Raw genomic sequence first — 72,089 nt, forward strand, 5'->3', positions numbered from 1 at the left:
TGCAAGTCATTTATATAGAGAAGACTTTATTTTTCTTCTCATAGTCCGTTCATTGTCATGTTCTTTTCCATGGAAACGTCTTCCTAATTAATTATCCCTTATTATATCAGACGAGAAATAATCTCTATTAAATAGGTATATGTTCTTTTAAATTTTTAAGCGAGAGTACAGAAAAGGCCAATCATAGTAAAGGAATACAATTATACAACAAGGCTTGAAATGCAAATTGAAAATAATGACGTTACTAACAGGTGGCATGAAAAAAATTAAAGCTTTGATTGATTAGAAGATAAAATTGAAGAAGAAAAAATAAAAATAAAATATTTTCTCTAACTATATTTAGAAATATAAGAGAAAAAATGCTACATTCATAACAATAGTAATATCCACGTGATATAGATCAGGTATGGACAACGCGGCCCTCTCTCTAACTCTCTTGTTAAACAAAACTTGTCTCTCTCTCTCTCTCTTTTTATTGCAATTCTATTCAAAGTATGAGAGAACACTAAATTTAGGCACTTTTTTCAGTAAAGATTTAAATTTTAATTTACCACATTATGAAAAACTAATTCCTTCTATTACACCTAATTAATTTTAGGATATCAACAAAGTCTAATATGGATTTACAAAGACTTGCAAGTTCAACTCCCAATATTGCCACTTTATTGGGATACATTTGCAATTTTTTTTATTTTAATAGGAAACATTAATGTTCATCTTTAATGTTAAAAAAAATTAAATCTAACGGCTCGAATAATTTGCAAGTTGAGTTTCTAGTTTTAAAAATTTGTTGTGATCAATTTATAACTTATTTTTTAAATTTTAACAGAAAACACTAATGTTCATATTTAATATTAAAAAATATTAAGTTTATTGCTTATTGCTTATTCTTTGCCTATTGCCTATATATCAATAAAATAAATAGATCCTTCATTTTTCATTGTCTATTGTTTATTCTTCAATCTTATTGGAGATGTTAGACTTACTATCACTAAAGCACCAAGAAAATTTGTTGGCACTTTAAAATAGGTTGGGACTTAACTTAAATCAATTATTTCTCTTGGGATCTAACTGTTATTTTTCCTTAAATCAAAACCATATTTTTAAAGGCATGTTTGAAATATTATTTTAGCCAATATATATAAACTTAAAAAAATTATTGAATAATTATGTTTATGTAACTAAAAAATTTAAAATATCAATAAAAGGAAAAATGTATGCATTAATTTTTTGGATAATTTAAATTATTTTTAGATAACATTTATATTTAAAAATAACATTTTAGTCTAACATATGTGATTTAACAGTCAAGGATCAACTAACATTTGAGTGGATGGAAAAAAAATTTAAAAAAATAGAAGAAATGCTTGTATTTTGTAATCATTTATAATTATAATATGAGAGCTTGTGTAAGTTTTAAAAATAGAAAAATGTATCTGTAATTAAAATAAAATACAGAGAACACCAGAATATTTTACTGTGCTCTTTAAATTAATATTACATAAAATTAATAAAAAAAAGTAAATTTACATTCATGTGATTGTGCAATTTTTATTAACATTTATAAATTTTTATGGATCTTCTTTTAAACTATTTAGTGTAAGTTTTAATTTAATATTAAGAATGTTTCCTAAACTGGTCACGTGTTTTGTTCCTGGCGTAAAACACGCGTAAACTTGTACGGAGATGACTTTGTGGCCACATTGTACTGACAAGAATGATGTGACTCGTTGCTCCGTTATTCCGCGAAAACGTTTTCAGACATGCGTATGAAAAAGTAAAAAAGTTAATACTTGCCCAACGCGCTCTCAATGAGAATTTTGATACACTGATTCTTGGCGAACCACCTTTGTGTGCAGAAATTAATTGCTCTTCCTCGTAAAGATATGTATTTTTTATATTTATAAATTTTTATGAATCTTCTTTTAAACTATTTAGTGTGAGTTTTAATTTAATATATATTTATGATGAGAGAGATACCACATTTAATATTTTAATCATATTTTAAATAAGGTTATCTCTAACAAAAGAATACATGTTAATGATAAAAAAGAATAATATATGTTAATGAATATTTTAATAAGTGATAAAATTTATATATCTTTTATGAGATACATATACAGTGATTTGAGCAATAAAGAAACATCAATTTCAATTTTCATGTGTGAAGATGAGATTGATTAGGATTTGTGAAAAAAGAAAGGAAGGAAAGAAGGAAGAGCATTCGAACATGTATTATAAAATCAGAGTTTCCAAAGTTCATTATAGGCAGGCGTAGCTTGTCTATCTGACTAATAATTTGAAGGATTAATTTAAATCCCCTCAGCAATATGTGAATTTCCATGAAATTTGTTTATTTAAGAAGAAAGAGAATATTTTATATTTTATAAAATTATAAAATAAAAAATTATTAAAATAAGAAAACTCCACAAAATTCACGAATCTCAAAAGATTTAAATCCTGATTCAAGCTTATAGAGTTGTGAGTAGAAAAGAGAGAAAAATAGAACATTGTTCATAATTTTACATGATTAGTAAACTTACATTACCCTCATAATTCTAATTAAAATATGTTAAGTTATCTGAGCGTGAGTGAACTTATATTAATATAAGAATAAAGTTTGACTCAATAATTAATATAAAATATTTAAAATAATTAAAAACATATAAACTTGGCCCAATTTTATCCAATATTAAAAATAAAAAATAAATAAACTCCGTGTGAGGAGCACAAACATGACCAAGTCTATAGTGATGTCCCGTACATTCCCTAGTCTCTTTTTTTCTACCCCTGAACATCTTTTATTGACAAAAAACTCTTTTCTCTTTTTTCTTTTTCCACAAAAACTACTTTTGTGAATGTAAAATATATAATTTTATTGGCAAAAACCCAAAATTAATACAAAGTTAACTGTGAATATCAATGTTGATGTGTACAAATGTCCTTTTAACTCTTATAATGAGTGAATACCATGAATTAATTATATTAAAATTGAAATTGAAAAGTAAGTCAACACAGCGTGAGGAGCACTCCAAGGAAATAAACATAAAACGCGTCTAACAACTACTGAGAGAGCAAGAAGACAATAGCCAATGCCTTCATATGATCATGGACCATCAGACTAGCATCAGCAACAGAATTCCTCGATCGAAAACTCAGCATACCACTATATATATTGTTTAAAAAAGCTAATAGGAAAATAAATATGCTTCTAAATTAATTAAATATCTACAATATATATATATATGTATATATTGATATATATCTTCAATATCTACAATATAATATTTGCTTGACACTTACATATTTAAATGGTTCAGCAAACTTGTTCTCTGAAAGTAAGATCTTCAATGCAGATCTTATAAATAGAGGAAACTTCTGCTAGAGGAGCGCTTTACCCATGTGGGCCTTTCTTTCTCAGTATATATGAATCAGATAAGGGCACAAAATGAATTTCGCAAACTGATAATCATGGTGTGCGCGTGTGTGTGTCTGTGTGAGCTTAACATTACATATTCGTGATGATGTAATTCAATACTTTAATGAGTCATTCATTAAAAAATGTAAGATATTTTTTTTAGAGTTAGATATTAAAAAATATAAAGCATTTTTAATCTTTCAAGATGTAATCATTGTCTTTTTTTTAAAAGTGCCCTTTATTGATGAATGACTTTATATTTATTATAGGGTGTTTAATAGAGATAAATATAAAAAGATAGGATTAGTTTGAAAGTAGGTAACTACTTTATTGAGGGTGAGATTTTTTTAAAAATACTTTACATTTTTTAAGAGGAGAGTATTTTAAAGAATCATTAGGTGATTTCAATTTCAAATATAATGCTGATTTAAGAAATAGATATTTCAATTATTCTATCCATTGCAACTGATAATTATGGGGCGTGTGTGTGAACTTAACATTATATCTTTATAATCAACAGGTTTGTATTCACATATGCATGGTTCACGCACTACAAAAAAATTGACTTTCAACGACGACATTTGTCATCGCTGAAAGTCAAAAAGTCACCGTTGAAAACTTTCAGCTGCATAAAAAGTCACCGCTAAAAGTTAAGAATCGACGGTGACAAATGTCGCCACAGAAAAGAAAATTTGTCGCAGCTAAACGATAATCACCATTGAAAGTTAAAAATCGACGGCGACATTTTGTCGCTGCAAAGACCACACATCAGTGGTGACTATTTTGTCATCGCTGAATGTTAAGTATCGGTGGTGACATTTGTCGCCGCGAAAGCTACTAATTAACAACGACTTTTTTGTCACCGTTGAAAATTAATGTTGGTTAGTTATATGTAACACCCTCAAATTTACAAACCGATTTTTCGTAAATTATTAAAACCATTATCATGGTAGAAAATTTTCTTACCATGATACATTCAAGACATAACACAAGTCTTAAAATATCCAAAAAGGTAATTAAAACCATGAGGGACAGACATAATCCTCATGGCATAATATTCAAATCAGATCATAAATCAAGAGGGACAGACATAATCCTCTTGGTCATATAAATACTTTTAAAAAAAAGGATTAGAGTTTACATGCTTCACAAAGAAGATATGTCCTAAGTTGGCACAAGATACATTGTATAATCTAAAATAAGAGGCAACGTAAAAGATGGTGTCTCATACACTATAGTTACACCTCTGGTGCTTTCTCGGTTGGACTCGCTCCTGTAAAAATATTAACCACCGAGAATGAGACTTAAAAGTCCCAGTAACCAAAAATTAATATGTAATGATGTATGCGGTTGTAACTAATTATGCGATTGCTAAGTGGGCACACAAAACATTTAACAGAACCATATTTTCAAACAAACCGAACAAGTATTTAATTTGCATGACTGCACCTTATATCCTCCTTTCGCCATGCTCGAACGCCAAATCACCAGGCCAAAGGTGAGTTGAACCAAGCGACACGCCACTCATTAGGTCCAATAAGGGCTTACCACATGGTAATAATTAACCGAACAGAAATTTCCATTAACACCATATATTAAAATACCCTGACAAGTCATGCATCATTTAAATATCAAAACAAGAATATATCCGAATAATAATATCTCATCATGATAAACAAAAATAAATTTTTAACCCACTTGACAATAATTTCAAACAAGTATATACAGTATTTATTTTCAATAATTCATAATTTTTTCAAACAATAAAACAACACATAACCATTCACAAACACACCCATCACAACACATTAATAATAGTTACCTTGTATCTTGAATAACAAGTTCCCCTTCACAACTCCTTTTTCACCACTATCTTTGTCAATATATTCTACATAATTATTTCACAATACTATATATTAATTTTATATTAAAATAAATAACTCTAATTTAAAGAGTTAGAAAGTCTTAGATCTATAATTCATATTAACACTAATTTAAGATTTATGTCTTATTTAACTTCCCAAATTCTTTTCTAAAATTTTCGTACCCTAATAAACTATTTTTTTATCCTCAAATCACTTCTAGTATCATAATTTCATCCTTCTATATTCTAAAAATTCGTCCAAAAATAAATTAAAAATTTCAAAATTATCCTGAAGCCTCAAATCACCTTTCTATAACCTCAAAGATACCTATTCATCCTTAAATAAATATTTAATAATTAGATGTTCATCCCTACATCTCAGATTCAACATAAATTCAACCATATAGATCTAGAGTTTAACTCAAAAATTCTTAAACATGAGTTTCAACCTCAAAAAAATATTCTATAATATTTATTATACCTCTAAAAACTTCAACCTATATTTATAATCCATCATATCATCAGATTTACTATCCTATAGAAAAATTCTAATCAAAATATTTACTCTATCCTACAAAATAATCATATCACTAGAAAGCTAATATTATTTAAAAAATAACTATAAAATTAATTTTGTAATTAAATAAATTTTTAAATGCTAATCTAAACAGGAAAGTTAGAACATACCTGAAGAAAAAGAAAATAATCTCCCCTTGTAAGAAGACGCTGAGCAACGTGAGAGGAAGAGAAAAATAATATAAAAATGGGATTGTGAGTCCCACAATTATATATAAAAAAAACTATAGGTTTGAATTTAATTATTCAAACCTTTAGGCCATTACTTACGATTTTCACAAATTGCATCTTGGGCCATTAGTTGTAATTTTCACAAATTGTATAAAATTTTTTTTTTTACACTTCCTACGTGATGCGCCTCCTCCTTTTATACATGAGGAGGCGCATTTCATTCCCACATCTAATTGATGTGGGACTAACCTCCTTCTTTTTTTTTTTTGCTTTCCTTCCTTTTTTTTTTTACTCACACTCACACAAATTTTTTTTATTCTAAATCTTAAAATTATATTTAAGAAAATATTTCTCATATAATTTTAAACTTAATTTTTTAATTCATAATTAAATGCCTAACCATATTATTATTTTCAAATAACCTCAAATAATATAAATTCCTATTATTATCATTTTTTTAATAAAACTTAAATTCCATAAATTTTTTTATCTAAAAATTAGGATGTTACAATTCTCCCCTCCTTTTAAAAATTTTGTCCTCAAAATTTAATAGATAAGCTTAGAAACTATGTACCTAAGCAAATAAATGTGGATAATCTCGCCTCATACGCTCCTCGGTCTCTCAGGTAGTATCACCTAGGGCTCCACCCTTCCAAATCACCTTCACGAGTCGGATGGTCTTATTGCGCAGTTGTTTGTCCTTGAAGTCCTCAATTCGCTCCGGTTCGGATCTAAAGGTCAAATTCTCCCTCAATTCCACTTCTTTAAGTTCAATAACATGGGAGGGATCCGGGTTGTACTTCTTCAACTGTGATGTGTGGAACACATTATGGATACCTGCAATCTGTGGAGGCAATGCAACTCTATATGTAGGAGATCCAATTCGCTCCAAGATCTCATACGAGCCCATAAATCTAGGTGTCAACTTCTTTGCCTTAATAGATCTACCAATGCCTGTCACTGGAGAAACCTTCAAAAATACATGATCTCCTACTTCAAACTCTAACGGCCGTCTCCTCTTATCAGCATAGCTCTTCTATCGGCTCTGAGCTGTTAGCAATTTTTGCTTAATCATAGCAATCTTCTGGGTGGTCTGCTCTATAATTTCTGGACCAATGATACTCCTCTTACTTAATTCTGTCCAACACAAAGGCGATCTACACTTCCTTCTATACAAGGCCTCATAAGGTGCCATCCCAATACTAGAATAATAGCTATTATTATAAGCAAATTCAGCTAATGGCAAATGATTATCCCAACTACCTGATAGTTCAATGGCACAAGCTCTCAACATGTCCTCCAAAGTCTGGATCGTCCTCTTTGTTTGTCCATATGTTTGGGGGTGGTATGCGATACTAAAACTCAGTCTGGTACCCATACCCTTCTGTAGCGCACCCCAAAAGTTTGAAGTGAACCTTGGGTCACGATCTGACACAATTCTAGAGGGTATACCATGAAGTCTAACTATCTCCTTAATGTATATCTCAGTAAATTTCTCTAATGTAGAGGTAAACTTGATCGCCAAAAAGTGAGCCGATTTGGTGAGTCAGTCTACTATCACCCAAATAGCATCCTTACTCAAGGGTGTTCTTAGCAGTCCAGTGATGAAATCTATGGAAATATCATCCCATTTTTACTTTGGAATATCTAACGGTTGCAGTGTTCCAGCTGGCTTCTGATGTTCTATCTTTATCTTCTGACACGTTAAACATCTAGAAACAAATTCAGTTACATCTTTCTTCATTCCTGGCCACCACCAACCTCGCTTCAAATCATGGTACATTTTAGTTATACTAGGATGAATTGTATATTTACTCCTATGAGCTTCTTCTAAAAGGATATTCCTCAATCTTGGATCATTAGGTACACAAACTCTACCTTTATACCTCATCACTGTGTCCTCAGAGATGGTAAAATTTAGAGCCTTACCTATCACTATCTCCTTCCTTATATTTCTCAAGTAGTCATCACTCTGCTGTGAGACTCTGAGATCTTCCTAGAATTTGCTCTCAAAGTCTGCTACCTGGAGTGCGGCCATTTGATGTTCAATCACATCTACTGGAACATCAGGAAAACTGTTCCACAAATGATATTTATGAACCATCAAATTTGCAGCATGAATAGTTTTCCTACTTAAGGCGTCAGCTATCATGTTAGCCTTACCCGGATGGTAATGTAATTCAAAGTCATAATCTTTCAGAAATTCCATCCATCGTCGCTGCCTCATATTAAGCTCTTTCTAATCAAATAAATACTTCAGGCTCTTATGATCACTGAAGATTTGAAACTTAGATCCATACAAGTAGTATCTCCATATCTTCAGAGCAAACACAACTGCAGCCAACTCCAAGTCATGTGTAGGGTAATTTTCCTCGTGTGGCCTCCACTGTCTGGAGGAATAGGCAACCACTCAGTCATCTTGCATCAAGACACATCCTAAACCCTTTAGAGAAGCATCAGTGTACAGAGTGTACGGCACCACAGGGTCAGGAATAGTCAATACTGGAGTAGTGGTTAACCTCTTTTTCAATTCTTGGAAAGTAGCTTCATATTTGTCAGTCCAAATAAATGGGGCATCCTTTTTAGTCAGTTTAGTCAAGGGCATCGCAATTTGTAAAAATCCCTTAATAAAGCAACGATAATAACCTGCTAAACCTAAAAAGCTTCGTATCTCCGTCACAGATTTTGGCTGTTCCCACTTCATCATTGCATCAATCTTGCTAGGATCCACCGCAACTCCATCTCTGGACACAACATGGCCCAAAAACTTTACTTCTTGGAGCCAAAATTCACACTTGCTTAATTTGGCATAAAGCTTATGTTCCCTTAGAACTTGCAAGATGATTCTTAAATGCTCGCCATGGGCCTCCTCATCCTTTGAATAAATAAGAATGTCATCAATAAAGACTACTACAAACTTATCTAAATAGGGTCGAAAGATCCTATTCATGTAATCTATGAATACTGCAGGAGCATTCATAAGTCCAAACAGCATCACCATGAATTCATAATGCCCATATCTCGTCTGAAATGCTGTCTTAGGTATATCCTCCGCTCTTACTCTCAATTGGTGATACCTTGACCTTAAGTCAATCTTCGAGAAAACTGCTGATCCTACAAGCTGATCTAGCAAATCATCGATTCTCGGAAGTGGATATTTGTTCTTGATGGTTACTTTGTTCAATTGTCTATAATCAATGCACAATCGAAGGCTTCCATCCTTCTTCTTCACAAAAAGAACTGGAGATCCCCAAGGTGAAACACTTGGTCTGATGAAACCCTTCTTAAGTAGCTCTTCAATTTGCTTTTTCAATTCTGCTAACTCTGAGGGGGATATTCGATAAGGAGCCTTAGAAATTAGCCCTGTACCAGGTACCAATTCAATTGAGAACTCTACCTCGCGCTTCAGGGTAAACCGGAGACTTCGCCTGGAAATACATCTGCAAATTCTTTGACAATAGGAATATTCTTCACGCCTTTATCAATCTTAGCTTGGATAGAGAAGAAAACTATGTAGGCCTAGCAACCCTTCTTCATATATCTATCAACTTGCGCCACCGACAAGAAAACATGATCTTGAGTCTCGACTGGAGTCACCGACAAAGAAGATAAAGACACACTCCTCTCTTTACAATCTAGGATAGCACTATTTGCAGCCATCCAATTCATTCCCACAATTACATCCATACCTCTCAGTGGTAGGATAATTAAGTCCATAGTTGTTTTCCTATTTTTAAACTCGACCACTAGGTTAAGGCATGCCTTAGCAGTCCTCACAGATTCTCCCGCAGGAGTAGACACATTCATATCAAAAGGTAAAATACACACAGGCAAATCAAGGTTCTTTACACAAGTTTTAGAAATAAAAGAGTGTGTAGCACCCGAATCAAATAGTGCAATAATATCATGATGAAGGATTTTGATGTTACCTCTAATGGCATCTGGGGAGTTCATCATGTCCTGAGTAAGAGCAAACACACAGCCAGAGACAGTAGTGTCGCACCTGGAAAAATGCGATGCGGACGGCGCGCGAGCGGAGGTCCCGGCCTTCGCGGCGGGAACCGGATCGAACGAGGAGTCGCCACCAAGATTTTGAGGTAAATCTCGGGAAACTGATTAAAAGGAGGATAAGGATGATCTGCGAAATCAGAGAATAGGTTCTGGAGTCGGTTGAGTGTGGGGAAGATGTTAGGCACCCCACAACACCCGTTCATCGGAACGGTTACCTGAAGTTCGTTGTGCTTTTTTTTTAATATGGTTTTATAATTATTTTAATTATCCCTTTTGCATTCATGTGTTTGATAAAAATGATAAGAATTAGGTGAGAAATATTTATTTATTTACGAGGGAGGACGGACTTGACTCAGAATCTGACTCTGAGGCCTACGTACCCTGTGATGGGGATCAAAGTCCACGTAGTTCGGGCTTAAAAGTTTGTTAGTGAAAATATTTTTTTGAAGAGAAATTAATTAGAAATAATTCACCATTTTGCAAATAAAATAATTTCTAAAATTTTGATATGTGTGTTTTAAATTGCAAGAAGTAATTTAATTTTAATTATTTTCTCAATTTTTGAATTTCAAATTAAAGAAAAGAAAAGGGTTTAAAATTATTATTATTATTTTTATTTTATGATTGAGGATTTAATTGCAGTACCTGCAAAACCTTATTAGTTCATACGGTAATGCAATTGCTCTAAATATCTGCGTTGATTCTGAAATCTCACACGATAAAAGAGTTTGGCCATTTAATTTATTTATTTATATTATTATGTATATTTTTAAGTGTTAATAATAATTTTAAGTGTGTGTATATATGTTTTAAAGAAACTTAATCATCATACCTGTAAAGTCTTATTAGCTTGTATGGTAATATGATTATCCCTAATATCTGTGGAGATTCCAAAATCTCACATGATAAAGGAATTAAATTTAATTAATTGATTTAATTAATTATATAATATATATGTATATATATTTTAAAAACTTATCGTAATATCTACATAGTCTTATTGACTCATACGATAATACGATGATCTTAAAAGCCTACAAAGATTCAAAAATCTCACATGACCACAAGATATGATTGTTAAATATAACTATAATTTAAATTCATTAATTTAATTAATTAAAAATTACAAAAAAAATTTTTTATTTTATTTACAAAAATTTGTGTATGTATTTACCATACAAATTGTGAATCACGATATCTGCGAGGATTTATTATCCTCCACGATAAGGTAATTAATTTAATTATTTATGAAGATTCTTAAAATCTTACGTGAGACTTAAATATTTATTATAAAAAGAACATTAATTTTAATAATGGGTCTTTAGAACCCATATTAATATATACAAGATTGATCCTCATACCTGCAAAATCTTATTGATTTACACGATAGAGGATCATTCTAAATGCCTATGGAGATTCTTAAAATCTCACACGACAAATAGGTAATTAAGATATTTGCATTTGCAGGCAGTGCATAATATTATGGTTGGCTAAACGATTCATGCGATGAAAGTAATGGAAAGAATAGAGAAAAAAATTATTTTGACAGTTCACTATTCTTTTAACCTAGGGATATATTCTAAAAAATCCATATTTGGCATAAACTTTAGCAAGATCATAACCATGATAGATACGGCTTCAAACCACAATCACCTAACAAATTATCAACGATATTCTCACAGGCTTCTTCTTCTTTTTTTATTTTGTCAAACACCTCTCAAGTATGTTCTAAATTCTAAAACAAATATTTGATTCATGAATTTCTAATGCCTAAACATATATATATATATATGGATCAGTCCACACTCTTAGCATCTATCAATATATACATGTTCATCAATGAATCAAATCCAAATTAAGGGAGATGACATGATTTAAATATCACCTGAGTAACTTGTGATTCTAGGTTTGCATTCTTCTTCTTCTCAAGACAACACTTTCATCACCTCAACCTCAAGTATTGAACGTGTTTTTGATTCTTTGTTGCTTGTAAAACATCCAGCACTCGTGTGACATCAATTCAGACTCTCACTCGGTATCATATGGTATGCCATCGTTGCTTGACCAGACATGAAGATATAACCCATGAACATCAGTAGAAAGTGGACGTTGAAGACTCAGAATTTATTGACAGAATCATACACCATCTCCTCGTGAAAACGCAGCAGCCAGATGATCAGGAACATGACGGTGAGGATCCCAAACCATTTGAATCTCTCTCCCTCTCTATCTCTAGATCTTGCCGTGAGAGAGTAATAAAACGTAAGATCTCTCTTTTTCCCTCTACCGGTGCTCTTTCACCCTTGGTCTCTTTTCTTTCTCCAACTTCTTCTCCTTCCCTCTCTTGTTCGTTTTTTTGTGCTCTCTTCTTTACTTTCTTCTGGTCCTTGTTTCTTCTTCTTTTTTCGTTCGGTCATCTCTCCTCCTCCTTTGCCGGTGTTTTTCTTTCTGTCTCCTCCTCCCTATCGTCCTTGGCTCTCTCTTTTCCAGTTTTGGATCAGTCTCCTCCCACGATTCTCTTCTTTTTTTCTGTCTCGAACCTATCCATGTTTCATGCTCTGTTTTTCTTAATTTTTCGGTCTTTCATTCTATCCTCTCTTTTTTTTCTCTTCTCTTCCAGTTTTCCTCTCTTCCCTTCCAGCTTTCCTCTCTTCTCGTCTTAGCTCTCTGTTTCACGTCCTTCGGTCATCTCTTCGCTGTCACTGTCTTTCTTTTTTTTTCTTCCCTTCTTGCTCTGTTTTTCAGCCCCTTCCCTCCTCTCTCATTCTCTACTGTTTTTTATGTTTTTATACTCTCTTTTATGCACTTGTCTACTGCCATCCCATGCGTGTATCTCCAGCTCTGTTTTTCTTTGCTTTTTCGTACGTGCATGCGTCTCTCTTTCTTCTTTTTGTGTATTTTTCTCTGCGCGTTTCAGCTGGCATGTTGGGTTCGGTTTTTGTGTTTTGTGTGTGCTTCTTTTTTGCATGACTCTTCCTTCTCTTTAGTTCTACATCTCTCTTTCTTCATCTCTGTCTCTCTGCGTTTTCGGCTGGCGTATGCTCTTCTCCTTCTTCTGTTCTGCTAGTTTTTTTGTCTGGTCTTTTCTTCTGTGCTCTTTGGCCGAAAAGTCTGCTCTCTTTGTGTTGTCTGTAGCTCTGATTTTGTGTATTATCTTTGCGTGCATGCTTGTTCTTCTTCTACGTACGGCAGTCTGTGTGTGTGCACATCATAGTTGCTGCTCCTTCTTTTGCTGTGCTTTTCTGCTCGCGTGTGGGTGTTGTTTTTGCGTTTTGTGTCTCTATTTCTGCTGTTTTCTCCTTTTCCTATTGCATGGCCGAGAGAGAGAGAGTGTGTGTGTGTGTACGTGTATTTCATGTGTTATGTATCTGTTCGTTCTTCTTTTTCTTTTTTTTTCATTCTTTAATGCCCCTTTTTTTTAATTAATTAGATTGAGGGGGAGAAAGAAAAGTCTAATTTTAAAACATATATTTTTAAATGAAAAATAAAAGATTTAAGGAGAGAAATTTAAAAATAGTTGAGTCTCAAAAATTGATTCCCAATATCTTTGAATGGTTGGGATAATTTGAGAGAGATTTTTTTAAAAAATTTAAGCAAGATTTTTTTTTTTGAAAATATAATCCTAAAAAAGGATTAAATTTCATTTTTGTATTTTTTATATTTTTTAATTATTTATTATTAAATTTAAAAAAAAATGCCCGGACAAAATATGATGTTCACAAGTAGGATGCTGGGAAGGGTTCTTCATATTTGAGCCCTAGTTGTCCCTACAAAACTTTGCAATGTGATCGGGTTTCCCATAAATGTAACAGACCCAGCACTATCCGAAATGACGACGCCCGCATTTAGTGCACTGCTGAGAGCTCGCTGTACTCGAGGCAGGGGTAGATACTGTTGGGCTCCTCTGTGACCCATGATAACTACTATGATAGCTCCTCTGTCCTTGGCCCCTTTAAAATGGACCTTTCTACCTTCCTTGGTTCCATGAGCTACTCGAACCCTGATGGTTTTTCTTTATAATGCCTCCGGTGGGTCGGGGGTAGGTTGGGGGTCTACTATATGAATAATCCCTCTTCTCTCTCTTGACCTCCTTCTTACTGCGAGCTACTACTTCTAGTTTTATGCACATTTCATCATAATCTCGGATATCTAGATGAGCCAATTGCTCCCTCAATTATGGTCTAGCCTTCTCCAATAAGCGCTTGGCCTTCCATTCAGAATCATCCCTATACTGCAGGTACGTGGAGTATCTAGATAACTCCTGAAACTTAGCAATGAATGTGTCCTCATTGAGGTTCCCTTGCTTAAAGGCATGGAACTCCGCTTCCTTCTCAAACCTTAACTCTGATGGAAAGTAATGCCTGAATAATTTTTCCTTGAATTCCTCCCAGGTGAGTGTAGAATCATCCCTGAGCTCTGCTGTCTCCCACCAATCTCTTGCTCCTTTCATTAGGAGCACTAATGCTACTTGTACTTTCTGATTGTTGGTGCATGTGACTACTCGAAAGATGGACTCTAGTCTCTTCACCCATTCCTCTACCACGGATGGTTTAAGGGTTACCATCAAATGTAGGAGGATTAAACTTCCTAACAGTTTCCCACACATCAGTAATGGTCGGTGGGGCTCTCTGTTCCTCCTGCCTAGTTTCCTCCCTTTTAGACTCATGATCTCTCGGAGTGGTAGGATGTGAGGAACTGCCTTCCCCCACATGACTCTCAACATGAGCCCTATCTCCATTTTCAGTTACCTTTTGCCTCTTTAGCTCCGTCAACTCTTGTTCGTATCCTTAAACCTTGTCTGTTAGTGTTTTTACAAGTATTCTCAATTCCGCCAAGTCAGGATCCTCATTTGGCAGTGGTGGTGGTGGGTGCTCATGTTGGGATCCTAAGTTACTACGAGTAACAAGCATTTTCTCTCCCCTCCTAAAGGATATAAGATATAAAGAATAAAATTAGCCTAACCATATAATGGGCATACAATGAGAAGCACCAAAACAATGTATATTGTCAACTGACTATATGCAATGCACCACACATATTAATACATATTAAATTCAAACAAGTAATAGTTTCAAACAAAAGTTTAAATAAGTATCACTAAAATAGAGACTCAAAACATGATGCTCTGATACCAACATGTAACACCCTCAAATTTACAAACCCATTTTTCGTAAATTATTAAAACCATTATCATGGTAGAAAATTTTCTTACCATGATACATCCAAGACATAACACAAGTCTTAAAATATCCAAAAAGGTAATTAAAACCATGAGGGACAGACATAATCCTCATGGCATGATATTCAAATCAGATCATAAATCAAGAGGGACAGACATAATCCTCTTGGTCATATAAATACTTTTAATAAAAGGGATTAGAGTTTACATGCTTCACAAAGAAAATATGTCCTAAGTTGGCACAAGATACATTGTATAATCTAAAATAAAAGGCAACGTAAAAGATGGTGTCTCATACACCATAGTTACACCTCTGGTGCTTTCTCGGCCGGACTCGCTCCTATAAAAATATTAACCACTGGGAATGAGACTTAAAAGTCCCAGTAACAAAAAATTAATATGTAATGATGCATGCAGTTGTAACTAATCATGCGATTGCTAAGTGGGCACACAAAACATTTAACAGAACCATATTTTCAAACAAACCGAACAAGTATTTAATTTGCATGACTGCACCTTATATCCTCCTTTCGCCATGCTCGGACGCCAAATCACCCAGCCAAAGGTGAGTTGGACCAAGCGACACACCACTCATTGGGTCCAATGAGGGCTTACCACGTGGTAATAATTAACCGAACAGAAATTCCCATTAACACCATATATTAAAATACCCTGACAAGTCATGCATCATTCAAATATCCAAACAGGAATATATCCGAACAATAATATCTCATCACTATAAACAAAAATAAATTTTTAACCCACTTGGCAATAATTTCAAACAAGTATATACAGTATTTATTTTCAATAATTCATAATTTTTCCAAACAATAAAACAACACATAACCATTCACAAACACACCCATCACAACACATTAATAATGGTTACCTTGTGTCTTGAATAACAAGTTCCCCTTCACAACTCCTTTTTCACCACTATCTTTGTCAATATAATCTACATAATTATTTCACAATACTATATATTAATTTTACATTAAAATAAATAACTCTAATTTTTAAAGAGTTAGAAAGTCTTAGATCTATAATCCATATTAACACTAATTTAAGATTTATGCCTCATTTAACTTCCCAAATTCTTTTCTAAAATTTTCGTACCCTAATAAACTATTTTTTATCTTTAAATCACTTCTAGTATCACAATTTCATCCTTCTATATTCTAAAAATTCGTCCAAAAATAAATTAAAAATTTTAGAATTATCCTGAAGCCTCAAATCACCTTTCTATTACCTCAAAAATACCTATTCATACTTAAATAAATATTTAATAATGAGAGGTTCATCCCTACATCTCAGATTCAACATAAATTCAACCATATAGATCTAGAGTTTAACTCAAAAATTCTTAAACATGAGTTTCAACCTCAAAAAAATATTCTATAATATTTATTTTACCTCTAAGAACTTCAACCTATATTTTTAATCCATCATATCATCAGATTCACTATCCTATAGAAAAATCCTAATCAAAATATTTATTCTATCCTATAAAATAATCATATCACTAGAAAGTTAATATTATTTAGAAAATAACTATAAAATTAATTTTGTAATTAAGTAAATTTTTAAATGCTAATCTAAACAGAAAAGTTAGAACATACATGAAGAAAAAGAAAATAATCCTCCTTTGCAAGAAGACGCCAAGCAACGTGAGAGAAAGAGAAAAATAATATAAAAATAGGATTGTGAGTCCCACAATTATATATAAAAAAAATTATAGGTTCGAATTTAATTATTCAAACCTTTAGGCCATTACTTATAATTTTCACAAATTGCATCTTGGGCCATTAGTTGCCAATTTTTTCAAATTACATAAAAATTTTTTTTACACTTCCCACGTGATGCGCCTCCTCCTTTTATACATGAGGAGGCGCATTTCATTCCCACATCTAATCGATGTGGGACTAACCTCCTTTTTTTTTTTTGCTTTCCTTCCTTTTTTTTTACTCACACTCACACAATTTTTTTTTATTCTAAATCTTAAAATTATATCTTAAGAAAAATTTCTTATATAATTTTAAACTTAAATTTTTAATTCATAATTAAATACCTAACCATATTATTATTTTCAAATAACATTAAATAATATAAATTCCTATTATTATCATTTTTTAATAAAACTTAAATTTCATAAAATTTTTTTATCTAAAAATTAGGATGTTACAACTGACACACATGGCACCACGTCATCGTTCATGTGACACCCCACCTCGCACCACGTGGTGCCATGTCACTCTCTATGTGTAGCTCTCACCACACGCCACGTGTCATCATGTCACCAATTTATATTTTCATTTTGAAAGTTGTCTCCTTCAAGATTTGAACTCATGTCCAACCATTTTGCCACTGAGCTCGAATGAACCTGTAGTCTATTATTACATAATTAAATATATATATATATATATATACACATATTATTAAACTATACAAATACACACATATATTAAATATTAAATATTATAAAATATCATTACTATCCTTAAATACTTCAATTTAATTCTTTTAATTTATAAAATTAAAAATTATATTATTTATTTTGTTTAAAGTAAACTATAAATATAATTGATACAATATCATTTGTGTTATTTATTTTAATTTTTTCCTTCTTAAGGTTGTTATATTATTTATTTTAATATTCATATTTATAATTAAATATAAAAATATCTAAGAATAAATAGTAAAAATGCTTATGATATACATTAATTTATAATTATTTATATTTCTAAACTAGCATCAAGTTTTAAAGTTACTGGTGTTAAATATAGAATTTAAATTGAAAATTAGATTAGATGAAATATTATTCTATGAATAAATAAATTTAAGTATCACATATTTAATTATTCTAAATAAGTAGTGTTATTGACTTCTACATTGATCCGATGACTTATGCTTTCTCTCTCTTCTCTTCTATCTTGAATATTTAAGATTTTTTACTTATTAGTTATAATTTTTAAATTTAATTTTTTTTAGTTATTAATTAGTCAAAAAATATATATTAAAATTTCATTCTTATTTTGGCCATTAAACATCTCAACTGGCTTTTGAATAAAATTATCCAAGTAAATTTTAGTTTATCTAACAGACTTCTAAAAAAAATATCCAAACATAAATTATATTATATTTACTGACTTTTCTTCTAACCTTAGTTTGCTAATCTCTATTGAATCTTAACCTTAGTTGTAAATTTTTTAATACAAATACACATGTAAAATAATATGGTTTGGCTTAATTCTTTACTTTAGCTCATTAGCATTAAATAATACCTAACATTATTTTAAAGTTACAATTTAACCATAGAATATATTAAATGAAAACTCATTATCTTATTTTATATATTCATTATAAAATTACAATAATACAATAAAATTAATGTCTTAAAATGTTAAATATTAGAGAAATAAAAATAAAAAATTATGATGATAATACAAAATCAAACTTTCAACAATGACATCAAAGTCGCCGCTAAAAGTTTTATTTTCAGCGGCGACACTAAAAAGTCACCGCTAATTCTCAACTTTTAGTAGTGACTTATATGTCGCCACTGAAACTTACAATATAAGATTTTAAAAAAATTATAACACATTTAAAATATGTTGACAATCAACAGTGATACTAAAAAGTCAATGCTGATTCTCAACTTTCAGCGACGACTTGTATGTCGCCACTACAACTTAAAACATAAGTTTTTTAAAAAAATTATAACATATTTTAAAATATGTTGACAATCAGGTACGATACTAAAAAGTTATCACTAATTCTCAACTTTCAACGGTGACAGTAAAAGTCACTGTTAAAACTTACAACATAAGTTTTTTAAAAAAATTATAACATATTTTAAAATATATTGATAATCAGCAGCGACATTAAAAAGTCACCGTTGATTCTCAAATTTCAGCGGCGATAATAAAAGTCGCCGCTAGAAGTGTGACTTTCTGCGGTGACATACACTTGTTGCCGCTGAAAGTCTGACAATCAGCGGTGACTTTTTAGAGTCGTCGCTGAAAATCTTTTTTTTTTGGTAGTGACGGCTTGCATTAATTTCTTTTTAGAAGAGAGCTAAGCCTAACTCTAACACCTTGGACTTTTGGGCTTAATCAGACTAGTCTGAATACCCAAATTGTTTAATATTATTTTATTTTATTTTTAATTTTTTAGTTAATTTCAATTTTTATCTTAAAAAAGTAAGACTTTTAATTTTATCTAATTTTAATTTTATTAATAATAAAAAAATTTGGGTATTTAGACTTGGTCTAGATTTCTTCAAGCTTATTTATATTTAGGCTAGCTGAATAAGACCAAAGTAAAGAAAGTCTCATAAACTTTCAAGCCTAGCCCTAAGATTTTCCAAGCTTATTCAGGCTGGCCATGTTGAGCTTGATCCAAATTATCAATTCTAATATTCCCCAATTTGTTAAAATAACTTGACATTGGCCATGAAGTTCTAAGAATAGAACTTAACAGATTAGGGAATGTTGGCCTATTTTATAAAGTTAATGGATATCCATGAACCATTGTTAACTTAAAAATTCCAGAAACTTCTAGAGAAAAGTTTTGGATATTTTTTCACCTTATATTTGCTTTCTTTTTTCAATGGCCAATGTTAATAGATGTTAGTCAAATTTAATGGGATGGAGATTACTACACTCATTAAAACAAGTTCATGGGTACTCTAGCATGCACCTTTATTCACTTGAGGATATTGGGTGTTCTTGAAAAAAAGTTGCTAGATATTTTTATCCTTTAACCTTTAACCTTTAAATCTTTAAAACAAGAAAAATGCAATTGAAAAAAAAATATTTCATCATTACAAAAGTTACCAAACAAACAAAGAAAGAAAAGATATTATTAAATATAACGACAATATATACACACATAGATTTAAGATATAAAAAGAAAAATTTTGTTCTAGACCCTTAACCAAGCATAATTAAAAAAAAACCTCCTAAAATCTGAAACTTCATTGCACACTAAGGGGAGTGAAATGAAATTAAAATGTTAAGGAAAATGAAAAAAATTAACTCTCTTTTAAATTAAAATGACCTTCTTCAATTAATTGTAATTAATTTAGTATTCAAGGGCCTAACTATCATTCTTTTTTTTTAAATAAACATTGACTTACAAGTCTTTCACGAGTCTTCTCACATACTAACATTTACTTACAAACTTACAAGTCATTATGGAGTAAAGACTTAGTAATGGTTGCTCATTCGTTTGATTTTAATTCTTCATGTGTCTAATCAATGCCCTTAATAAATAGGAAAATAAGGTTCAATATAAAATATTCATAAATTTTCATCATTATATATATCTATATATCTATTAATATGTAATAAAAAAATTAGGGTGACTTGTGTTTGGAGCTCATCAGCAAAGGCCATTCCTTTCAAATTTAATATTACATATTTATGTTTTTGTATTATACGTCATACTTTTTTAAAAAAATTAATTAATTAATGTGTAAAAAAATTCTTAATTCTGCAAAAGCCAATCCTTTCAAATTTTCTAATCCTCTCATAACTTTGTTTCCATCATACAATTTTTCACAAATAAACATTATATTGACTAGGGCTGCAAAAAGGACAAACAAGGTAGGACTTTAGTCTAATGTCTTTTATGAAAAGAACTACATTAGACAACCCATAGTCTGTTTTGATCCAAGTTTAATTTGAGGTTGAACAAAACCAAACTTGATTCATAAGATTGAGAGATTAATCTCAATAGTCTAGGACCTCATTTTGTTTTTTTTTTCCTTTTATAAGAGGCAACAATTTATTTAACATGATAAAATCAATTAAGATAATAAAATACTTATAATATATAAAATTTATGACAAAATATTAAAAGTTAATTATAATAAATTGATTGATTCTATCACATTATGATAATTTGACCTGCTCTGGGCCTTGCTTCTTCGTCCATTATTCCAGCACCACTAATTTGGTGTTTTGACTACAGCAATTTCATGATTCAGAAATGACTATTTGTTGTATTGGGCTTCGCTAATTAAAGCCAATTGTTTCCTATCAATGACCAGTCAAGTTTATTGGCACGAGCACCACTCTGGGACCTTGTGGACGCTGAACATTTGGGATTACAATCCCATCCTATTTAGTTTTCTGTTGGGCTTTGCCCTTTTATGTAGCAAAACAAACAACAAAAGCACCACTCGTTTCCGTTGTGTGATAGTTAGTTCTTTCAAGAAACTTCATCATATTTATTTATGTTTTTAAAAGAAAAGGTAACTTCATCATGTTCTCATTGTTGATTCGGGGGGCGTGGGGTTGGGGAATTTTGTTTTTTTAATGCTCCCTTTGTACGTAAAAAGATTACATGTGATGCTGTTTGGTAAACCATAATCCAAATCTAGATTGTTATATAAAAAAATAATGGCATATATGTATTTATGGGTTAATTATTAAAATTATTGTAAAGTCTTGCATAACGTATTGTATTTGAATTGTTTAACCTTAAAGGTTAAAATAGACATATTTTCAAGAGTGAGTGTGAGTGTACACGTGTGAAACTTTAGTTAAACATCTCATGAATGAAACTTAAGTCTTACTCATTTGAGATTGTTTGTTAAATCTGTTTATAAAAAAACAACAAAAACAAAAACAAGAAACTTAAATATAAATATCTCCTGCTCATTTAAGATTGTTTATGTCCACCTCAATTCTAAAGTTATGACTGGCATGAAATATGAGATAACCTCACATTCTATAAGCCTTAATTAATCAAAATTAAGCTAAATTATCAATATATAATTTTTATTTGTGTTTATAAGCTTTGTAAAATCTTAAGTGTTTGTAAAAATTTTGGCGAAATCTCCCCTGTAATTTAGACCTCCCAAAATTCCTACAACATCTAAACCAACTAATCAATCCAGTAAAGGAGATCAGCTCCACAACAACAGATTATATATCAGCAAAATAAAATTAGGACCTAATTACGGCATACATGGAGCACTAATTATCATTGCATAATATAATGAATATTTACATTAAAATAAATGATTGAAGTGTGTTTTCGTCATCCAAAAGCAATAAAGCCCCTCAATGATTAGCAAGAGGTGCAAGGTCAATTATGTTATCTGAGACCAAAGAAATTTTCAATGAGTAGCTTCCCGATCAAAGTTATAGATAAAACACGTAAAAGTAGTAATTAATTAATTTAGTTAAAAATGAATCAATGGAATATTAAGTCACATAAACAACCAATAAATGACAAAGTTACTCAACAACATAACTGTGGAATAAACCAATAATTTTGAAATTTTTGATAGGTTATCAAGAATCATACAATAAAATAAAAATATACAAAAAAAAAAGAATTCGAATGATGATATAATCAAGGAAATATCTATAAGTAACTAATATAAAACATTTTTTTAAAATCCAATCTAGGAGGAAATTTATCATATAAAATCATATATAATTAAACAATAATTTATTTATTAGAATAAATTTAAAAATAATAATTCTCAAAATTTCACATTTTAGCAGGACTTAATCAAAATGATTAACAAGCGTGGACACATAGTCCACGAGCATAAGTAACCAACAAGCGTGAACACACAGTCCACGAGGGTAAATCACCAACAAGCCGGGTTTAAAAGCCATGAAACAAGCATAGGCATGTAGCCCACAAAACAAGTATGAGTACGATGCTCACGAATATACATCCTTCCGTTCCACGTGTGTTGACCTGCGTACGGGGTTAGCACCTCCTACAAACACCCTGCTAGCTAGGTGTATCATGGCACTCCAAGGGCTAACGAAACTGCCGTTAGCAACCAGTGTTCTGAACTCAGTTTCCCTTTAATTAAAACCAAGCATGTATGGAGCAAGAAAGCATTATCAAAATTATCATTTAGAAACACTGTTCAACTATCATTTTCCATTGCTCAGATTTATTTTTATTTCCTTCATACACGAATAATTGCATAAAAAATTATCAACATAGAATTAAATAATTAAACTACTTTTGAGAAACAATACCATTTATCATGTATCCATTTTAATTATTACTTATCAGCAATATAAATCAATAAAATCAATGCATTTTCAATAACAAAACAATTGTTAGAAAAAAAATAGAATTACAAGAGTATTTGTACAATTTATAAAGGAATAATAGTACAATTTAAATGAAGGAGACTTATAAACACTTTACTAAAAATTTATTTGAAACGCTATCCACTCACCTGAATTCTCAAAAATCTTATGGTCAGACTCTCTTAATTTCTTACTTACTCCAATGATGCTCCAATTTAATCTAGCATGTAAACCACTACATTTTATGTCATTATGATTTCATTTCTTAATATAAGCAAGTGAAATTAACATTTAATTTCTTCAATTATTCATTAAATTTCTCAATAACCCCTTAAATTCTCACCAAACCCTTCAACAAGCTCTATTAAGTAGTCAACAACACTAGGCACATTCAAGCACAACCATTAATGCAACTTTTTTCCAAGCTTAATAAAATTTTAATAATTCTATTCCCATTAACTTCTTCTTTCAAGAATACTTGCAAATACTGTGAGTATATCAAAAATTTGGTTCACAATAATCATCCAATAATTTAATTATCCTTTAACAATAGCTTTATTATCACCATTCAGCTCATCTCCAAACTACAACCACCCACTTAAAGTACAAATCAATTTCCTCAAAATTATAACAGACATAAGGAGGAGCAGAGACACATTCTTCGGCTAGGGGGATGAGAAAGGATTATTCACGCTGCCTATAAATTCAAAGGAGAAGAAAGGATCGCCATCTAACCTTGAATAGAAGTGCAAAAACAATAGCCTCTCCTTAGTTCATAGACTACACCAAAAGACAAAGGTAGAATTCAACCTAGTTGCTCCACGTGAGGAAGAAGCAGAACCAGCATTTATATGTATATGTATATGTGTGTGTGTATATATATATATAACTTGAGCTTTCTTTACAAACACACACGGTGCCTAGCAATAAAGGAAAAAGAAAAACTAAGGTTGAATATGCGTGCTTACACCCCTTTTGTTAGTCACCAAATAGAACGAAAATGCCGCTCATCACCAAAAAAACACAGACGAACAGCGAAGAGGAAGATAATGAACGAGTTTTGTAGCGAGGAGAAGAGAGGATCAACGATTTACCTCAAACTACAGTACAGCGATGACAGTTCAAGATCAGCATGTGGTCGAGATTGGTGAAGGAAGCAAGCTCTGTTCTGCAACTCAAATAAGGAAGGCGGAAACCAGAAATCGTGACAACAAAAAGAGAAAAATTTAGCTTATCGTACCCCTATATAAAACATTCAGCAGATAGAGAGCAAGAAGGATTGAAGCTACACACAAGCACACGCACACGGATGTTCTACCTAGATGGATAAGCAAAAGATGACAACAAAGGAAGAACAGATTCTAGTGAGCCACTTCTAGCTGCCAAGACGCACCAGTTTAGCCATCAGTGAGAGGAAGAGCAAGCTGAAGGTGAAGAGATGGAGTTTTATGGTGATGAGAAGAGAGAACTCAAGGTTGGTGAAGGACAAACGTGAATGCTCTGTTCTTTTCTTTCCTTCACGCGAAGAAATACCATCAGATAAGGAAGTTTGGAAAAATTACAAGAAAAGCATCAGAAAAGCAAAAAAAAAAAAAAAAACCTAACAAAAATTACAAAAAGGACCCAAAATTTCCTATAATCTAAAATAAAATAAAATAAAATCAAAGTTGCAAAAAAAAACTTATTTTAATAAAATATCCTTTGAAAGGAAATTTTGTTCAAATAAAAAAATTTTGGTTGTTACAGTTTAAGTTATGGTCTTTCCCAAAAATGACAAAATAAATTGTAATGACCTGGGAATTTGAGTAAAAATAAAATTTATTATAAGTTTTTAAGAATATTAAAATTATTATTAATATTATTATTTTAAAATGAAATTAATCAAAATCATTAGTGGCACAATGGTAACCTTGCTTGCTGAGCAATCTTAAGTTTTGGGGTTAGAATTTTCTCTTGGGTTAGGAGGAATTTTGTTTAGTTATAAATTTTTTAAAATTTCATTAACCTTTATGAAGTCATACTTGATGTGAGTGCTAATTATTCATGAATTTAACTAAAATTTTATGAAGAATGCTGATTGAGAAATTATTGTAAGTTTAACTTGAATATTGCAACAAATATTATAATTATGAAAGTTATGTATACTCAGTAGAATATTTGATGTGATATGTAAGAAATATTGAAGTTAAAATGTAATGACCTTAAATTTTAAATTAAAAATTAAAAAAAATTCCTTTAATTAGTATTTTAGTTAAATTAAATTTATAACAAGTCAAAAGTGATAGTTTAGTGAAATCTATTTTAGTAAATTTTTTTAAAGATTCGAAGTTTGAATTTTATTAAAAAAATTTAGGTTTTATTTTGTTTTAAATTGTAGACAAATTTTATGCCCTTTCTTTGTAATTTTTCCTGTGCCATGTCTTGTAATTTTCCCAATTTGTCATCAGGATCAAATATTTTTCTCTCTTCTCTGCCATTCGAACACCAAAAGTTACGAGAGAGAGTGAGAAGCTTCATTTTCTGATTCTTTTTCCAGTCTGTAGAGAGAGAGAGCGATAGAGAGAAAGAGAGGGAGGGAGCCTCAATCATCAAATCTCATCGTTGATGGATTCCCTTCCTCCGTTCACCTCCTCTGTCGTTCCCTGCTGCTAGTCCGTCGTCCTCTACTGCCAGCCCGTCGTCAGTCAGTTTCCGCCGTGGGTTCGCCGCTTTTGAGGTCTTCGACTCCTCCTCCTTCTCTGCCCCTGTCATTGCTGATTGAGCTGTGCCTCCTCGCCGTTGCGTTCAGCCTCTAGGATGTTACAGTGTCGGATTCTTCTCCCCTGTCTTTGTTCTTTGCTCTGTGTCAACAGTGGTCTCTAGATGTGTGCTCGGCCTCCATTTCCCCTTCCCTTGCACCACCATCGCTCTTCCTCTGCCTCTGTCATCGGGACTTTCATCATCATCTTCTCTTGCTTCAAGTACGTCCGACTCTCTTCCTTCCTCTGGTTTGATCGCTGTGTGTGTGTGTTCTAAATAACTGAGATTGTGATTTATTCTTTCCTCTGTTTGCCGCCATGAGTATGGCGGAGATGAAGATTTAATTTTCTTTGAGTTAAGATTTATTTATCTGTTAATGGAATAGAACTCGGGAAGCTAACTAATTTATGTATCTATATTAGAGAATTTTTAGAAAATGGAATTGAGGAGGAAGAACTTAGACATTAGTTTAAGATTAAATGAACGTAAGATGTTTGATAAAATATTTATTAGGAGAATTTTGATTGATATATATATACATATATATTAGGTGCAACCTTTGTTAATTGCACGGGAAGAATGATTGGATTTGGATATTGTTAATTTGTTAATTTAAATTGAGCTTTGTAAAGGATTTTATCTAGGAAGTTAATGAAATCTTATCTGAGTTTTGAATTATTTAGTTATATGGCTTATAATTTATAAGATATATTATCATTTTAGAAGTTATATTTGGATAATTGAAATTTGTTGGGCAAGAGAAAGAAAGGTTATAAATTTTTATTGAATGGCTTGAAATGTTATACGGTAGGTGTTTAACAAACAATTCAAAGAGAGATTACATTTTAATTGATTAGTTAATTATGGTTGAATGTTATGTAGAAACCCTTATGTGTGAATTATATTTCTAAAATTTTCAAGTTATTATTGTTAATTTGGTTGAATGTATTTTTTTAGAAAGAGATTTTATTGGTTAAACAAATAAATAAAATAAAATCCATTAAAATACTATTATATATTCTAGGGTATTTGGAAGAAGGGAAACATAATCAGAATTGTAAGGAGTGAGTTTTGAGCTTTGAATGTACTATAAATAAGTGAATAGTGTCCAAATGACTCGTTATCAAATTCATTTTCATAAAAATATTGGTTTAGCATATTCATGTGCCCTATCTTTTATTTACATAACTATTTTTATTCTGCAAGAACAAACGATGGAATATTTTAATTTATTTACTTATGTATTTATTTATTTATTTTGGTTCATAATCTTAATTTTCTTATCAATTGTCATATATGAAAATATTTTTGTTATACTATGTTTTATAGAACCTGTTAGATTTATCTTTCAATTGAATATCTAAAAGTATTTGTTATATTAAAAATGTTGATTTTATGTTTAAAGAATGAATTAACTATCATGATTCATGTATGAGATATATACAGATGAATTCATTTGTGCTGAACATGATGAGGAATGTTGAAAAGAGATAGTATATTGATTTTATCGATCCATGCATATTTGATTTAAAATATGGGATTGAATCAGAATGTTAGTTCTTAACGGCAGTACCATTAGCGCTTAGTGTAAGGTTTCCCTTACTTAACTACGTTTAACTCTAAATCATGGCAATCAGGTTAACCCTTAAAGGATTATCAAAATGTAAAATTTCATAAAAAGAAAATTTCTCAAATCATTTTTCAAAAGGAATCCTAATTTCAACATTTCAAATCTCAAATATTATTTAATAAGCTCAAATCAGAGTTTTAAAAGTCATGCGGAAGCTTGAAAATTAATTGGGACCTAGAACAATGAGTTTTAAGACTCAAAACAGATATTTATGCAAAAAGTGACACGTGCACCATGGCTTGTGACATGTGCATCGTGGCTTGTCTTCTCTGTGTCATGCGTTGCGAAGCATTGCACAAATTTGACAGCATTAGTGCTGTCATTTGACAACACAAGGAGTGAACTTTTAACGCGTCCCAAATCTCTGTCCAATGTTCGATTGAGATGGTTTCAGTGTCTATATGGAGCTTTCTCCTAGCTCTAACTAATGGCACCAGTTTCACACTCAAATTCTTTTTCTATAAAAAGTTGAACATCAAAATCTATTTTGATCACTTTTTCACAAAATTTCTCAAATGCGTGTCCTACCTCAACCACATGTGCCAAATAGCTCACACCGACCATCCGACCACACTCAATAGATTCTAACGGACCCGTGAAACACACCATACACAATTTGAAACACATTTATCATAAAACCACCACTCAACCCTAATTTTCTCAAAACACAAAGGGGAGCAAAGTGCTTAAATACATCAATTTCATCCCAAATCTTTCAAAATACATATGTCTCTACTTGCACAAGTATTTTGACCCTATTCACAGGTTTACAACTAAAACTCACTAACCCAAGTCACAAAATATACAAGTTATACACAAAATCATATAAGTAGTGCATAAATCATATCAAATGATCCTAGTTGGCAATTACATTAATAAATACACATGAAAACAACAAAAAGAGGCATAAAGAGGATTACTCCACAATCCTAAGCTTCTGTTGTTTTCTCTGACTCGGATCTGATGAGTTAGGTCCTATAAATATTGAGAATTGAAAGGTGAGTACAACTACTCAGTAACCAAGTTTCACCTAACCTATATAGTTGTATATTAATTGTAAATAGATGCAATTAGGCAAATACACAGATATCACATATAAACACTTAGCCATGATTCATAGAACTAACAACCATGTGACTGGACCCATAACACACAATATCATGATATTTCACAAAGCACAACACGGGGTCACAATAATAATAACCATGCACCCCTAACACATGCTAGACTATAAAATTAATAACTATGTGGCCGGTCTTATATGCATGATCATATACCAACCTTATACCCTTTTGTTATCTTTGACATGAAATCGGTGGCTATCATGTAGTTACGTCCCTCATGGACTAACCTAGCCTACTACTTATGAGCAGCTACTGAGCCAGGGTAAACTCACTCACTTATGTAATTCAATTCCCCCAATACTATCAACCATGGGGTGTTATACCCCTAATCCAGCCTCCTCATGAACTGGTGGAGACTAGTTAGATTTAAGTTCCTCGTAGAATAAGTGGGATAATCCCAAATTAACTATAGGACAAGGGCTATCTCTCAATTTTAATGGTTAGTGCTAAGGCAAGATTTCGATTCCAATGTTCACTACTAATACCACGTGGATTTAAACCAATCTACTCATCTCCCTAGGCGAACTCCGCTAATAATTATGCTATGCACATTTTTCACATAATATACATTTCAAGAATCAATCCATGACAAATTATCTCATATTTAGTGACTCCACACATTCAACATATCACATATCACAATTCTTTGCTTTTATAACAACATGCCACAAGTAAATTTATAAATCCCAAATAGGTGGCATAATAAATGTTTTTCCTTTCCAAAATCATTTCACAATTAAACACATTGCTGACATATCATTTATTTAAATTATCAATCACATTTCACAAATACAATTAACATTCAACTATAAAAGTTAGGTTTCTCCTGGTTACCTCAAACTTTTGAGAGGTCAAAGGTTCATCCCTTACAATATAACTTTCAAAGCTTCAACAAGCTTGAATGGTGCCAAATGATTCACACTACAATCACAATCCTACTCTTAGGGAAATATCAACATTGCTTCCACCTTTCCTCTATTCTACCAATCCTATAAATCTTTACCCATTCATACCCAATAGACTCTTTAAGTTTCATTAATGCACATTATCATTAATAACACTTCAAACCGTCATTAATGCACATAAACCTTTCCTAACTATCACATTTATGTCAATTTTTAGATATTAAATGCTCCCATGGACCAACCACTTCTAAAATCATCAATGTGGTATTCCAATACCTTAAACAACTCCCATTATATCTATTTCAACCAATGAAATTGGACCCATATCCCTATGGACCGAATTTCAATCTTCCAACTTAAACCCTGCCAGAAACCATCATAAATGAGGGAGAGAAAGGAAGAAGAAGGCTTATAAATTACTTACCTTAGGTATTTAAAAGCTTCAATCTATCACCAATATGCTCTAATAACAAACCCTAGTAGAGCCAAAGTCATGCTATTCGATACCTCCTTCCTCTTTTCTATTTTTCTCATGCTGATACGAATATGATATATCAAATTTTTGGCTAAGCGCCGCAGCACACGCTACCCTTCGTCGCGGTGCATGGCACAAAGAAGCCTGTTGCGTTCAAATCTACCTCTATGTGTCGCAGCGGACTGACTACACACTGCGGCATGTGGCATATAGAACACATCTTCACTTTTTCTTCATCTTTCCCTGCTTGGGTAGCCCACCATCAATCTGGACCCACTTCTAAGGATGAAATTACCACAATTATTACACCAATTAGACTCCTCTACCTACACACCTTATTAACTCACTAACTCAAATAATTAGGTTGATTAATCACAATTAATTTTCTCGGATGTTACACTTGACGCACTATGGTACACCTAACTAGCAGGGTGCTTAGAAGGTGTTAGCCTCGTGCAATGACCAATGCACATGGAATAGAGGTATAGTTATTCATCAGCATTATGCTCACGCTTGTTTTCGTGGGCCTTGTGCCTGTGCTTGTTTCATGGCTTTAAGTTGTGCTTGGTTACACTCCCTCATGTACTGTGTGTCTACGCTTGTTGATTATTTACCCTTGTGAACTATATGTCTATGCTTGTTAATCGTTCTGATAAAGTCTCATTGAAATGAGAATTTTTATAAACTTATTGATTTTAATTTCTTTTTTGATTAAATAATTTGTTATTTGATTGCATATGATCTTATAATTGGGAATTATACAACTCAATTGTAAACAAGGGTTATAACTTGAAAATTTTTTTGTTATTTTTAATCTACCATGTACCTAATTGGTTTACGTATTTATATAAAATTATTTATCATATGCAATATGGTTTCATTATAATAGTGGTTATTATTGTGGGACTCATAATCATTTTATAAATATTCCTCCCTTTACTTTACTAAAATCTAAATTAGGACATTATTAACTAAAAATTTATTTTGATCTCAAATTCATTAATCAATGTTGAACCTCTTGCTAACCTTTAAAGGGGATTGTAGCTCTGCTAGGAGAAAATCTATTAGAAATTCTCTCCCTTTTTATGCAAATAAGAAAAACTTCTGTATTTTATCTCTGTAAAAGGTACGGTTACGTGCTCCACATATTCTATAGTTAAGGTCTTTAATTTGATTATATGCTCTGTCTACTAGCTAGAAGGAGTTGAGTTCTTGATTGTTATTGTATTTCATTTAAATATTGTATTGTAGAGTTTTCGGGAGGCTTTACTTATAGAGGATATATTGCCAAAAATTTTACAAAAATAATGAAGCTTGTGTTAATATGAAAACTTTTAAGGATGTTATAATTTCAATGTGAATATAATTACATTTTAAATATAGGAATTTCTTGATTATAGGCTTAAAGGATATGTGATATAGTTCAGTCGGTCATTCTCTATTTTTGAGGCATGACATAAATCGATATATTTTATCATTTTTATTGACTAAGAAAAATAACTTATTTTAGGGATCATGATAATAAAAATAAAAAATGATTATAACCTCCTCAAATTTGTTAAAGATGTTAAGTAAAATAGCACAATAGCCCTTTCGATCTTATTTATATTTCTTACCCTCACTAGCACAATAAACTAAACATTTAAATTTGAAAAGAGAAAATATGACATATATAAGTTAATGGTGGTTTCTATCCCTTCTCTTCCTCTTCTTCGATGGATCATTCACCATAGTTGCAATCCATAGAGGTTTACCTATAAATATCACAACTTGAACCATTGTTGCTCCAAATGCCACTCCATGTACATAACCTATCACCACATGCTTCCATCCAAATTTGAATCCAATTTTAGAATTTGGTAGTGGTGGTTCTCTTTCCTTATGGCTAATGCATGGAATTATAGGTGGAAAACCACGTAACTCACCCTTTCCATTAAAGGAATCACTTGAGAAAGTCTCAAATTGTTGGCCCTTAAGAATGCAACCTTCCAATTAGTTCTGCGAGAGGTTCAAGATTGAGAGAAAGTTGAGATTAGTCAACTCAATGGGAGTTTTCCTAGAAAGGTTGTTTGATGAAAGATCCAACCATCCCAAATCTCTTAAATTTCATATTGACTTTGGGATTGCTCCAATAAGCCTATTATCACACCCTAAAAATCAGGTGTGACCGACACGGGATATGGGCACAAACTTGCATCCCTTAAGCCGTGATCGAAGAAACTCTAAAATTAATACGTTAAACACACTAATAGCGTAATTAGAAATTGTTATAATATTAAATCAAATATTCAATTTCAAAAGAAATGTGAGGATCCTACCTGTAGTCTACGTGGAGCACTTAAAGCCAGACGCTAACATAGGTATAAAGTTCAAATCATCAAATTAGGATTTGACTAAAATAATTCTTCTACTTCAATTTAGCAATAAACTCCTCAGTAGATATCTCAAGTCATGAGTTCAACTATTCCATCTGAGACCAAAATATCTTTTCCAGTGAATAACGTTCCAACAATAAATAATTAAACATGAATAAGAAGAAAGTTTGAAACAATTATGCAATTCAAAGAGGCAACGATTTTCATAAAAAATTTAATAAACTTAGAAAATAAAAGAATTTTATAAAGTTTAAATAAAATCTTGAACTATTAAAATATCATATTAAGTATTATTATCACTTGATTGCAAGAAAGTAAATAAATAAAATAAATAATTATAAATAATTCACTTGTTAAAAACCAATGGAATGTAAAATCATTAAATAATCCAATTCATATTACAGGGACTTATCAGAACAATTAACAAATGTGGACACAAAGTCCATGAGGGTAAATAACCAAACGCGGCTCTTGCCATGAAGACAAATGTGGATACACAATCCACGAGGGTAAGTAACCAAATGCAGCCGAAGCCACGAAATAAATGTGAACACACAGTCCACGAAGGTAATGCTAACCAAACGCGGCTTGAAGCCACGAAACAAACGTGAGCACGATGCTCACGAAGAACCATCCCTCCGTTCCGCGTGCGTTAGCCATCACACGGGGCTAGCACCTCCTATAAACATCCTGCTAGCTAGGTGTACCATGGCGCGCCAAAGGCTAACGGTACTACCGCTAGCAACCAGTGTTCTATATAAAGTCTCTTTTTAAAATTATTTTCAAACATGCGAGAAATTGATTACCATTCAATCAAGTTTTCCTTTTCAATGTCAAATTCGCATGAATCATTTTTCCGTAACAATTCAATAATTTCCAAATTGAAATCCCACAATTAAAATTCAAACTTGTATTTCTTTATTAACTAAAATGATCAATTCTGATAAAATAATTTCACGAAATAAAGTAATTTAATCAACAAAATATCTCATAATCACATTGTTGTCGTAAAAAGAATTTGCACAAAAATATAATATTTGAATAAAAGAGATTTTAATGAAATATCAGTTGGGATGCTATCCACTTACCTGATAGATTTTCAAGCATATCGCTAACTTCCAAATTAGCCCTTTTTGCAACAACTCGAGATCCTTAAATTCCTATTGTCCAAATAATACTATAATCATTCTCTTATATACACTCTGCAAATCCAAAATATACAACCTAAATTTATTCAACGATAACAATAGATAGATTTCTTTTTTCGAACATTGCATTAGCTATTCCTTAGAAATTCAAAAAAAAAAAACTAACATATCAATGGCAATCTAGTTCTTGAATTATCCATCAAATTATCTATTCCACAATTCTCTAATTTCTGTCTCAATTTTTCATTATAAAGTGTCTTCTATAACATTTTAACCAACAACAATAGAACTATCACAAGAATCTTATCATAATATGTCAGATTCTTCTAGCAAGTATTATTCCAAATACCTTGCAAATACTATTGATTAAATCATGATGTCAAGTTCTCTTTTCTTCTCTTCCAATCTCCTTATAACATATAATAGGATTTTATTGGACTTCCTACAGCTTTACTGTCAAAAATTTTAAAGAAATAGCACAAACAATCCTTATCTTCATTTTTTCTCAAACATCTCTATTTCTAATTTCGACTTCCTCTCAAGCATTTTATCGAACATCTCATATGCAACAAAATTCAAACCAATTCTGAGCTTCTTCCTCCGTAATGTCCTTTCCAAAATTTTCCAAGTATCAATATTTATATTAATCAACACTCTCAAATCCCATCCTTTAGCATAGAAAAATTTAGCTTTAACTTCAAAGGCAAAACCAAATTCATATTTATCTCTAATGACAGCAACCTAAATCAATTCAGCTTTTAACCAAATCCAAGTTTTCTTAAACCTTAAATTTCATTTTACTCAAATCCCCCCAACCATAAAAACACAAACAGCAACAGTAAAACATACTGAGCGACAACCAGCATCAAACACGCACAGCAACAGCAAAACGCACACAGAGGAACAGCCAGCCATCAAACACGCACAACAACAGCAAAACGCACACAGAGGAACAGCCAGCCATCAAACACGCACAACAACAGCAAAACACACACAGAGGAACAGCCAGCCTTCAAACACGCACAGCAACAGCAAAGGAGAAGAGACTCCAAGATCCTTACCTTAACTATTGTAGAAACAAGGAGGAGAAGGTTCTGGGCGTGCTAGCATGGAGGAGGAAAGAAGACTCTGCAACACCGAACAGGGGAAGGGCCGAACGTCAAGTATGGAAGAAGGAAAGAGGAGGAGAAGAAGAAGAGGAATGTCGGTGGCACAAAGGTAAAGAGAAACGCACGCCCTAGTGACAGATGTACCTTCAGTGCTTAACCATGGTGGCGAGGAGCTGACAATAGAGAAGAGAAAGAAGAAGGATGGCATCAACGCTCAGTTGCTACACAAATAGAGGAGGAAGAGCGGAGGATTTGCAAGCTCCCTAACACCTACTATGGCGGTGGACAACGCACCCAAGTTCACCGGCGACGGACGATCAAAGAGAAGGAAGAAATTTCTGGAACCACTCTCTATCTCTCTCTCTCTCGTTGCAGCCGACAAAAAGAGAGAGGAATGAGGGAAAAATCTGGTGCGTTACTTTTATTTTAAAAGGAGGGTCATTCTGGTAATTTTGCAAAACTGAAACCAAATTAAAAATCCTTCTTTTGCATCTGCTAAAATCGAACTCATGACCTGATACATGTAAATTATCAATGCAACTCTCACTAGACCAACAATATTTCTTGTTAAAATATTTACAGACTTAATACAAATACAATTAAAACACCTTATTCTATATTTTAATTTTACTTCAACTTCCTGGGTTATTACACCTATTATGTGAGAAATTGAGCCCACTCAATGCTCTAAGCTCTCCAATAACTTATGGAATCTATCCCTCAAATATGTTATTGGATAGATCAGTGCTTGTGAAAACTGACAATATCTTGTCTAGATTAATGTTAAATCCTCTCCATGTTAACTGAATAAAGTCCCTATAATTACTAGTGCCTTAGCTATAATTTTCATACCTTAAGTACTGCAACTGAGTTTCCTTATCTAGTTTTCTCATTGCTTCAAAGAATTTGAAGAGTTCTATAGGTAAAAGGCCACAAAAATTATTGTTGGATAGGTCAAGTACTCTTAACCTTGGGAAGGCATGGCTTGTGTTGTCCTTCAAATTGAGGATAGAGCTATGCAATTTATTCTCTTTTAGAACAAGCATATACAATTCTTCAAGGGCTTGAAGCCAATGAGGAAATACATCTATTAAGCCATCGTTGCCAAGATCTAAAAAACTTTTAACTTTGTGCAATTGACCAAAGATTTGGGCAATGACCCTTCCAACATGTTTCCATTAAGATTTAGGGTTCTCAAATTGTTTTTTGCTTCAAATGATATAGGTATAGTGCTAGAGAAGTTGTTCATTTGTAAATCCAATATAGAAAGAGAAAGGCTAGAGCTGACAAGGCAGTGTAGAATGGTGCTAGTGAAGTGATTTTGGGACAAGTTAAGAATATCAAGTGTGCTAGCATTGCAAATAGAAGAAAGGATCTCTCCTTGAAGGAAGTTGGAACTTAAGTCAAGGAAATGCATGGTTTCCATGACAATTGGTGAAATGACACATTTCAAGTAAGAAAGTTGTGAGAAAGGTTCAAGAATGTAAGGTTCTAAAGTTGAAAAATTAACAATGGAATTGAGCCATACAACTTGTTTTTGGACATGTCAATTAGTTCCAATGAATAAGAGGATATTTCACCTATTTGACCAGTGAATTGGTTAGAAGAAAAATCTAAAATCTTCAAAGATGGCAGGGCAAAACACCAAGAAGGAATTGTTCCATGGAAGCCATTATTTGACAAGCATAGTGTTTGGAGATTTTGAAGATTTGAAAGTGAAGACAAGATTTGTCCAAAAAAATTGTTGTGAGAGAGGTATAGAGAAGCAAGCTTGGTAAGGTTCCACAAAGATGATAGAAGTTCTCCCTTCAATTGGCATGAAAAGAGACACAATAAATTTAATGATTTCATATGGCCAATGCAATAAGGTAACTCTCCTGTGAAACTTATGTTTGAGATAACCAACAATCTTAGGGAATTGCTACAATTGGACCTTAGAAGATAGCCTGTAAGATTTGTGTTATTGAACAAAACTACCTCCTGAAGCTTGGGAAAAGAAAAGCTCTTATCTTCTAGATCCCTTACAATCTAGCTTTAGTAAGCACAATAGAGACCAAAAATGAGGAAAGATTGTTTAATAAATGATTCACTAGTATTGATGACACATCTACACTAGCTAGATGAAGATTCTCAATATTAGTGACTTTTGTTTTAAGTCTTTCCCGAGTGTTTTGTTGAAGACTCAAATGATTAAAATCCTCTTGAAGATGAAGTGAAACCAATTTATGGAGGTAAGAAATTTGAGATGGAAATTCACTTGAAAAACTAAAATACGTCAAGGATAAGCATGTCAAACTTACAAATTGTGAAAAGTTGGTTGATGTTAGAGATCCCTAGAAGTCATTGGCACTAAGGTCAAGCCTTTGAAGATGGGTAAGTTGGAAGAGAGTGCTACTGGGGAGGAGTTTACCATGAAGCCAATTGCAACTAAGATTGAGGCCAATTTCATGACCTAATGGATCGCAAATGACTCCATTCCATAAGCAACAATTAGTACCTTTTTTTCCAATTTGATGTCTTTGGGTATGAGATGGTTTCAACAAAATTGCAATATTAAAAAATGAAAGAATTAGGATCAGGCTTTCTAATGGAAATTGAGTTCTTAAAGTGTATGTGATGAGCATAAGCCTAAAGAGGAGAGCTTATTTTGAAAGACTAGCCTATTAAGAGGGAGAGTCCCTTGAGCTTATAAACTCCATATCACTTGTGAGACTCCTCAATGTGGCACTCGTGACAATGCCACCCCATCAAGAGCTGACGTCCCCAATGGCTTCACTCCATGGCACTTCATTCTACCTTCTACCGATTATAACCCTCTATAGGTAGCCCTTTTTGTAACACCAGACTCTCAATAAAAGACCCAATGTGACGAGCACAAGCCCAAAGGGAGAGCCCATCCTAAAAGATTAGCCTCTTCAAAGGAAGAGTCCTTGGAACTCATAGACCCCACATCACTTGTGAGGTTCCTCAATGTGAGACTCGTGACAGTGTAGCAAAGCTAAGCTTTGATCAATACGACATGATGGAAGAGCGAATAAGGGGGGAGAGAGAGTGCAAAAGAAAGAGTTAGAGACAAAGAGCGAGACGCAATGACGATATTGATAACATCCTCATTTGTGATTGGCAATTCTGGTTGATTGCTGTAAGTAGTGAAGAGAAGTACCTATATATATTTATAGCTAAAGGGAAAATGTCTTGAAAATTTTAAATTTTAAATTTCAATTGTGACATAAACTGAATTGTTAATTAATGAATTTTATAATGCAACTTAAATAAAACTACTAAACGACATGTTTTATATGTGGAAGTATATTAATATTTTTATAATTTCATCACAAATAATTTAACTCTAAATTCGTCACAGCTTGTGCATTGATGACTGATTACATTTCAGCTCCGTGCCTCCATTAGGACAATCCAAATGCACAGAATGAATTTTCAGAGACATTAATTGAATGCCGGACGCAATGTATAAGCAAAGACTGCAAGAGTATACAAATGATGGAGTTCAAAATTTTTTTACAGAAACACATGGTTTGGAAACTAATGATAATTTAAGAAGTAGTTATTTAAGGGCCACATTTTTTATTGATAGTTGACGACTATCAAAGGGTGAAGACTATCAAAGGCTTTGGTTTTAGAAAATTTCCTTCACTTCAGCTATTCAGGCCACCCGAACTCGAATGAATAGTAATAAGGAAAGAAAATTTCATTTACGTCCAGGGTATTTTTAATTTTTATATATTTTCAATGGTTGGTCTCATTTTAATAAGGATAGAAAAAATGTACTTTGTAATTTTTATATATCTCACTTATAATTTTTCTCAAAGTGAGGGCATGCAAATATACCCCTTCAACTTAATGTGGCTCTGCCACTATTGAAAGCCCAAGATATTAGGGCTTGATTTGAATATATCAATTTTTTTTTTTTACATGTGAGGCATTTTAAACGTGATCCAGATAGGCTCATCTTGAATTGGGCCCACCTACCCATGTTACCAGCTCTACCTTTAAAACATGGGTAGGTGTCAATAATAGTTTTTTAAAATAAAGTATGTGAGATGAAGAGTTTTAACTATCTTTAAAATAAAGTAAAATTACTTATAAATTCTTAATACCCTTCTCTAAACACGTTACATATATAATTAATAACATTATTGCCTATATGTTTTAAAATTATCATTATTTGTTCTTTTTACAATTAAACATTTCTTTCGAATATTACCGGAAACCATGAATAGTATTTTTAAACACAAATAGTAATCGTCCTTGTATACATAAATTATAAACTTTAAAATCATTCAATGTCATTAATGTTAACTTGGAGTTCTTAAGTATATCCGTAATAATTTCAACTGTTTTGTGGGAATATTATTTGTCAGTATTTAGATTGTTATATTATAGGACATTCTCAAATGTTTTCTAAAATAATAATTGTAATATGTGATAAAAAAATAAAATAATAATTGTAATAATATAACTTAAATATGCCTTAGATAAAAATAATAGTAATAACATTGATTAAATATCCCTTAGATTAAAAGCGTATTTTGACTATACGACAAACAAAAGCATGCAACGTGAAATGTTTTCAGTTCACTCCTTCACATGTTACCATGAATTTGAAAATAAAAGTTAAAAAAATTTATTTATCCTCATCATTTTTATCTTTATAATCTAAATACGTTAAATAATTTTTATACTTTAATATTTCATACGAGTTTTTAAAATTATATCAGCTTTTCAACAAAAGAAATAAGGGATAATGAACTTTCAGTTTTTCAAGTTTCCTTTAATCATCAATTTGATCACTAAAGTTTAATTTTAATCAATTCAGTCTCTTATATTTTCTTAAATTATTATGTTAGTTATTTTAGTTTTAAAACAAGAACTAACTATCAAATTAATCTCATATATAAAATATATTGATAACTTATAATTTATATACAGCTAAATGAAAATAAATTAACCCTCAAATCAGTTTATTTTTATCTATGTATTGCTTTTTGTTATTTTTCTAAAAAAAATTGAATCTTTTTTCCTATCTAAATAATTACACTTCGTTTTATTAATTTACATAGTTATCATCAATGTTCCCTGATCCATGTTAGCAAATTTTAACCATGTTATTTGTATTATCTACACTTTAAACAATAAAGACCAAATTAATAACTGAAGAAAATATAAGGGACTAAATTGATAAAAATAAATTTAAAATATTAATAATTGAAGCAAACTTAAGGGACTAAAATTTTTATTATAAAAAAATAAATTTTGAATAGACCCTTGACCTTTGTAGCATCCCATCCCACCCGTATCCTTACCGCCTGAATCATATATAAATTTTGAATTTTAAAATCTTTTAAAAAATCATTAATGTTAGTTAACTAGCCTAAAGTATCATTTCTCACTATTTCCTTTGTGCTCGCCGTGCAATTGTTCATTTAGAAAGAAGTGTTGATAGTGATGTGCAATTCACAAGTCTACTCACATATGAATATTGACTTCCAAGTCATTTATCCAATAAAGACTTAACCGTTCAAAGTCTTTACCATTCTATACGTGTGGTTTGAGCATGTGTGTGATGCGAAATGCTTCATGCGTCAATTCCATACAAGTCTTTATACATCAAAGACTTGGTCGTATCCTTTTATTGGTTTGATTTTCCTCCTCCTAATCCTTTCATTGTCTTGTTGTCTAGTTTTTCCACGTTAACGACTTTCTATTTGTGAATACTCAACAAAACCGAGCAGTGATGTCTACTTCACAATCCAATTCACATACAAAAGTTTTAAGAAATATTTTTGGTTCTTGAATTTGTAATTTTATCTTTGCATGTATTTTGCAAAAGTAACATCAAAAATTAAATCTAACGCAGAGAAAAAGAAACGTGCATTGACATACAAATTAAAGTCATTATACAGAAAAGACTTGAATGGTATTGGTGCTTCATTGCTTTGATTTTTCTTCACGTTATCCTTTGCATATCTTTTTGTTTCATTTTTCCACCTAATGGAATGTTACGTTATTCCAACTGTGCCACTTTTTTCCCTATAAATCTCTCATAAATAAAGAAATATCTCCATTATAATTACATTCTAATTAAATAGTTGCTTTTAATGTTTTTCACAGTATTCCATACGCATGGTCTGAAAACACATTTAAGCATGCCATAATTTTAAGAAATAGGATAACAATACCATTTTATCCTTAAACTATATTACAAATTTGAGAATTTAAATTTTAAAAAAAAAGCAGTAGTAATAATAACAATAAGAAAAAATTGTTATTCTATTCCTAAATACAGAAAAGGCCAATAATCATAGCAAATTTCTAACCCTCTCAACGTTATTTCCGGGTCATTCCCTTATCGTTAATTGAGAACTACTCCCTCTAGTCCAAAATATAAGCAATTTTTAAAAAAAATTTGCTTACCAATAATGTCCTCATTATCATAAAATATATATTATTTTCCTTTTTTATCCCTATTCTCAATTACCAATGCATTCTATAATGAGTGAGAGATACATTCACACAAATACCTACGTTAATAAATACAAGGGATAAAAGAGGAAATGTTTGTTTACATATATTAGGTTGTATATATTTTGAACCAATATTAACTAAGAGAAAATGCTTATATTTTAAACCGAGGAAAGTATTTAATTTAATAGTGATAGTGATGTTGACTTACAAGTCATCCAATAAAGACTTAACTGTTCAAAATCTTCACCATTCTATACGTGTTTTTTGAGCATGTGTGAAGGGTTACACATGGGTAGAGTCAAGCTGGGCATTACCCCCTCCCAAGTGCTGCTCAGTATGCAGTTTGAGATAGCTCGATGTCTAAGTGTTTGGGCTAGGTTTAGCTCAATTATTGACCCAAATTTTTTTTTACAAGTTTTTTTAAAAAAAATAAAAAATTTCTTTCATGAAAATATAATTATTATCATTTAAAGTATATTCTTTATGAAATTAATATTAGAATCAAAAGCATTTTTTTTTCAAAATTACATATGATCAATAACTCTCAATTATCTTTAGATAATATTAAGTCAAAAAAATTTTAAATTTTGAAAGAGATTAAAAAATTATAGTGATAAGAAATATCCAAAAACACCATAAAAATTTAATTTATAAAATAAATATTATTCACAGAAAAATATTAAAACAAAAAACGACATGTTCGGACCCAAAGCCCGGCCGATGTGAAGTGAAATGCTTCTTGCATCAATTCAATATCCCTTCTCACATGTCGCAACAAATATATACTCATATATAAATGCAAGTTTTTATATATGAAAGACTCGCTTGTACCTCTTTATATTTCATACATGTCCATGTGTTTATTGATTCATAAGCATTCTTCTCAAGAGGATGAGGGTTACGCACGCATACACTAGATTGATTCTTTACTTAGATAGAAGTTTCTTCCAGGGTATGTACATAAAGTGTGAATTCCAGATGATAGGGCTTAAAACGGATTAATTAAATCTACAAATAAACTTGTTCCCAAATTAAAAATAAACTTCAGTATTAAATGAACTTGAGATTCTGATTTGCTTATTTGATAGTAGTTAAACCTAATACTATTTATAACTTGTCAATGCTTGAGAACTTTTGGGCTATAGGCTACATTATGCCACAAAACATTATATAGAATAGGACAACAATACCATTTTATCCTTAAACTATAAAGTCAGAGAATCTGGGATCTTATTTTAAAAAAACAAAAACAAATGGAGAGTTGAATTTATTTTTTTGTTTTGTCTACATGTATCAACACTTAATTTAAAGGCCATCACCTGAGAATTGAATTGGAAAGCAACATATAATAAGTTGCTTGTACAAATGTTAAACATTGGCTCACAATAAATATATATTAATAGTAATTTGATAATATATACATATTTATATTAATCATCACCAATAAATCATAAATTAATAGTTTTTCAATTAAATATTTATTTGATTTTTAAGAATATTATTTTTTAAAAGGATATAGAAGAGTAAATACTCGTTAACATTTCAATTGTTTGGAGAAGAATGATGGGGCATTGGTGCTGGTTCGAAGTAATTTAGTCATTGTGTGTGTGTGTGTGCGTGCGTGTGTGTGTGAGTAAAATAAAATATGATTATTGTGATTTTCCAGAGCTTGCTCATTACAAGATTATGAATAACAAGTAAAACAACATGAATATTATTGATACAACCAAAGTTAAAAAAAATGGACAATTTTGACGTGAAGCAAGTAAAAGAAGTTGCTAAGTGCGACGCTTATTAACCCTTGTCCTCCTCCTCTTTAGAAGATTGTTCACCATTCTTGCAATCCACTGAGGTTTTCCTGAGAAAATCACAACCCAAAACATTGATGTTCCAAATGAGGCTCCACATATATACCCTAGCAGAATAGGTTTCCATCCAAATTCAAAAAATTCAGCATCAGAACTTGAACTTGGTAATAGTGGTTGACTTTTCTCATGAGTGATGTCGCATGGAGTGTCAAGTTGAAATCCACGCAAGCCGTTGTTTCCTTTGAAGGAATCACTTGAAAATGTCTCAAAATGTGAGACCATAGGAATATATCCTTCAAGCTCGTTTTGTGATAGGTTCAAGTAACCGAGAGAGTCAAGACTTGCCAATTTTAAAGGAATTTTTCCTACAAGCTTGTTTGATGACAAGTCCAAGGATTCCAAGTTCCTCAAATTTTCCCATTGAGCTTGGAATTGCACCAATTAGCCTATTATGTGAAAAATTGAGCACCTTCAATTTGCAAAGCTCTTCAATAACTTTTGGAATTTTTCCTTCGAACATGTTCATGGATACATCAATAGTTGTAAAAACAGTCAAGATCCTTTCTAAATGAACGTCCAATCCTTTCATGGTTACTTCAATGGAGTCTTGATACATAGATTCATAACCCATGTAATGCAAGCCAGGTTCTCTTTCATCAGCATTTCTCATAGCTTCAAAAGATTTGAAGAATGCAGTAGGTAGAAGGCCACTAAAATTGTTGTTCAACAAGTCCAAGACTCTCAATTTTAGGAACGCATGGTTGGTTTCGTCATTGAAACTAGGAATGGAACCATATAACTTATTCTCTCTAAAAACAAGTACTTGCAATTCATGAAGCACTTGAAACCAATGGGGAAAAGTATCTTCTATGTTGTTCCTACCAAGATCTAAGACTTTCAATTTTGTGCAATTGACCAGAGATCGAGGAAATGACCCTTCCAATAGGTTGCCATTAAGATTTAAGGTCTTCAAATTGTTTCCCTTTTCAAATGATTGAGGTATGCTTCCAGAAAATCTATTCATTTGCAAATCCAACATAGAAAGAGCAAGGCTAAAGCTACCGGTGTAGTGAGGAATGGTGCCAGTAAATTTGTTATGGGACAAGTTCAAAACTTCAAGTGAGTTGCTAATGCAGTGTGGAATGGTACTGGTGAAGTAGTTATGGGACAAGCTTAGAAATTCAAGTGAGGTAGCATAGCAAATAGAAGAAGTTAGCTCTCCTTGAAGTGAGTTGTTCCTCAAGTCAAGGAACTTCATGTTTTTCCATGAGAAGTTGTGCCATTGAATACCTCCTGTGAGAAAGTTGTGAGAAAGGTTTAGATATGTAAGGTTTTTAAGGGAAAAAAGTGTCCTTGGAATTGAACTTGATAATTTGTTATCAGACACATCAAGATATTTCAATGAATAAGAGGATATTTCACCTATTTGGCCTGTGAATTGGTTGGAAGAAATATATAAATTCTCCAAAGATGGCAGAAGAAAACACCAAGATGGAATTGTTCCATTCAATTGGTTATGTGACAAGTCTAAATACCTTAAAAGTGTAATGTTCTCAAGGAAAAACTTTGACCTAGTAATTGGACTCAATAAATTGTTGTAAGACACATCAAACGATACCAATGGATAAGAGGATATTTCAGCTATTTGAACTGTGAGTTGGTTAGAAGAAATATCCAAAAACTCCAAAGATGGTAGAGTAAAATGCCTAGAAGGAATTGTTCCATTCAACTGGCTATGTGATAAAACTAAATCCCTTAACAATGGCAATCTAGCCATTTCATTTGGAAGATGTCCAGAAAAGTTGTTGTCAGAGAGTTGCATATAAGTAAGATGTGTAAGGTTCAAAAAAGATGATGGAAGTTCTCCCTTGAATTGGTTTGAAGAGAGATCCAGAGAATATAATGATTTCATATGGCCAATGCAATAAGGCAACTCTCCTGTGAAATTCGCATCGATGAGAATCAAATGTCTAATGGAATTGCTGCAATTAGACCTTGAAAGATAGCCTGTGAGGTTTTTGTTATCACCCAAATGTATCTCCTGAAGTTAGGGAAAAGAAAAGAGTTTATCTTCAATATTCCCTTGCAATCTAGCTTGCCAAAGTGTAAGAGAGACCAAAGAAGAGGAAAGATTGTTGAATAAATGACTCACTAGTATTGATGACATATCTACACCCTCTAGATCAAGATTCTCAATATGAGTGACATTTGTTTTAAATCTTTCCCAAGTGTTTTGGACTAAGACTCAAATCCTCCTTAAGATAAAGTGAAACCAATTTGTGGAGGTGAGAAATTTGAGATGGAACTTCACCTGAAAAATTAGAATACATCAAGGATAAGTGTGTCAAACTTACAAGTTGTGAAACGTTGGCTGATATGTAAGACCCCTGAAAGTCATTGCCATTGAGGTCAAGCCTCTGAAGATGGGTAAGGTGGAAAGAGTGCTATTGGGAAGGAGTTTACCATGAAGCCAACTACAATTAAGATTGAGGTCGATTACTTGACCCAATGGATTGCAAGTGACCCCATCCCATGAGCAACAATTTGTACCATTTTTCCAAGCTGATGTCTTGGGGTGTGAAATGGTTTCATAAAAATCACAAAGTTCAAAAGCCAAAGAAGAAGGATCGGGTTTTCTAATGGAAAATGAGTTCTTGAAGTGTAGCAAAGCTAAGCTTTGGTCAGTACGACATGATGGAAGAGCAAATGAGGAGTAAGAGAGAGAGTGCAAGAGAGAGAGTTGGAGACAGAGAACGAAACACAATGATGTCAATAACCTCCTCATTTGTGACTGACAATATAATTCTGGTTGATTTCTATAAGCTGTGAAGAGAAGTACCTATATTTATAGCTAAAGGGAAAATGCCTTGAAATTTTTAAATTTCAATTGTGGCATAAACTCAATTGTTAATGAATTTTCAATTTTATAACATATAGAAAATCTTATATGCTATGTGAGAAAATTACAAAATGATATATTACATATTTTAATTAAATACTTCATATATGGAAGTATATTAGCATATTTATAATTTTCATCTCTATTACTATCCTATAAGACTAAACCGTTCAAAGTCTTATTTGCCTTGTTAATGATATTAAGTATTTCCATTGGTAAAATAAAACCGTTCAAAATCTTCACTACGCGTGGTTTGAGCATAAGAGGGAGATAAAATTGGGAGAAAAATAACATGTGTAGCCCACATACTTTCTCCCAACTTTTCTCTCAAAAAGTAGATTTTGAAGATTAAAATATCCTTTCAAATTTGTCCATAATTTTTCGTTTCTTGCCCTACTTGCTCCTTCCATTTTAGTCTCACTTCTCCTCCATTTTAATTAGAGTACTGAATTTGGCAATCTCCGATTCTAAGCGGAATTAGTTTTATCTTTGTCTTGAGGTATTAAATATTTTATAAATGATAAGATTATCATCATCATCATCATCATTATTATTATTATCCATATGAAATTAACCACTATTGCCACTGATCTCATGTTTTCTCTCACCTAGCCAAGCATAAGTATCAAATTATGTCCGTACTTACCATATGGATCATAAATTTTAGATTTTAAATTCTTAAAAACTAAATTAATGTTAACAAGCCTTAAGTATAATTTCTGTCGCCTTTAATTCCTTTGTATCGAAGTCATACAGTTGTTGAATTAAAAAGAAGTGTACATATTGATGTGCAATCATAAGTCTTTTCACATATGAACATAGTCATTGTCCTATATAGACCGTTCCTTGGGCCACAATGAATAAATAAATATTATAAATTAAACCGGTCAAATTCTCCATCGCCATTCTATATACCTGGTTTATGGGAGATATTATATAATAGGTGAAATGGAATGAATTACTCCGTCAAAAAATATTTTTTAATTAAATTTTACTTCTTTATAAGATATTTATTTATCTTTAAATTAATACTATTTTTTTATATTTATTTCTATTGAATATGATATTTCACTCTAAAATAAATATAAAATAATTTATTCATTGATAAAAGACAATGATCAACAGTCAAAGGTCAACTAACACTTCAGCAGGATTGAAATAGAACTTTAAAAATAGCAGGCATGCTTGTATTTTGTAATTATTTATAATAGGGGAAGTCATATAGGTAAACGCTAGGGTATTTTACTGTACTCTTTAAATTAATATCACATAAAACTAATAACAAAAGTTAATTTACACTCATGTAATTTTGCAATTTTTATTAACATTTATAAATGTATATGAATCTTCTTTTAAACTCTTTAGTGCAAGTTTTAGTTTAATACTAGAAATGTTTTTCATTTTTAATAAAACTAACGGGGGACGTGTTTTGTTCTTGGCCTAACACACGCGTAAATTTGTACGGAGATGACTTTTGTGGCGTGGCCACATTGTATTGAGAAGAATGTGACTTGTTGCTTCGTTATTTCATGTAAACGATTTTCAACTAATGTCTCTATGTATTTTCATACTTAAAGGTTTTTTTTTTAAATGCATTTTTTTATCCAAACAATTCAAATACTATAATATACATTTTAAAATAAATATATAGTTATGTTGAAAGAAATGTCTATATTTAATACTTGACCATACTTCGAATAAGATTATCTCCTATAGAAAAATACATCTTAGCAATAAAAAAAGAATAATATATATATTTTTGAATATTTTAATAAGTGATAAAATTTATATACCTTTTATGGGTTGCATATACAGTGATTTGATCAAAGAAACATCAATTTCACGAATGAAAACAAGATTGATTAGGATTTGTGAAAAAGAAAGGAAGGAAGGAAGGGGATTCGAACATGTTTTGTAAAACCAGAGCTTCCAAAGTTGCAGGCATGTGTTGTAAAACCAGAGCTTCCAAAATTGCAGGCGTAGTTTGTCTATTTGATTAATAATTTAAAGGATTTTAATCCTATGAAGTATCTCTGAATTTTCATGAAATCTGTCTTTGTATAAAAGAAGGAGAATATTTTATATTTTATAGAAATAATAAAATACAAAAATTGCTAACAAAGAGAACTCCGCAACAATTCATGAATCACAAACTTTAAAAAATTTAAATCATAATTCCAGCATATAGAGTTGAGAGTAGGAACGAGAAAAAAATAGAACATTGTTCATAATTTTACATGACTAGTAAACTCATATTAATATGTTATGAAATTAAAGTAGGAGTGAACATGAATCAATGTAAGAATTATAGTAAAGTTAGGTTTAAAAATTAATATAAAATACTGAAAAAATTAAAATCCCATAAACGTGACCCAATTTTATCTTATATTAGAAATAAAAAGCAAATCAACTCTTTTCAACCCTTATAATGAATGTATACCGTGAATCAGTTATATTTAAATGAAAAGTAAGTCAATACCGCGTGAGGAGCACCCCAAATTTGTGACTACGTACGGCCGATTCATTGAAAATCATATTCATCATTCCGCATGCCTGAATTTGTACGGCAAGTGCCGCCTCAAAGAAGTGCGCAATATTACTTTTCTAGACGCCTAATTTGACAATGTGACCCTTTTTTTTAAAAAAAAAAAAAAACCTCAAATGTGCTCATATTACTACCAGAAAACGAAACAAAACGTCAAAGAAACATCCAGCAAAGGTCTGAAAACGGAGAAAAGAAAAGACATAACCACCAAGACAAGGAAATAAACATAAAAAAAAAAATCTAATAGGAAAATAAATATGTTTCTAAATTAAATATCAACAGTGTAAATATATATTTTATATACTCTCTCCAGTTTAAAAATGTAAAGTATTTTTAATCAAAATTACCTTTTAATAAAGAAATTATCTACTTTTATATTAACTTTATCTTTTTATATTTATTCCTTTAAATACTTTACAATAAATATGAAGTCATTCATCAATAGGTGTACTTTTGAAAAAAAAAGGTAATAATTATATTTTAAAAGATTAAAAATATCTTATATTTTTTAACATTCAACTCTTCAAAAAATATTTTATATTTTTGAATAGAAGGAGAATATTATATTGGTTGCTTTAATTTAAATGGTTCGGCAAACTTGTTCTCTGAAAGTAAGATCTTGAATGCAAATCTTATAAATAGAGAAAACTTCTGCTAGAGGGAGCGCCGTACCCATGTGGTCCTTTCTCAATATATATGAATCAGCTACAGGACACAAAATGATTTTCGCAAACTGATAATTATGGGGTGTGAGTTTGAGCTTGATTAATATTATATCTTTATAATGATGTAATTCAATATTTTAAAGAATCTTCAGTTAATTTCAATTTGAAATAAAGGAGGAGCTCATTTCAAAATATCAGCTTATTAGATGGGAGTTGGGTGTTTTGAACTTATAAACCTCACTTACTTGTAAGGCCCTTGATATGAGATTCAACATGTTTGTATTCATATATGCATGTTTCATGCCTTACGTCTGATTTCTTTTTTTTAAAAAATTATATAGTCAATCCCGACTCTTACACTTTGGGCTTTTTGGCAAGCTCAAATATTCAAATAATTAAATATTATTTTATTTTTAATTTTTTAATTAATTTCAATTTTCATCTTAAAAAAATTAAGATTTTCAATTTTTTATCTAATTTTACTTTTAGTTTATTAATAATAAAAAAATTTGGGCTTTCAAACTTGACTTGAATCTCTTTGAACTTACACCCATATAAGACCAAAGTAAAGAAAATCTCGCAAACTCTTATGTCTGACTCTAAATTTTTTTTTAAGTTTGTTCAAGCTGGCTCATTTAAGATTGTCTAATTTATTGTCTAGCCCAAAAATGACAAAAGAAATCGATATATTTTATCATTCTTATTGACTAAGAAAAACAATAATTTTTAGTGACTATGGTAATAAAAATAAAAAAATGATTGTGACCAACAACTATTTTACTTTTGTTAGAGCTTATGATATTAAAAATAAAAAATGATTGTGGCCTCGCCAAATTTTCCAACCCTCTCGACGTCATTTCGAGTTCATTCGCCAATATATTATCAGTGAATACTTAATTTAATGGGAGAATAACGAAAAAATACTTTCAAAATATTCAAATCACAGTTAAATAATGTAAAATGTGATAATGTAACATGTGTGACTCACTTTTTTTTTTCCCAACTTTTCTTTCCAAAAAGAAGGAGATTTTGAAGAGAAAAATCTTCTTCCAAGTCTGTCCATAATCGTTTTGGTTACTTGCCCTACCTGCTCCTTCCATATTTTCGTCTGACTTCTCCTCCATCTTAATTAGATTATTATATTTGGCTATCTCCAATTCTAAGGGGAATCAGTTTCATCTTGGTCTTAAGGTATTAAATATTTTTCTATAAATAATAGGATTACTATTGTCAATATGAAATTAATCACTTTTGTTTTTCCTAAGTTTTCTCTTATACAGCCAGGCATAAGTATAGAAAATTACATCCCTTTACCTTTGATCTTTTCTCTCCATTTTCTCTCTTTTTATTTTCTCTTCCTCCCAACATTTACAACCCTTATTACAAGCAAATTTAAAAAATTAGTGTAAATAAATTCTTATTGTTTTATAGCATTCTCATACTGCTTATATTAAACTAGCAAGGAAATCCTACTCCACCACCACCACCAAAAACAAAATTTTATTTAGATACATTTTTAGAATTTAAAATTATGTCCGTACTTACCATATGAATCATATTAAATTTTAAAATCTTTAAAAAAGACGTCAATGTTAACAAGCTTTAAGTATCATTTCTCTCTCCCTTAATTCCTTTATATTAAAAAACGTACAGTTGTTGAATTAAAAACAAGTGTTCATATTGATGTGCAATTCACAAGACTTTTCACATATGAACATTGACTTACAAGTCGTTATCCTATAAAGACTATAAAACGTTCCCTGGCCCAAAAATAAATAAATAAATGAAGACTATAAATCAGTTAAATTCTTCACCATTCTACACGCCAGCCGGTCTGGGCAATATTACATATGTAATAGGTGGAATGGAGTGAATTATAAGTTATAACTTCATTTTACTTTAATATTACCTTCAGGAAAAACAGAACTATTAATTCCTATAATTTTATCAAATTTTGCTTTTAACTTTTGTTGTTTTTATTTTGTGTTTTTAGTCCTTAATTATAAAGACTGAAAATATTGAAAATATTAAAATTATAGAGACTTGAGTAATAAATATTGTCAGAAACTAAAAGTAAAACTCAAATGAACTTATAGAAACTGATGATGATTATGTTTTCCCTTACCTTTATAAGCAATTTAAAAAAAATAGTGTAAAATAAATTCTTATTGTTATAGCTTTCTCACTGCATATTAACAAACCTCCTCTGCCACCAACAACAAACATAAATTTTATTGATATACATTGTTTTTCAAATTGAAGATCGTCTAAATCAAATAGCCAAAGTGATCGCTAACATTTTAAAAACCATTTTTAATTCTACCTGAAATTATAATTTGATATTAGCATAAATTTTACAAAAAAATAACATCAAAATAAACTCTTGTTTGAAGGGGCATCAAAAGACCTCAGCAATGTTGGAAAAAACAAAGAAAGAAAGAAAGAAAAGCACAGAGAAAAAGAAACATGCATTGACCGACAAAATTAAAGTCATTATATATACAGAAAAGACTTTATGTAGAAACATTGACTTGCAAGTCATCAATATAGAGAACACTTTATTTTTCTTCTCATAGTCCGTTCATTGTCATGTTCTTTGCCATGGAAACGTCTTTCTAATTAATTAGCCCTTATTAGATCGGAGGAGAAATAATCTCTATTAAATAGGTAATGTTCTTTTAAATTTTTAAGCAAGAGTACAGAAAAGGCCACTCAATGTAAAGGAATACAATTATACAACAAGGCATGAAATGCAAATTGAAAATAATACTGTTACTAACAGGTGGCATGAATAATTATGCTTTGATTGATTAGGAGATAAAATTGAAGAAAAAAATGGAGAGAAGAAAAAATAAAGATAAAATATTTTCTCTGATTATGTTTAGAAATATAAGAGAAAAAAATGACTACATCCATAAGAATAGTAATATCCACATGATATGGATAAGACATGGACAACTTGCCTCTCTCTAACTCTCTTGGTAAACAAAACTTGCCTTTTTTTCTTTTTATTGTAATTCTATTCAAAGTATGGTAGGACACCAAATGTAGGCAACTGTTTCAGCAAAGATTTGAATCTTGATTCACTATATTGTGAGAAACTAACTCATTTTACTAGACTCAACTAATTTTAGAATGCCAACAAAGTCTAACATGGATTCTTAAATATTTGCAAGTTCAAACTCAACTTTTGACACTCCATTAGGATATATTTGCAATCTATTTTTTAATTTTAACAAAAAATAAATGTTCATCTTTAATATTAAAAAGTATTAAATCTAATAGGTTGAATAATTTGCAAGTTGGGTTTTTAGTTTTAGAAATTCATTGTAATGAATTTATAACTTATTTTTTAAATTTTAATAGGAAGCACTAATGTTCATATTTAATTTTGAAAAATATTAAGTTTATTGCTTATTCTTTGCCTATTGTCTATATATCAATAAAATAAATAAATCCTTTATTTCTTTATTACCTATTATTTATTCTTCAATCTTATTGGAGATGTTAGACTTATTATCACTAAAGGACTAAGGAAATTTGTTTGCACTCTAAAATAGGTTGGGACTTAACTTAAGTTAATTGTTCCTCTTGGGATCTAACTATCATTCTTCCTTAAATAAAAATCATATTTTTAAAGGCATGTCTGAAATATTATTTTAGCCAATATATATAAATTTTAAAAAAGTTACTGAATAATTAGGTTTATGTAACTAAAAAATTTAAAATATCAATAAAAGGAAAAATGTTTGCATTAATTTTTTTGGATAATTTAAATTATTTTTAAATAACATTTATATTTAAAAATAATATTTTAGTCTAACATATGTGATTTAACAGTCAAGGATCAACTAACATTTGAGTGGATGGAAACAGAATTTTAAAAATAGAGGAAATGCTTGTATTTTGTAACCATTTATAATATGAGAGGTCATGTAAGTTTTAAAAATAGAAGAAATATGTCTGTAATTTAAATAAAATACAAAGAACACCAGAGTATTTTACTGTACTCTTTAAATTAATATTACATAAAATTAATAAAAAATTAAATTTACATTCATGTGATTGTGCAATTTTTATTAACATTTATAAATTTTTATGGATCTTCTTTAAAACTATTTTGTGTAAGTTCTAGTTTAATACTAAGAATGTTTCCACTTTTAGTAAAACTAAACTGGTCACGTGTTTTGTTCATGGCGTAAAACACGCGTAAACTTGTACGGAGATGACTTTTGTGGCCACATTGTACTGAGAAGAATGATGGTGCTCACAATTAATTTTTTTGATTTTTTCCTACCCCAGCCTAATCATTTCAATGTGACTCGTTGCTTCGTTATTCCGCGAAAACGTTTTCAAACATGCGTATGAAAAAGTAAAAAAGTTAATACTTGCCCAACACGCTCTCAATGAGAAGCTTGATGCAATGATTTTGAGTGCAGAAATTAATTGCTCTTCCTCGTAAAGATATGTATTATTTTAATGTAAACATTGGCTCACAATAATTATATATTACTACTAATTTGATAATATATATTAGTTATCACAAATAAATCATAAATTAATATTTTTATATGTTAAGCAGTTATTTATTTTTTAAGCATATTATTATTTTTTAAAGGATACAAGAAAACATTCGTCAATATTTCAATCGGATGGAGAAGAATAATGGTGCATTGCTCCTGCTGGTTCAAAGTAATTTAGTCATTTTTTTGGGTCCATATTTCAAAAAAATTTTGAAAAAATTAATTTCAGGTCATCATAAGCAGAATAAAAAAATGATGTGGATTTTCCTGAACTCACTCGTTACAAGATTATTGAAAACAAGTAAAACAGCACGAATATTATTAATTATTATATAATACAACCAAAATATAAAGGACAATTTTGACATGAACAAAGTACAAAATGCTCCTAAGTGCAACGCCTGTTAACCCTTGTCCTCCACTTCCTTATAAGATTATTCACCATACTTGGAATGCACTGAGGTTTTCCTAAGAAAATCATAACCCAAAACATGGATGCTCCGAATGAGGTTCCACATATATACCCTAATAGAATAGGTTTCCATCCAAATTCAAAAAACATGGCATCAAAACTTGAACTTGGTAGTGGCGGTTCACTTTTCTCATGAGTGACGCATGGAATGTGAAGTTGAAATCCACGCAAGGCCTTATTTCCTTTAAAGGAATCAAGTGAGAATGTTTCAAAATGTGGGACCATAGGAATGCATCCTTCAAGCTCATTTTGTGATAGGTTCAGGTACCCAAGAGAGTCTAGACTTGCCAATTGTGGAGGAATTTTTCCTCTGAGCTTGTTTGATGATAAGTCCAAGGATTCCAAATTCCTCAAATTTCCAATTGAGCTTGGAATTGCACCATTGAGCCGATTATGTGAAAAATTGATTGCCTTCAATGCGCCAAGCTCTCCAATAACTTGTGGCAGTTTTCCTTCGAACATGTTGTTGGATACATCAATTGTTGTAAAAACAGTCAAGATCTTTTCAAAATGAATGTATAATCCTTTCACTGTTACCTCAATGGAGTCTTCATAATGTGCTCTACTGTTGTATTTATCATAACCCATGTAATGCAAACCATATTCTCCTTCATCTGCATTTCTCATAGCTTTAAAAGATTTGAAAAATGTTGCAGGTAGAGGACCACTAAAATTATTATTAGACAGATCCAAAACTCTCAACTTTGGGAAGGCAAGCTTGGCTTCATCCATGAAACTAGGAATCAAACCGTGCAACTTATTCTGTCTAAGAACAAGTACTTGCAATTCTTGAAGAGCATGAAGCCAATGAGGAAAAGCATCCTCTATGCCATTTCTACCAAGATCTAAAACTTTCAATTTTGTGCAATTGACCAAAGATCGAGGAAATGACCCTCCCAAAAGGTTGCCATTAAGATTTAGGGTCCTCAAATTGTTGCCTTCTTCAAATGATTCAGGTATGCTGCCAGAGAATTTATTCATTTGCAAATCCAACACAGAAAGAGCAAGGCTAGAGCTACCGATGTAGTGAGGAATGGTGCCAGTGAATTTGTTATGAGACAAGTTCAAAATTTCAAGTGAGCTACTGATGCAGTGTGGAATGGTGCCGGTGAAGCAGTTATGGGACAAGCTTAGAAATCCAAGTGAGGTAGCATTGCAAATAGAAGCAGTAGGTTCTCCTTGAAGGGAGTTGTTACTCAAGTCTAAGTACAACATATATTTCAATGACATGTGATGCAACAGCACACTTCCTGTGAAAAAGTTGTGAGAAAGGTCGAGATAAATAAAGTTTTTTTGGGAAAAAATTGACCTTGGAATTGGACCAGACAACTTGTTATCAGATACATTAAGAAATTCCAATGAATAAGAGGATATTTCACCCATTTGACCTGTGAATTGGTTAGAAGAAATGTCCAACGACTCCAAAGATGGTAGAGTAAAAACCCAAGAAGGAATTGCTCCATTCAATAGATTATTAGACAAGTACAAACATTGTAAAAGTGGAAATACAGTTATTTGATTTGGAAGATGTCCTTGGAAGCCATTTTCATCCAAACCTACATACTCGAGATTTTTAAGTTTTGAAATTGAAGATGGAAATGGACCATTGAAATTATTCGAGGATAGACTTAAACGAGTGAGGTTTTGAAGATTTGAAAGTGATGGTGAGATTTGACCAACAAAATCGTTGTCAGAGAGTTCTAACTCAATAATTTGTGTGTGGTTCCAAAATGATTTCGGAATTTCCCCCGTAAATTGGCATGATGCGAGATTTAATTCCTGGAGGGAATTACTCCAATTAGATTTTGGAAGACAGCCTGTGAGATTTTTGTTAAATAACAAACCTATCTCCTGAATATGTGGAAAAGAAAAGATTTCATCTCCCAAATGCCCTTGCAATCCAGCTTCAGCAATACTGAGAGAGATCAAGGAAGATGAAAGATTCTTGAATAAATGGGTTGGTGATATTGATGACATATCCACACCTTCCAACCAAATATCCTCTATATGAGTGGCATTTTTTAGGAGTCTCTCCCAAGTGTTTGGTTTAAAACTTACAGGATAAAAAAGATAAAGTGAAACCAATTTATTTAAATAAGAAATTTGAGCTGGAACTTCACCAGAAAAGCCAAGACCCAGACGTAAGTGGGTCAAACTTACAAACTGTGAGAAGTTGGATAATAACTGAGACCCTTTAAAGTCATTCCCAGCTAGGTCAAGTCTCTGGAGATGGGTAAGGCGGAAGAGACTATTGTCGGGAAGAATTTTATCCTGAAGGCGACTACAATTAAGGTTGAGACTAATTACGTGACCTAATAGATTGCAAGTGACCCCATCCCACAAGCAACAATTTGTACCATTTCTCCAAGATGATGTCTTGGAGTATGGAATGATATTATCGTCCTCACAACCAATAAAGATATAGTAAGACTCAAAAAGGGATCAGAATCGAGTTTTATAATGGAAAATGAGTTTTTGAAATGGAGCAGAGCAGAACTTTGGTCGGGGCGGCATAATGGAAAACTGAGGGAAGAAGAAAAGGAGTGCATGAGAAAGAGTTGGAGACAGAGAACTGAAGAAAGTGAGAACCACGCCATGTGAAACTACTAACTCTTCAAAGACTTCAAACTGTATTGAGTACTGATTTTTGAAGAGTTGAAGCACTCTAATTTTTGAAGAGTTCTTTCTTTAATATATCTGTTTTATTCTGAATATTGCTGAGAAATTCCGCATTTGAACGATCTCCACCCCTTCTCCTTCCTTGTAAGGTCTCCAAAAGAAAAGAAAAAAAAAATAGTTTTTAATATATGCTATTGGAAAATATAAACGATTATTCGGGAGCATTATTTCTAAGAAGTAATATAACTAATTAATAAACCATTATTTCTAGCCCCTCTCAGATATTATTCTGGACATTACCAAATTGATCGCTGAAGTTTTTAAAATTCTTCGGGAACTTTTTCCTTAAAAAAAAAAACACACACACACACACTCTTGGTGGTGCCTTTTATTGCTTTGATTGTTTCTTCTCCTAGTACTTTCGATTTTCCACAAAAATGTCTACATAATTAGCCCAAATTAGAATTTAGAAGACAATATATTAATAACATAACAATTTTTCTTAAGAAATTTTTAACGAATTATATTTTCTTAAGAAATTTGGAAGAATTGGATATTCATTATGTAACTATTCCCATTTTTATTTAAGAATATGTATTTTAAAATGATAATTACAATAATATAAATTAAATATCCCTTAAAAATAACTTATATTTGATTCTAATATAAATGCTTCCAAGATTTTTACTATTCTTTTTTTTTGGTAAGTATAGAGAATAGACTCCACTAACAGCAGAAATTATCTTCCACGAGATATTGGGGACAAAAAGTAGTGACAATAAGTATGTTTGTGAAGAAAGAAAAGGCCTGTTGCGGCAAAATTTCAACTCTCACAAAATAAAAAATTACTAATTTATTTATTATAGTGAAAAAGCATTTTAATTATTTATTGAACAACATGAAAAATGAAAATCCTATTTATAACCTTAACTCTGAAATTTATAATTCAAATTTTTATATTTACAAATAAAACGTCATCATATATTTTAATTACTTCCAAGTCTTTCACAAGTCTACTCGCATACTGATACTGACTTACAACTCTTTCACAAGTCGGCTCGCCTACTAACATTGACTTATTTTTAAATTCAGACGATATTAATGGTTCCATATTCGTTTTTCTTCACCTAATCCTTTTAAATGTGAGATGCCAAATTTTCATGTGTCTAATAATCAGTGCCCCTATCCAATGTCGCAATAAATAAGAAAATACTCAGGCCTTTATATATTTATATAAGATATTTGAGTTTAATATAAAACATTTATGTATTTTCATTATATATATAACTATTTTATGTTAAAAAAAAAAGTTTAAGTGGGTTGATACCGGCCTTCCAAAGACTTATCAGAGCAAAGGCTAATCCTTTCAAATTTTATATTACATATTTGAGTTTTTATATTATATATCATACTTTAAAAAAAACAAATTAATTCATATGTAAAAAATTTCTTAAGTCTGCTAATGAAAAAAGAAAAAGCCAATTTTCTAACCCTTTCATAATTTTGTTTTCAATTCACAAAATTTCTCAGAAAAAAGCAATGATTTCCAAGTCCGAGGCGAAAGAAATTAAGAAAAGAAAAACTTTGACTTCCAAGTTAACGTGGAATTCCACAAGAAGCTAATGAAACGCAGTTTATTTATATATTCGTTATTTTAACTTTATATTTAAAACTTAAATATACTAAATAAATATTTTTTTGTAATTTAAGGTCGCGTATATTATTTTTAGAAAATTATAATTTTTTAAAAAACTAATATACAAGATCTAAAATATATATTAATAAGTCTATTTGTGAAGAAAGAAAAGGCCAGTCCTAGAAAAATTTCTAACCCTCAGAAAACGTTAACCCGGCCATGATTCGGAATTATTTAGTATAACTTTAGAACCAACATTAGCAAAATAACTTTAGAACCAACATTAGCAAAATAACTTTAGAACCAACATTAGCAAAATACATAAGCAAGCGTCCGTGTGTGTATAATAATGCGATCATTAATAATTTAAATTCCGAAGAACCATTCTTTTGTTTGGAAAAAAAAAATCTTGTAGTGAAAATTTTAAGTTAGTTATTCATTAGTTATCAAGATGTTTTCACCAATTCCTGAGATTAGACCAAATTATAAACTAAAAGACAATACGATCTCTATTAAAAACTTGGTTCCTCTATGTACTTGGGTGAGCTAATTATTTCAAATCCATGCGTGTTTCAGATATACGAACGTAACCCAATCTTTCTAGTTATCCTTTTATAATTTTATTAAAGAATATAAATTACATTCTAATAAGTGCATTTTAATTAAGAGAAGGAGAAGAAATTTTAACATGTAAATTACATTTCTTAATTAAAAATATGACCTACTCTGAATTGAAGCCTTCTCTCTCGGTCTGGCTGCTTCGTCGATTATTCCATCACCACTAACTACTCTTTTTGAGTTCAACAATTTCATGATTGAGAGGATATCTTGCTTCAAGGTGGGAGGATCATGCAATGTCTCTTGTTCGACTTACAAGTTTGGTGGTTGAGATTTTGCATATATATCCAAAACACAATGTATAATAATTATTATCGTTTCTCTCATATTCTTATCCCATTCTCTTAATATAATTGGAGAGGTACATTATGGAAAATTAATTATATTAGAAATAAAAGGTTAAATTATACTTTTAATCCTTTAAACTTTATAAAAGATTTTATTTTGGTTCCTTAAATTTATAAAATATATTTCCAGTCATTTAACTTTAATACCGTTAGTTTTATCAAAAATTTTTTACATTAAATTTATAAATATTAATAAAATATTCTCAAATATTGATCTTTTAAATTTAATTTTTTTAATAAAAAATAATTGGCACAAAAAAAATCATTTGAACTAACAGTATTAGGGTTAAAAGATTAAAAATATAATTTATAAAATTAACATAAATTAACATACTAAATTAAAATCTTATATAATTAAATTAAGAAGATCAAAAATATGCTTTAGTTGTAATGAAAAGCAAATCAAGTCCACGTGAGGAGCACGAACACGGCCAAATCTGTGGTGATGTCCTGTACATTCCGTAGTCAGGTATAATTGCATACCTCCAAACCAAATTTAAAGCATCTTTTAAAAGCTTTGCTTAATTCAGTATATAAGGTATTAGATAATTTTTATAATATTTTTTTAATTATATTCCTACTTCATTTATTATTTTTTTGAGAAAAAATGATGCTTTGGAATTTTCATTAATTATCATTATCAATGCACTTATATAGGGTATTTAATAAGGATATAATTGAAAAGGTACAAATTTTTTTAACAAATTAAAATTTCAATTAATATTTTTTTTATAACAGTGAATTAATTACCAATGTACTATATTTTGGCTCAAAGGGAGTATATAATTTTTTTCTGCCCCGAAACATTTTTTTATAATAAAGTCTTTTTATCTTTTTCCACCAAAACTACTTTTACTGTTGTAAAATATAAAATTTATAACAAATTGTATGCAATATTTATGGGCAAAAATGATATTACTTCAACACAAAGTAAATAAATAATACTAATTAATTAATTAATTCTCATATTAATAGTACCAAATTGATGAATTCTCTTTTTTTAATTTTTTTATGATCTATTGATGATTAGTAAACTCATGTTACTCACATTGTGTACACATTTAAAGCTTAAAATGGGACTAACATTGATTGCAGCAGGGACTTGTATGTATCACACTTTTTGAGTCTCATATAGGACTAGTCCTAAAGTAGGGATTCAGTGTTTGTGACATATTTAATATAGAGAGCTTGCAAACTCATGCATTAGGGGTAGATTGATTGGCTGTCCAAGTGTGAGAGGAATTGAACCCATGTGAAAAGTCCCACATTAAAAAAATTGAATTTAATAACTTATATAAATTAAAAATGAAAGACATGTAAATTGGAGCCTTGAGATTATGATGCCATAAATAGCAATTTGACACCAATAAATCAAATGAATAATTAAATGGATAGATGTGATTGGGTATGGAGAGATGTGTTTAGGAAAGATATGGAAAGGATACAAACCTCACTCGGATGTAAGATGCGTATGCAAACGGCCAAAAATAATAATTTCACAATATCGCTCAAACAAGCTCTAGAAAACTTATAAGTAGCGAACACCCTAACAGAAAAAATGCTTCTTAACCCAAAATTGATACAAGTTAAGTTAACAGGCAATATAAATATCGTTAATCAAGGAATAACATTGTAACGATTTTAATATTTGAGAGATAACATTGCTTCAATCAATAGTTGGTGTCTGGCCCAAAAAAAAATAATAATCGATGTGTAAAAATGTGCTTTAAGTCTTATAATTAACACCCATGGGGGCGTATATGATGAATTAATTTTATTAAAAATGGAAAAAGTAAGTCAACAACGCGTGAGGAGCATTCACAGTCATATTTATCCGCCATCCAAGGAGTGCGCTTTACTTTTCTAGACGCCTAATTTGATAATTTGAGTATGAACATATGGGATTTGACTAAGATCTTGAATGCAAATCTTATAAAGAGAAAGCTTGGAATTTGGAATCTATAAGTGGCTAAAACTTACTAATTTAATAAGTTTTTAATTATAATTATTGAATTTTATCAATATCTAAAAATTATCAAGATATATTTTCCTCCAAAAATTTAAAACACTCTTCACAATCAAAGCATGTTGTCCCCTTGATCTTACAAAGTTTTCTTCACCTATGAGGCTTCTCGATGTAGGACTCATACCATTTTGTTTGACAGCCGACGTCTCGAGCGACTCTACTTCATGATATTTCATTCAACTTCCTACCAATCAAAACTCCCTATGGGTAGCCTTCTCTATGCCTCTCAATAAAAGCATACTGATATTACAAGTACAATAAAAGCCTTCTCTATGACCAAAAAAAAAATATTTTTCCCTTTACACCGAAACTACTTTTACTAATATAAAATATAAAATTTAAACAAATTATATATACACCTTGTTCATGGCCAGAAATGATATTACTTCAATGCAAAGTAAATAATAGATGATGATAGATAATTAATTTTCATATTAATACCACATTGATAAATTTAATAAATTATTTTAATTTATATAGTATATTGACATTGATGATTAGTAAACTCACATTACGCTCATATATTGTAATTAGAATATATAGGCCACCTTGAAGTATATGCACATATATTGTTCGTGAATTCAACCCATGGCCAAACGCAAAACACAGTATATGACCAGCCCCTCTCTCTCTGTTTTTCTTAAAAAAAAAAAAAAATCAGTTTGAAATCTCGAAAACTCATCTCTTTTATCACTTGATCTTTTTTTTTTTTGGGGGGGGGGGGAAGAAGGGGAAAAAAGAAGACAAACACTAAGACGAAACGCGACAGAACCTTAGCTACCCTGTACCTGTAGCATCATCACTTGATCTCTTTAAGTGTATTTATGTATGACATGCTGTTCTGATATTTTAGTTTCTAATTACATGCTCTACATATTAGGGGGGGAAGCATGAATTCAAATGAAGAAAAATATGGAATATAATATATATGTATGTAAAAGGTTCGACCATGCTAAATGCTTGCCAGTGTAGTTATCATCTCCAAAAATGCTGGGGTATTATATTATTATAGTTTTTTCTAATTATGTGTTTTTATCATTACAACTTTTTTATCTCTAACAACGGTCAAAAACCGTTGCAACAGGATACAAAACTGTTATCTATAGACTATAGGTATAAGCAACGGTTTTTGAGCATATAACATGTCATTGTTACCTATAGTCTAAAGTAATGGTTTTTTCTTTCATATTTTAATTAGGCGCAAATCATAAAATTGTTATTTATAGTAAGACAATAAAAAATGATTTTGTAATACTGAAATAGGCAACACGTTTAACTTGTTGGTAAGAATGGGCAATATATTTTGCTTGTTGCTTATAATATAAATATAGACAAGATTTAAAAATTGTTGTAAAAACATTAAATAACCAAAATTAAATATTTTATTTCTCGCCTAGGATTTGAAAATTGATATCCTCTTGAAAAGAAGGGACGACTCTAATCACACTTCAAACATGACTTTTAATTAGTATCATAATACAAAATATTATATAGATAGATAGATAGATAATTTTTAAATTTATCAAAATAATAAATAAAAAATTTAAAAAAATAAAAATATATAGAACAATTATAAAAAAAATTTACTAATAGAAAAACAACAAGAAATAGTTTTTAAAAGATTTATAAGTAACATTTATTTGAATAAAAGATTAATATGCAATTTGAACCATGAATTATATGTGCGGGGCATTTGAACCATAAATTTTTAAAAGGTATATTCTGAACTCTAAATAATTAAGTTGGAGCAATTTTATCCCACCATTAAATTTTAACAAATGTCCATTAGTTTTTTAAAAAAATTGGAACTTAATGTGCGATTTTTACTAAATTTCACTCTCCCCTCTCAATCTTACCCTCATTTGGTGAAAATCGCACATTAGGTTCCAATTTGATGAACATTTGTTTATACTTAACGGTGAGGGCAAAAGTGCTCTAACTTTAATTGTTTAAAATTTAAAATATATCTTTTAAAAGTTTAGAGTTTAAATCATTCCTGAACTTATAGTTTAGGGTTCAAATTACATATTAAACCTTAAATAAATAACAGTTTTGAAATCTTACATAAGGTGAAAGTGCTTGTATGCTAATGGTGCCAAATACATTTTGAAAGGTTCCAACACTTGAAAACTGTTGCCTATTTTATTTTAGAGAATAGATTTCAAATGCTGCCAAAGATCTGTTACTTAAATTAGGGATCAATAGTTCGGCCAAAAAAAATTAGGAATCAATAGTAATATATGAAAAATGTTGCTTATGCCTGCATTAGGCAACACTTGTAGAACTCTACTATAAAAAAAATGTTGCGTAAAGCAAAAAAAATGTTGTAGTATATATCTTTATTCTTGCCACTAGATATAAGTATAACAATTAAAGTTTAGAACTCTCAAATTATTTTTTGATGATTTTTGACATGGGTTTGTAAAATGATTATTTAAAATTGGAAGCAGTTAAAATTGTGTCATGGTTAATGTTTGTCATACTTAAAATAGTTAAGAAATTGGGCCAACAACTCATCAAGAAACAGAGATCCAAATAGTATAATATATTAATATAGCTGACAAAACAAGACTTGCTTAATGCTTTATTTTTTTTATCACCAATTAGGTTCTGAAAATTCAAGTATATTTTTATATTATTTAAAGAGTGCTTATAAAAATACTTACAGTTTATCTATTAATAATGTCCTTGAATCAACAACAACATTTGATTTCATGATTTTGTTCATTTTTTGGTTCTTTTTTGTCAGCCTCGAAGAGTCAGTTTGGGCCGGATTACCCAAGATCCCAGTTCCCATCAATCTTTGCTTTAGAATTGCCCTAGTTCACAGTTGCTTTTGCTGGCTCCCTCACTCTGGTCAATGTTTATTTGACTTGGTACTGCTTTGCTCAGTTGTCATGAATGGGCTTATTATCAATATGCTTAAGATCATCACAAAGAGATTAGTGGGCCAGATATTAATCTGACTGGGCCTAAGAAAGTTTGTAAAGTGGTTTAAGAAGATGCGAGAATAAATAGGGAAGCAAAAAGGGTTTTGAAGGTGTGAAGAAATTTGATCTTGTTTGTGCTACTCCTGCAGTGTTGAATTACTTTTAATTTTTAATATAATTATCTGACTAGGCATCCATTTGATGCCACGTGTACACACACTTGGGCAGGATCCACTAACGTAAATTAACATCCCCTGTAATGGGTTAACACCAAGACACACATAGTTAGGATTTTTTGACATTTAAGAAGGAAAATGACTCATGCCAAAATCGAGTTTAGGACAATAGATGCTTTTTAGGAAATACTTCAAGGATGAAAGTGAGCTTATTAATTTCTAATTGGATGTCACGTGTTCATTTTTTAGTCAAAAAATTGGTTAATAGATGCATCATTGGTAGGGTAGAAATGGATGCGTTTTTAAACATTCAAGGAACGTTTTGACCAAAAATCAAACTCAGCACATTCACAGAACCTAAATGAATATTTCGAGAGCAAAAATAATTCTCAACCCAAACTCAAAAAGATGTTCATATACTTCAAAATGGCCGATATATTCTAATTAGAATTGTGAGAGCAATGTGAGTTTGCAAATAATCAGTATATTATATTAAATTAAAATAATTTATTAAATTTATCAATATGGTATTAATATGAAATTAATTTTTTATCATCATTTGATTACTTTGCATTGAAGAAATATATTTCTTTTATAAAAAAAAGTAAGGTTCATAATAATTTGTTATAATTTTATATTTTACATTAGTAAAAAAGAAAATTACATTCATGTCTTACAGAAGGTAGTTTATTACCGAAAGGTCCCATAAATTTTACAAAATATTCCTAAGTCCCAAATCCTGAGCATTGACAACTTAACTAAGAGCATTGACAACTAACAACGGCCAATTATAAGTTGCTATTACAAGTTGTAAATGGCTGTTATTCAGTTGTCAATGCCCTTAATCAAGTTGTCAATGTTCAAATTTTGAGATTTGGGAGTATTTTGTGAAATTAATGGGAACTTTTCAATAATAAACTTCCTTCTGTGACACTTGAATGTAATTTTTCCTTAGTAAAAGCAGTTTCAATGGAAAAGGGGACAAATATTTTTTTTGCCAATAAAAAATTTTTAGGATATGTAGGAAAAATAGAGTTAAAGATCAATATAATTTTCCCTATAAACTATTTTTTAAAAAACATATGATATCCTGTATTATTGGATAGTGAAAAATAATTGATCAACTATTTAAATTATTTTCCTTGTGAAGCACACTCCAATTTCACGGGTGACAGGATCCCTTCTGTCAAATTCATCAAGTCTCTAGCTGCTGCTGCTGCTTTTTCTTCTTAGTGTTGCAGTCAATTACACGACCTCCAGTTGCCCTGTGGTGATAGTGAATGCATATGGGACCCACAAGGCCCCAAATTATGGCCGGAGCCGGCAAGGTTTAAGCCAGAGAGGTAGGGGAAGGGGATGAGCGTCATTTGTTATCGTTTGGGATGGGAAGAGCGTGTTTGGGTGAAGCTCTGTCCCTTGGGAACATTATGGGCTAGACGGCTGTGTGATGATTTAGTGCTTTGATTGAAGAATAAATGTCCGTCACTTTGATTTAAATAATTGATGATAAATTATTTTACGCCATTCCATAACATAGGATACCAAATATTTCTTGAAAAATAGTTTAAGATTCAAGGGTGAACTTCATGGATTGTTAATACTTCCATTGTCGTATTTCTATTTTATTTCTCTCCGTTGGGTTTGTTAATCTTTACTAGATCCTTACATCGGTAACCTTGAAAGTTAAAAAGCTCATAGTGGTCATGTTAAAGGCTAAGAAGCAACTTTAATTTTCATGTTGGTGGTTGGATATCAAGGGCTTATGTTGATGGTTTAATTTGGGATATTGCACACCACTTAACTGCTAAAGACATTTTGGTCATCTTGTTTCTGATATAACTCCTGGTGCCATTATTGCTAATGCTCATAGAAGCTATTATTTGGTAAATCTAAAAAATCAAGATTTGTAAGTTTTGAAAGGGAATATGGAAATTCACCATTAAAATTATTTGAAGATAAACCCAGGCGTTTGAGACTGGGAAGATTTGAAAGTGATGATATTTGACCAGAAAAATTGTTGTTAGAGAGGTCCAGATAAGTAAGCTTGGTAAGGTTCAAAAAAGATGATGGAAGTTCACCCTTGAATTGGGATGAGGAAAGATCCAATTTGATTAAAGATTTCATATGGCCAATGCAATGAGGCAACTCTCCTGTGAAACTTGTGTATGAGATATCCAACCATCTTAGGGAATTGCTGCAATTGGACCTTGGAAGATAGCCAAGATTTGTGTTACCAAACAAAGCTATCTCTCAAAGTTGGGAAAAAGAAAAGACATTATCTTCCATATTCCCTTGCAATCTAGCATTCCAAAGCACAAGAGAGACCAAGGAAGACGACAGATTCTTTAATAAGTGAGTCACTGATATTGATGACATATCTAAACCACCAAAAGAAAGATTTTCAATATGAGTGGCATTTGTTTTAATTCTTTCCAAAGTGTTTGGATTAAGACTCAAATGATTCAAATCCTCCCCATGAAGTGAAACCAATTTGTGGAGGTGAGATATTTGCGATGGAACTTCCCCTGCAAAAGTAGGGTGGCTCAAAGATAAGTCTGCCAACTTTACAGGTTGTGAAAAGTTGTGTGATATATTTGAGATCCCTGGAAGTCATTGAAACTAAGGACAAGCCTCTGAAGATGGGTAAGTTGGAAGAGAGTGTTATTGGGAAGAAGTTTATCATGAAGCCAGCTGCAATTGAGATTGAGGCCAATTACGTGACCCAAAGGATTGCATGTGACCCCATCCCATAAGCAACAATTTCTCCCATTTTTCCAAGTTGATGTCTTGAGGTCTGAAATGTTATAAGAATCACAACTTTCAGAAGCGATAGAATTAGGATCAGGCTTTCTAATGGAAAATGAGATTTTGAAGAGTAGCAAAGCTGAGCTTTGGTCAGAGCGACAAGATGGAAAAGCAAAGGAAAGTGAAAGAGAGTGCAAGAGAAAGAATTGGAAACAAAGAACCAAACGCAATGATAACAGCCTCCTCATCCGTGACAGGTGAGTCTGGTTGATTATTGTTGAAGTGGAGAAGAGATATACCTATATTTATAGCTGAAAAGACTGTCTACAAAATGTTACACCATAAATCTCAATATTGTGACATTAACAGAATTGTCAAGGAATTTTATAACATATTTGAAGATCTTGATTCAACTTAAATAAATTACTAGACCGTATATTGCATTATTTTTTATTAAATATTTTATCTATGAATATTAACATTTTTTTAGATATACCTAGTAATATAAATGCTTCCGAGATTTTTTGTTTGTACAGTTTATCATTCTAGACGCGTAGTTTGACAATTTGACCGAGTAGAGTAAAATGATGCAAATGTTTCACCTCTCTTTTAACTGATAAATCTCTCCCGCATTGTTCATTTCAAACTCTTCTGCGTGTCGCAATAGCAATAAATACAAAAATAAACTTAAATACTATATTTACGTATTTCATCATTTTGTTTTCATTTACTATTCCATCTTTTTATGTAAACATGTACGACATATTTCAACTTAAAAATTTAATAATAAATTTCTACAAACACTACTGAAGATGTTTTTAAACATGATTAAAACCAACTCTAACAAATTTTTAGCTCTCTAGGTAGTAGAAATCTTGTGATCAGTTCAAGAGATTAAACGTTTTTTATTAAATAAATTATTAATGGAAGAGTTTTACACCCGCGTGCGTGATTCTATCCTACTCACTTCAAATTAGTAGTTACAAATGAATTTTCAGACATTAATTGAATAACTGGACAATACAATGTATACAAGCAAGAGGATATAAGTTCTTGTCCATAAGAAAAAAATCATTAACATTTTTTGTGATAGAGTAATTCAAACATATTTTAGAGAAACATGTGATTTTGCATATAACGATAATTTAAGAAAAAGATATAAGGCGCAACTTTTGTTATCTTAATCGGATGACAAATTTAATTTAACTTTAATTTTCTGCCAATATCTTTTGCCAACTTGAGGGACAGAAAGCAGGAAGGCAAAAAACACATTGTCCATATTTTCAGTTTTTTCACATGTAACCATCGACTTACAAGTCATTGTTCGTTATTTCAATGTCTTGTCGTAAAGTGTTTGCTATCTGTCCAAATTGGGAACACAGTCAAGACATTGCAATCTCCATTGACCATTGAAAAAGAAATTGGAGTAAACTGTGAACCAGAGAAGACGACAAACTTTGATAGGAGTCCCAAAAGTTTGACTCTTCCCAAAAAGAGAAATAAGGTGAAGATTGTGAAATCAGGGACGGAACTCCGCGTTCCGCAAGGGGCCAACCTAATGCCCTTGCCTTGTATACTGTGTGGAGAATGTGCGTGAACAGTGAGGGAATGGGATGAGAGGAAGGGGGTATAGACATAACACCACAATTAAAATAATCTCCCATGTTATAGACACACATATACACAAATTACTTACATACATACATATATTTCCTCTAGGCTATAATATGTGACATTAAAAACTATTTTCCAATTTTATAAAAAGTTAGGTAAAATTTTAATCTCTTAAAAAATTGTATATTCTTTAAGTTTTACACTCATCAAATATTTTATATAAGTGTCTTAATAATGATAATTAAAATTTTAATACATAATTTTTTCAAAAAAAGTAATACATAAAATAGGGGTGTAGTTAAAAAAATAAAAGAGAATTACATCGAAGTCTCATATAAAAAAATTAATTATTATAAAGTTCAGTGACAACTAAACTAAGGAGGTTGACAACTGATTGTATTGTCAATCTCCTTAGTTCAGTTGTAAATGAACTTTGTAGTAATTAATTTTTTTCTGCAAAATCTGGATGTAATTCTCTCAAAAAATAATTTTGAAAACTACATAATATCAAGTGTTTTAGACTAAGTAAGGCTCTAAGAAAATACATTATGTAGTGGTTCGGAGGGAGCTCACTCCCTTCACCTTTTATATACACTTCTCAACATTTTTGCATGTAGATTAAGAAAAATTATTAGATTCTTTTATTTTAAAAAAAAAATTTAATATTTCACTCATACCCTTATTAATTAAAGAGAACCTCATCATGCCTTGTTCAAGTTACAAAAAACCATTATTATAGGGAGTAAAAATAGAGTATCATTTGATATCCTAATTGGGTATCTTATAATTTAGACCACTTTTATTTTTGAAGAGTATCTTATAATATAAGGGATCAGAGAGAACATAAGCATGTTATATGACTTTATTTTAAACATTTTTAAAATTTTCTAAAAAGTATATATAATTGTACATAATTTGGTATCTAATATTTCTAAATTATAAAATTATTTTTTAAAATCGGCCCCCTAACTGTTAAAGCTGGTTCCGCCTCTACTTGAAATATATTTTCAAGATGGAATTAACCAAGGTTTTAAGACTTGATTCAACTTGGATAGTTAGACCAATTGGATTGTTGATCTAATCAGTTGAATCAATGAGAATCATGACCCATTGTCTTTTTCAATTTGTCATCCGGTGTTGTTTTTAAAACATTACTTTTAACAATCTTGTACATAAAGCTTGACAATTTGACCAACATGACCAAATATTTCTAAAAAAATTTATTTAAATTAAAGTGATTTTTTTTCTTGTATTGATATATGAAAGATTAATGTTTTTTTTTTAAATGGTACAGTTCAACCAAATTTCAAAAATCATGTGCTTGTCCCACCCCACTTAAACACACATCCCTTAAGCCTAATTCAAGAAATTTTTTACTTTTAAAAATTACTTTTTATTTAAATAAAGCATTAGTATTTTTGTAAAAATTTTGACAAAATCTCCCTTGAAAATAAGATTCCCTGAAAATTCTACAATACAAATTTTTAGACAAATATCATAACAATCAGAAACTCAGCTCCTTCTAGCTAGTGGACAGAATATTTGACAAAGTAAGGACCCTAACCATAACCAACGTAATTCATCTAATATAATGCTTACAAAACATAATAAATGGATTTAAGTTTTCATTAGAAGAAACTTGATCTACCATCCTTTACTTCAACTCAATACTAAAACCCTTTAATGACCAGCAAAAGGTGCAGCACCCGCTAATCTATATCAAACCAAAGAAATATTTTTTAGTGAATAGCGTTCTAATTTAAAGTTGATGGAAATAATGGAAAGAACATCAATGAGTCATTTGTAAACTTAATAAAATAATTAATTGAAATAATATAAACACATATCTCATAATTTAATAGTTATGCATATGTAAATCATGGATGTATGAATTCAAATAAAAATTATATATATGTATATAAGATTACAAAGGCAAACGTGGGAGAATGAGGGAATTTTAAATCTAATTGTATGCTTGGGAATTTTCTTCTTCATTTTTAATACAATAGAATGGAGTGAGCATAGAGGCTTGAGTGACTATTACACTATAGTTTGGATTTTGGAAGATCTTTTTAATATGGTGTGATGTTGAATAATAGCCTTTCTAATCATTCCGAGCTCTTTTTGTTTCCCGTCTATCCGTAATTAGAAAGTCAAAGATGGAATGAACAAGTAGTAACTAATATCATAATCAAATTACTATACCCTTAACTATATATATTCTCTTCAGTCTTATTTGTAAGTTACTTCTAACATTTTCACTGAAATCAAAAAAAATATTAAACCTCATTAACTCTGTCTAAAAATTTAACAAGTTTTTAACTTTACCTCTATTAAATATATTTACTTTAAAATCAAATACTGTAGCATTTCATAAATTTCCCTACATTGAATAGGGGCAAAATGGTAAATATGAACATAATGATTATTGAGATACCTTACAAATAGGACCAAAATATTCTCTTTTTACCTTATAAATAGGATAAAAAGAATAATTCTCGCCATATAGTGCCAAGCTCTCTGCTTTTGTTATTTCAATTTTGTTGAACTCTTGTCCTACCTTTTCCATTATGCTGAATTGTCTCTCATTCTCTTAAATTTAAGAGAATATATTTTCAAGTTCGTTTAATTTTTTAATTTTAAATTAAATCTCTGTAATTTATTTTGTTTTAATTGAATCCCCATAGTTAAATTTTTAAAATTTTTTAACTCCTGAAAATTAAAATCCTTGAATTTTTTCTTAAAAAAATTAAGAACTTTGATATCTTTATAAAATGATTATATGACTTTATAATTAATTACATTATTTTTATAACTCAAAATTTCTATAATTAGATTCTATTTTAAATAATGTTTTATGCTTATACAATTTTCATAAAAAATTAATAAAAATTTAAATAGTGTATTGAATCAATTTTCTTTCAATTTTGGATAAAAGTAATAAATTAAATTTTGTGTAAACTCTAAAAGTATTTTTGTTTGGAAAATTTAATAATTCATTATTAATTTTAATCTTCAAGAATTAACAATTTAATTGATCAAATTATAAAGGCTTGATTAAAACAAAATAAATTACAGATGGTAATCAAACTTGAAAAAAAAAAAACTATAAGAACCTGTAAATGTCTATTTGTCACTTTACAACAGATAAAGAGGTAGCAAAGAAGGTGGAGAATCAAAAGAT

At 30.9% G+C, this 72,089-nt stretch overlaps 2 protein-coding genes and 1 long non-coding RNA gene across 3 annotated transcripts; all 3 read right to left on the bottom strand.

Annotated features, from left to right (window-relative positions):
• Window positions 1–22,709: 22,709 nt before the first annotated feature.
• LOC129285196 (uncharacterized) lies at window positions 22,710–24,703 on the bottom strand. Its single transcript, XR_008587102.1, has 3 exons — window positions 24,610–24,703; window positions 24,386–24,459; window positions 22,710–23,052 (listed from the first exon to the last, which is right to left on the bottom strand). It is a non-coding gene; the product is annotated as an uncharacterized LOC129285196 (long non-coding RNA).
• Window positions 24,704–43,424: 18,721 nt separating this feature from the next.
• Window positions 43,425–45,875, bottom strand: LOC129286295 (receptor-like protein 9DC3). Its single transcript, XM_054922289.1, has 3 exons — window positions 45,591–45,875; window positions 45,445–45,507; window positions 43,425–45,131 (listed from the first exon to the last, which is right to left on the bottom strand). Exons 1-3 carry the CDS (start codon window positions 45,873–45,875, stop codon window positions 43,425–43,427), a joined length of 2,055 nt encoding a protein of 684 aa, XP_054778264.1.
• An 8,235-nt stretch (window positions 45,876–54,110) lies between these two features.
• On the bottom strand, window positions 54,111–56,171 carry LOC129286296 (receptor-like protein 9DC3). Its single transcript, XM_054922290.1, has one exon. The coding sequence runs from the start codon at window positions 56,169–56,171 to the stop codon at window positions 54,111–54,113; it is 2,061 nt and encodes a 686-aa protein (XP_054778265.1).
• Window positions 56,172–72,089: the final 15,918 nt, after the last annotated feature.

Source organism: Prosopis cineraria, unplaced genomic scaffold (genome assembly GCF_029017545.1).
Source record: "Prosopis cineraria cultivar Desert tree isolate PC_DT_omini unplaced genomic scaffold, ASM2901754v1 PC11, whole genome shotgun sequence".
Taxonomy (NCBI): domain Eukaryota; kingdom Viridiplantae; phylum Streptophyta; class Magnoliopsida; order Fabales; family Fabaceae; genus Prosopis; species Prosopis cineraria.

What these genes read in the sequence shown, in the direction of transcription:
- LOC129286295 (XM_054922289.1), bottom strand. Translation starts at nt 45,875, where the DNA reads ATGAGGAGGTTATTGACATCATTGTGTTTCGTTCTCTGTCTCCAACTC. An exon ending in CTTGCAATCCATTGGGTCAA is followed by an intron (nt 45,508 to 45,590) that starts GTAATCGACCTC and finishes ACCCATCTTCAG; the next exon opens with AGGCTTGACCTCAATGGCAA. An exon ending in CAGCCAACGTTTCACAACTT is followed by an intron (nt 45,132 to 45,444) that starts GTAAGTTTGACA and finishes CCCTAACTTCAG; the next exon opens with GAGATACATTTGGGTGATAA.
- LOC129286296 (XM_054922290.1), bottom strand. Translation starts at nt 56,171, where the DNA reads ATGTCATCAATATCACCAACCCATTTATTCAAGAATCTTTCATCTTCC.